Raw genomic sequence first — 71,093 nt, 5'->3', positions numbered from 1 at the left:
GGAGACCAGGGCCGGGAGGCACAGAGAGACCAGGGCTGCGATGTAGAGGGGAACCAGGACGGGGAGGAAGAGGGGGACCAGGGCCAGGAGGCAGAGGAGTACCTTGGCCGAGAGGCAGGGGGACCAAGGCTGGGAGGCAGTGGAGTACCAGGGCCGGCAGTCAGGGGGACAAGGGTCTAGCGGCAGAGGGGGACCAGAGCCAAAAGATTGGGGGGACCAGGGAAGGGGGCAGAGGGGGACCAGGGCCAGGAGGCAGAGGGGTACCTGGGCCGGGAGACAGGGGGACCACGGCCGCGAGGCAGAGGGGCACCTGGGCCAGGAGGCAGTGGGGTACATGTGCCGGGAGGAAGAGGGGGACCAGGGCTGAGAGGCGGTAGGGGCACCTGGGTCGTGAGTAAGAAGGTGACCAGGTCCAGGAGGCCGAGGGGTACCTGGACCGGGAAACAAAGGGACCAGGGCCGGGAGGTAATGGGATACCTGGGCCGGAGGTCATGGGGACCAGGGCCGGTTAGTAGAGGGGAATCAGGGCTGTGAAGGAAAGCGACCAGGCCCTGGAGGTAGAGGGGCACCGGGGCAGGGAGGAGAGGGGGACCAGGGCCAGGAGACAGAGTGGTAACTGGGCCGGGAGACGGGGTCCACGGCCGGGAGGCAGAGGAGTTTCTGGGCCGGCAGTCAGGGGGACCAGGGCCGAGTGGCAGTAGGGGACCAGGGCAGGGAGGCAGAGGGCGACCAGGGCCGGGAGATGGGGGGGACCATGGCCGGGAGGCAGAGGGTCACCTGGGCCAGGAGGCAGTGGAGTACATATGCCGAGAGGCAGAGGGGGACCAGGGCTGAGAGGCGGGAGGGACCAGGGCAGGGACGCAGAGGGGCACCAGGACTGGGAGGCAGAGGAGGATCTGAGTCGGGAGTCAGAAGGTGACCAGGGCCGGACAGCTGAGGGATACCTGGACCGGGAAAGAAAGGGACGAGGGCCAGGAGGTAATGGAGTACCTGGGCCGGAGGCCATGGGCACCAGGGCTGGTTGGTAGAGTGAACCGGGGCTGCGGAGGAGAGGGATCAGGCCCTGGTGGTAGAGGGGCACTGGGGCAGGGAAGCAGAGGGGGATCAGGGCCAGGAGGCAGATGGGTACCTGGGCTGGGAAACGGGGTCCACAGCCGGGAGGCAGAGGGTTTCCTGAGCCGGCAGTCAGGGGGACCAGGGCCGAGTGGAAGTAGCGGGTGTAGGGCAGGGAGGCTGAGGGGGACCAGGGCCGGGAGACAGGGGGACCAGAGCCGGAAGGTAGAGGAGTACCTGGGCCCGGAGTAGGCTGACCAGGGCCTGGGGGCAGAGGTGGACTACGGCCAGGAGGCAGCGGGGTACCTTGGCCGGGAGGCAGAGGGGTACAGGTACTGAGAAGCTGGGGGGACCAGGGCAGGAAAGCAGAGGAGGACCAGGGCCAGGAGGCAGAGGTGTACCTGGACTGGGAAACGGGGACCAGGGCTGGGAGGTAGAGGGGTTCCTGAGCCAGGAGACAGGGGGACCACAGCCAGAAGGTATAGCGGACCCAGGGCCGGTAACAAGAGAGGGACCAGGGCCTGGAGGTAGAAGGTGACCAGGGAGGAAAGACAAGGAGCGACCAGGGGCGGGAGTCAGAGGGGGACCAGGGTGGGGAGGCAGAGGACTACAGGGTCCGGAGAGAGGGGCCCAGGGTCTGATGTTAGAGGGGACCCAGGGATGGGACAAAGAGAAGGGCCAAGGCCAGGAGGTAAAGGGAGATGAGGGCTGGCAGGCACAGGGGGACCTGAGCTGGTAGACAGAGGGACCAGGTCCAGGCGAAAGATGGGGACCAAGGCAGGGAGGTAGAGGGGAACTAGGGTTGGAGGGAGAAGGGGACCAGAGCCGGAAGGTCGGGGGTGACCAGGGCCAGAGAGTAAATTGGGACCAGGGCTGAAAGGCTGGGGGTGAGGACAAGAGCCAGGAGGAAGAGGGGGACCAGGACCGAGAAGCCGGGGGGGGGAGGGGACCAGGGCAGGGTGCCAGAGCGAAACCAGGACCAGGAGGCAGAGGAGGACCAGGGTCCGTAGGTAGAGGGGGACCAGGGCCGGGAGTCAGAGGTACACCTGGGCCAGGAGACATTGGTACCAGGGCCGGGAAGTAGGGGGTACACAGGGCCGGGATGGAGAGAGACCCAAGGGCCTGGAGGTAGAGGGTGAACGATGCCGGGAGGCACAGAGGAACCAGGTCCCGGAGGTAGAGGGGAACCATGACAGGGTGGCCGAGGGGGATCAGGGCCAGGAGGCAGAGGGGTACCTGGACCAGGAGGGAGGGGTGACCAGAGCAGAGAGGCATAGTGGTACCTGGGCCTGGAGACAGGGGGACGAGGGCCAGAAGGTAAAGGGGACCCAGGGCCGGGACAGAGAGAGGCCAAAGGGCCTGGAAGTAGATGAAGAATAGTGCCGGGAGGCACAGAGTTACCAGGGCCTGGAAGCACAGAGGAACCTGGGCCAGGACGCAGATGGGGACCAGGGCCGGGAAGCAGAGGGGTACCTGAGCCAGGAGACCGGGGGACCACGGCGTGCAGGTAGAGAGGTACCTGGGCCGGAAAATGGGGACTAGGGCCAGGATGGAGTAGGCCAGGAGACGAGGGGACCAGGCCGAGAGGTAGGAGGTACCCAGGGCCGGGACGGAGAAAGACCCAAGGGCCTGGGGGTAGATAGAGATCAGGGCAGGGAGGCACAGAGGGACCAGGACCAGGAGGCAGACGGGGAGCAGGACAGGGCGGCAGAGGGGGCCCAGGGCCAGGAGGTACAGGGGTACATGTGCCGGGAGACAGGGGGACGAGGGCAGGGAGGTAGAGGGGTACTTGGGCTGGGAGACGGGGGACCAGGGCTGGAAGGTAGCAGGGCACCAGGGCCCGGAGGCAAAGGGGTACCTGGGCCGGGAGACGGGGGCACCAGGGCCGGAAGGTAGAGAAGTACCTTGGCCGGGATGTAGAGAGGACCCAAGGCCGGGACGGAGAGAGACCCAAGGGCCTGGAGGTAGAGGGAGACCAGGGCGAGGGGGCACCGAGGGATCAGGGCCGGGAGGCAACAAGGGACAAGGGCAGGGAGGCAGAGAGGGACCAGGGCCAGGTGACAGAGGGGTACCTGGTCCGGGCGGCAGAGGGGTACCTGATTCGGGAGACATGGGGACCAGGGCTGGGATTCAGTGGGGCACCTGGGCTGGGAGATGGGCTCCTGGGCCGGGAAGCAGGGCGGGGCCAGGGCCGGGAGGGAGAGGGGACCCTGGGCTAGGATGGAGTCAGACCCAAGGACCTGGAAGTAGTAAGGAGACCAGGGATGGGAAACATAGAGGGAACAGGTTCAAGAGGAATAGGGAAACCATGGCAGGGTGGCAGAGGGGGACCAGGGCCAGGAGGCAGAGGGGTACGTGGGTTGGGAAACAGGGGGACCAGGGCCAGGAGTTAGAGTGGACCCCGGGTCGGGACAGTGAGTGACCCAAGGTCCTGGAGGTAGGAGGAGACCAGGGCTGGGAGGCACAGAGGGACCAGTGCCGGGAAGCAGAGGGGGACTATGTTGCCAACTTGTACTTCCCAAGCGCTTAGTACAGTGCTCTGCACGCAGTAAGTGCTCAATAAATACGATTGAATGAATAATGAATGACTAGGGCAGGGCAGCAGAGGGGGACGCAGGCCGGGAGGCAGAGGGGCACCTGGGCTGGAGGACGGGACACTTGGCTGGTAGACAGAGGGGGACCAGGGCCAGGAGGCAGTGGGGTACCTGGGCACGGAGGCAGAGGGAGACCAGGGCTGAGAGGCCGGTGGGATCAGGGCCGGCAGGCAGAGTGGGACCAGTACTGGGAGGCAGAGGGGGCCCAGGACCAAGAGCAGGGGGCACCAGGGCAGGGAGGAAGAAGGGGACCAGCGTCAGGAGGCAGAGGGGGACCAGGGCAGGAAAGCAGACTGGGACCAGGGCCTGGAGACAGAAGGGGACCAGGGAAAGGAGGCAGAGAGGTACCTGGGCCAGGAGGCAGGAGGACCAGGGCCTGGAGGCAGAGGGGTACCTGGGTCTGGAAACAGGGGGACCAGACCTGGGAGGTAGAGGGGACTCAGGGACAGGACAGAGAGAGACCTAAGGGCCTAGAGCTAGAGGAGACCAGGGCCGGGAGGCAGAGTGGGAACAGGGCAGGGCGGCAGAGGGGGACCAGGCTCGGGAGGCAGAGAGGTACCTGGGCTGGGAGGCTGAGGAGGACTAGGGCCGTGAGGTGTCGGGGGGGGACCAGGGCAGGGAGGCAGAGGGGGACCAGAACCGGGAGGTAGAGGGGAACCAAGGCCGGAAGGCAGAGGGCTCCAGGCCAGGAGGCAGAGGGGTATCTGGACCGGGAAACAGGAGGACCAGGTCTTGGTGGTAGAATGGAACCTGTTGCAGAAGACATGGGGACTTGGACCGGTTGGTAGAGGGGATCCAGGGCCGGGAAGGAGTGAGGGACCAGGGCCTGGAGGTAGAGGAAGACCAGGGCCGGGAAACACAGAGTGCCAGAGCCGGGAGGCAGAGGGCGACCAGGGTGGGGAAGCATAGGGGGACCAGGGCCAGGAGGCAGAGGGGTACCTGGTCCGGGAGACAGGGGGACCAGGCCCAAGCAGCAGAGTGGGACCAGGGCTGGGAAGCAGAGGGGGACTAGTGCCAGAAGGCAGATGGGTACCTGGGCTGGGAGGTAGAAGGGGACCAGGGCCAGGAGGCAGAGGGGTACCTGAGCCGGGAGCAGATGGGGACAAGGGCTGAGTGGCGCTCGGGACCAGGGCAGGGAGACAGAAGGGGACTAGGACTGGGAGGCAGAGGGGGACAAGGGCAGGGTGGCAAAGGGGTACCTGGGCTGGGAGACGGGGTCCCGGTCTGATAGCCTGAAGGGGACCTGGTCCAAGAGGCAGTGGGGTATCTTGGCCGGGAGGCAGAGGGAGACCAGGGCTGAGAGGCCACTGGGACCAGAGCAGCGGGGCAGAGCGGGACCAGGACTGGAAGGCAGAGGGTTACATGGGCTGGGAGGCAGAGGAGAACCAGGGCCAAGAGGCCAAGGGTTACCTGGGCCGAAGCACAGGGGGGACTAGGGCGAGGAGGCAGAGAGGGACCTGGGTGGGTGACTGGGGGACCAGGGCTGGGAGGCAGACGGGACCAGGGCCAGCACGGAGAGAGTCCCAAGGGCCTGGAGGTAGAAGATGACCAGAGCCGGTAGTAGCAGAGGGACCAGGGCCAGTAGGCAGAGGGGAACCAGGGCTGGACGGCAGAAGGGGGCCAGGGCCAGGAGGCAGAAGGGTACCTGGGCCAGGAGACGGGGACCATGGTCGGGAGGTTGAGGGGACCCAGGGCCAGGAGGGAGAGAGACCCAAGGTCCTGAAGGTAGAAGGAGACCAGGGACGGGAGGCACAGAGGGACCAGGGTCGTGAGGCAGAGGGTGACCAGGGTGGGGCGGCAGAGGGGGACCAGGACCAGGCGGCAGCGGGGTACCCGGGCCGGGAGACATGGGGACAAGGGCAGGGAGGCAGAGGGGAACCAGGGCTGGGAGGCAGAGTGGAATCAGGGCGTGGAAGCAGAGGGGGGCCAGAGCCACTAGGCAGAGGGGTACTCGGTCTGGAAGACAGGTGGACCAGGTCCTGAAGGCAGGGGGACCTAGGCCTCGAGGAAGTGGGAACCCAGCCAGGATTGAGAGAGGGGTCAGGGCCTGGAGTTAGAGGGAGTGCAGTGCTGGCAGGCAGAGGGGGACCAGGGCAGGGTGGCAGTGGGGAGACCAGGACTGAGAAATCGCGGGAGACAAGGGCCTGGAGGCAGGGAGGGGCAGGTCTAGGAGGCAGAGGGGTACCTGAGCCAGGAGACCGGGGACCAGGGCCGGAACGCAGAGGGGGACCAGGGCCGGAACGCTGAGGGGGACTATGGCTGGGACGCAGAGGGGGACCAGGGCCAGTAGACAGGGGGACCAGGGCCGGATGACAGAGGGATACCTATGCCGGGAACAGAGAGACCAGGGCCAGGAGGAAGAGGGGTACCTGGGCCGGGAGACAGGGGGACTAGGGTCTGGAGGCAGAGGGGGACCAGGGACGGCAGGCTGAGGGGAACCAAGGCCAGGAGGCAGACGGGGACGAGGGCAAGGAAACGGGGACGCGGGCCCGCAGGCTTCCTTACACTTGTCCCCCTCGCTTCTCGGATGTAAAGGGGACCTAGGGCTGAAAGGCAGAGGGGGACTGGGGACGAGAGGCAGGGGTGGATCAAGGCAGGCTGGGAGAGGGGTACCTGGGCTGCGAGGCAGAGGGGAACCAGGGCCGAGAAGCGTTGGGGGACAAGGGCAGGGAGGCAGAGGGGTATTTGGGCGGGGAGACAGGACCTAGGCCGGGAGGTAGAGGGTCCTGGGGCCGGGACGGAGAGAGGGGCCAGGGCCTGGACGTAGAGTTAGCACAGGGGGACCAAGTCCTGGAGGTAGAGGGGACCCATGGCCGGGACAGAGAGTGACCCAGTGACCTGGAGGTAGACGGAGACCAGGGCCCGGAGGCTCAAAGGGACCAGGGCCTTGACGCAGAGGGTGACCAGGGCCTGGCAGCAGAGGGGGATCAGGGTCGGGAGGCAGAGGGGTACCTGGGTTTGTAGACAGGGTTTCCTAGGCCGGTAAGTACAGGGAATGCAGGGCCGGGACGGAGAGATGGGCCAGGGACTGGAGGAAGGGGGAGACCAGGGATGGCAGGTACAAGGGGATCAGTGCTGGGAAACACAGGGGGACCAGGGCCGAGAGTTACGAGGCGACGAGGGCTGGGAGTGACCGGGGCGACCAGGTCCGAGCAGAAGATGGGGACCAAGGCAGGGAGGTAGATTGGACCTAGGGCCGGAAGGAGAAGTAGACCGGGGCCAGAAAGTAAGGTGGGAGGAGTGCTGAAAGGTAGAGGGGTACCAGGGCCAGGAGGCAGAAGGGGACCATGGCCAGGAGGCAAAAGGGTACATTTGCCGGAAGACAGGGGGATCAGGGCCGGTTGGTAGAGGGGACCCAGGGCCGGGAAGGAGAGACACCCAAGGGCCTGGAGGTAGAGGGAGACCAGGGCCGGGGGACAGAGAGGGTCCAGGGCCGGGAGGCAGAGAATGACCTGGGCTGGTCGGCACAGAGGGACCTGAGCAGGGAGGCAGAATGGGACCAGGGCCAGGAGGCAGAGGGGGACCAGGGCCAAGAAGCAGAGGGCTACCTGGGTCGGAAGATGGGGGACCAGGGCAGGATGGCAGAGAGATATCTGGGCCAGGAGACGGGGGACTAGGGCCGGGATGTAGAGGGGACCCAGGTCCGGGACAGAGAGAGAACCAAGGGGCTGGAGGTAGAAGGAGACCAGGGCCGGGAGGCACAGAAGGATCAGGGCCGGGAGACAGAGCGGTACCAAGGCAGACTGGCAGAGTGGGACCAGGGCCAGGAGGCAGAAGGGCACCTGGGCCAGGAGACAGGGAGACCAGGGCCGGGAGGCAGAGGTGTACCTGGGCCGGGAGGCAGAGGGTGACCAGGGCAGGCTGGCAGAGTGAGACCAGGGCCAGGAGGCAGAAGGGTACCTGGGCCGGGAGACAGGAGGACCAGGGTCGGGAGGCAGAGGGAGACCTGGACCGGGGAACAGGGGAACCAGGGCCTGGAGTTAGAGGGGTACCAGGGTCGGGAGACAGGGGGATCAGGGCCAGTTGTTGGAGGGGACCCAGGGCCGGAAAGGAGAGAGACCCAAGGGCCTGGAGGTTGAGGGAGTCTAGGTCCAGGAGGCAGAGAGGGACCTGGGCCGGGAGGCAGTGGGGGACCAGGGCCGGGAGCTACAAGGCGACGAGGGCTGGGAAGACCCGGATCACCAATGCCGCTATGCAGAGAGGAACGAGGTCTGGGAGGAATATGAGGAGTAAGGCGGGGAGGTAGAGGGGACCTAGGGCAGGAGGGAGAAGGGGACCAGGAACGGAAGGTTGGCAGGGGAACCAGGATCAGAAAGTAAAGTGGGGTCAGGGCTGAAAGGCAGAGGTGTCCAGGGCCGAGAGGCTGGGGGGACCAGGGCAGTGAGGCATATGGGGACCAAGGCCAGGAGACAGAAGCGTACCTGGACAGGGAGACGGGGGCACAAGGGCCGGGAGCTAGAGGGTACTCAGGGCCGGGATGGAGAGAGACCTAAGGGGCTGGAGGAAGAAGGAGATCAGGCCCAGGAGGCAGAGGGGGACCAGGGCAGGGCGTCAGAGTGGGACCAGGGCCAGAAGACAGAGGGATACCAGGGCTGGGCGGCAAAGGTGTACCGGGGCTGAGAATTGGGAGGGACCAGGGCTGAGAGGCAGAAGGGGATCAGGGCCAGGAGGCCGAGGGGGACCAGGGATGGGAGGCAAGGGGGACCGTGGCTGGGAGACAGATGGGGATCCGGGCCGGGAGGCAGTAGGGTACCTTGGCCGGGAGGCAGAGGGGGACCAGGGCCTGGAGGCATAGTGATATCAGGGCAGGTATCCAGATGGGGACCAGGGCCAGAATGCAGAAGAGTACCTGGACCGGGATACAGGGGGATCAAGGCTGGGGGTCAGAGGGTTAACTGGGCCAAGAGATGGGGGAGCAGGGCTGGGAGGCAGAGGGTGACCAGGGCCAGGAGGCTGTGGCGTACCTGGGCCGGGAGGTAGAGAGGGACCAGGGTCTAGAAGTGGGAGTGTTTAGGGCCAAGAGGCAAAGGGGGACCAGGGCCTGGAGGCCTAGTGGCACCAGGACAGGTAGGCAGAGGGGGACCAGGGCCAGAAAGCAGAGGGGTACCTGGGCCTGGTGACAGGGGGAACTGGTCTGGAAGGCAAAGGGGAACCCGGGCAGATACGTAGGGCGGGACAAGGGAAGGGAGACAGAGGGGGACCTGGGTGGGAAGGCAGAGGGGGGCCAGGGTCGGGAATTATTTGGGTACCTGGGCCGGGAGACAGGTGGACCAGGGCCAGGAGGTAGAGGGGACCAAGGGCCGGGTTGAAGAGAGACCCAAGGACCTGGAGGTAGAAGGAGACCAAGTCCGGGCTTCACAGAGGGAACAGGGCTGGGATGCAGAGGGGTACCTGTGTCAGGAGACATGGGGACGACGGCCAGGAGGCAGAGGTGTACCAGGCCGGGAGATGGGCAGCAGGACCGGGTTATATATGGGACCCAAGGCTGGGACGGAGAGGGGGACCCGGGCCTGGAGACAGAGGGGGACCAGGGCCTGGAACCATAGGGGGTCCAGGGTCAAAGGGCAGGGGGGTACCTGGGCCGGGAGGCAGAGGGTGACCTGGGCCAGGAAGAAGAAGGGTACCTGAGCCGGGAGGCAAAGGGGGACAAGGGTGGAAAAACAGGGGCGACAAGGGCAGGGAGGCAGAGGGGGACTAGGTCCGGGAGGCCGAGGGAGACCAGGGCCTGGAGGCAGAGAGGGACCAGGACTAGGAGGCAGAGAGGTACCAGGACTAGGAGGCAGAGGGGTACCTGGACCAGGAAACAGAGGGATCAGAGCCAGGAGGTAGGCGTGACCCTGGGCTGGGGCAGAGAGAGGGACCAGGGCATGGAGGCTGAGGGAGACCAGGGCTGGGAGGCACAGAGGAACCAGGGCTGAGAGCCAGATGGGGATCAGGGTGGGGAGACAGAGGGGGAGCAGGGTCAGGAGGCAGAGGGGTACCTGGGCCGTGAGGCAAAGTGGGACCAGGGTTGAGAAGCAGGGGCGACAAGGGCAGGGAGGCAGAGGGATACCAGGGTTGGGAGGCTGAGGAGCACCAGGGCCAGGAGGCAGATAGGGACCAGGGCAGGTATGCAGAGGGGGACCAGGGCCAGGAGGCACAGGGGTACCTGGGCCTGGATTTGGGGGACCCGGGCTGGGAGGCAGAGGGGGACCAGGGCTGGGTGGCAGATGGGGACCAGGGCTGGGTGGCAGGTGGGGACCAGGGCAGGGAGACAGAGGGGTACCTGGGCCGGGAGGTAAGGGGACCAGGGCAGGGAGGCAGAAGGGTACCTGGACCAGGAGGCAGGGGGACCAGGGCAGGGAGGCAGAGGAGTCCCTGGGCCAGACACAGGGGGACCAGAGCCGAGAGGCAGAGGAGGACCAGGGCTGAGTGGCGACGGGTGGGCAGGGACCCGGAAGCAGAAGGGAGCCTGGGCCAGGAGACAGGGGGCCACGGCCTAGAGGCAGAGGGGGACCAGGGCCAGGAGACGGGCAGCAGGGCCTGGTGGTATATCGGACCAAGGGCTGGGACGGAGAGGGAGACCCAGGCCTAGAGGCAGAGGGGGACCAGGGCCAGTAGGCAGGTAGGAAGAGAGGGACTAGGGCCAGAAGGCAGAGGGGTACCTGGGCCGGGAGACAGGGGAACCTGGGCTGAATGGCAGAGGGGAACCAGGGCCAGGAGGCAGATGGGGACCAGGACGGTTAGGCAGAGGGGGACCAGGGCCCGGAGGCAGAGTGGTACCTAGGCCGGGAGACAGGGGGATCAGGACTGGGAGGCAGAAGGTGACCCGGGCCAGGAGTCAGAGGCGTACCTGGACTGGGCGGCAGAGAGGGACCAGGGCTGGGAGGCAGCGGGAACCAGGGAGGCAGAGGGGTATCTGGGCCAATAAACGGGGACCAGGACCGATAGACAGAGGGGACCCAGGGCCGGGAAAGAGAGAAATCCAAGGTTCTGGAAGCAGAGAGGGACCAGGGCCGAGAGCCGGGAGAGACCAGGAGAGGGACGCAGAGGGGGACCAGGGCCAGGAGGTAGAGGTGGACTATGGTGTGGAGGCAGAGGGGTACCTGGACTGGGAAGCGGGTCCAGGCCCAAGACGTAAAGGGGTACCACGGCCAGGTGATAGGAGTACCAGTGCCGGTTGGTAGAGGGGACCCAGGGCTGGGAAGGTGTGCCAAGGTGACCCTCGGCATCGGCCATCCTGAGGTCAAAATGCCACCTCTGACGCACTTCCTCTGGCCGGAGGGTAGCGGGGCGGAAGGATAGGTGTCCCTCACCTCCTTGCTGACCAAATTAGGTATGGAGGCAGGAAGGGGAGGAGATCGAGCAAGCAGAGGACGGAAACGGGAATGGCCCACGCCACAGGTGATATGAATACCTGTGGCCTCTGACCTTCTGGGCAGACCATCGAGACGGGCACCAGCATCAGGAGCACCCGCAGCAGCAGTAGCAGTGGCGGCCCACGTGTCTCTCTCTCCCTCTGCCCAGAATGCCAGACGGCAGCTCTGCAACCAGACCAACACACTGAGGGAAGGACCGCAGGACGGGTGAGTGTCTCGCTGAACATCCGTGGGTGGGTGCCAGGTGCCCTGCTGCGGAAGGGGAACACAAGTGGGTTCCTCCCATACAGGGAGCGCACGTGGTGAGAGCTATCTGCCTCGCTGCGCGCACGGGCAATGCGTACAAGTGAATTCTCCCGGGGTGGGTGACCACGTGGTGGAGGCCGGCCGGCCGCCTGCCACGTGCGCGGGTAATCAAGTGGATTCCTCTCGTGTAGGGAAGCTCTAATAGTGCTAATTGATTATATTCCTCCCGAAAGGGAAGATCAATCCATTGCGCCTAAACAATTACATAAATTCAATTCGACTTGCGGAATAAATTTTATATAAATTCAGGCTCTCCGTCCCTGGCCTCTCTCTCTCTCTTGCCACGCCGATCACTGAACGTACCCGTCCCCGGACGACGGGTGACAGAAGGAGAGAGACCCAAGGGCCTGGAGGTAGAGCGAAATTAGGGCCGGGTGTCACAGAGAGACCAGGGCCGGGAGGCAAGAGGGACCAGGGCTGGGAGGCAGAAGGGTACCTGGGCCGGGAGACAGGGGGATCAAGACCGGGAGGCAAAGGGGTACCTAGGCTGGGAGACGGATTACCAGAGGGTGAAAAGGGGCCAGTATGCGGCCAGGAGGCGGCAGGATACCTACGCCGGATGTCAGAGGAGGAACTGGGCCGAGAGGCAGCGGAGACCAGGGCAGGGAGACAGAGGGCGACAATGGCCGGGAGTCAGAGGGGGACCAGGGCCTTGAATCAGAGGGTGTCCAGGGACGGGAGATAGAGGTAGACCATGGCCGGGAGGCAGATGGGTACCTGGACCGGGAAACTGGGAGACCAGAACGGGCAGATAGAGGGGACCCAGGGCAGCGATGGAGAGAAGGACCAGGGCCAGGAGGTAGAGGTAGAACAGTGCTGTGAAGGAGGGACTTAGGCCGGGAGGCAGAGGGGATCCAAGGTGGGACGCAGAGGGGGACCAGGTCCAGGAGGCAGAGGGTTACCTAGGCCAGGAGATGGGGGACCAGGGCCAGGAGGTAAGGGTGATCCAGGGCCGGGATGGGGAGGTCCCACGGGCCCTGATGTAGAAGGAGACCAGGGCCGGGAGGCAGATGGGGACCCGGTCCAGGAGGCAGAAATGTACCTGGACGGGTAGACACAGGGACGAGGGTCTGGAGGCAGAGGGGTACCAAGGCTTGGAGATGGGGTGCCAGGGCTGGGAGGCAGAGTGGGACCAGAGCCAGGAGCCAGAGGGGGACCAGGGCCAGGAGGCAGAAAGGTACCTGGGCTGGGAGACAGGAGAACCAGGGCCGGGAGGCAGAGGGGTACCTAGAACAGGAGATGGGGTACCAGATGGTGGTAAGGGGCCAGGATGCATCCAGAACGTGACAGGGTACCTAGGCCAGGAGTCAGAGGGGGAATCGGGCTGAGAGATATGGGAGACCAGGGCTGGGTGGCAGTGGGGGACCAGGGCTGGGAGTCAGAGGGGGACCAGGGCTGGAAGGCAGAGGGGTACCTGGACGGGGAAGCAGAGGGGTACCTGGACCGGGAAACAGGGGGACAAGTGCCGGGAGGGAGAGGGGTACCTGGGTCAGGAGACAGGGAGACCAGAGTGGGCAGTTAGAGAGGACCCAGGGCTGCAACGGAGAGACGGACCAGGGCCTTGAGGTCGAGGGAGTCCAGGGCCGGGACGCACAGAGGGAGCAGGGAGAAGGAAGACAGGTGGAGCAGGTCCGAGAGGCAAGGGGACCTAGTCCGCGAGGTAGAGGGGACTCAGGCGGGATGGAGAGAGGGGCCAGGGCCTGGAGGTAGAGGGAGACCAGTGCTGGCAGGCACAGGGGAACCAGGGACTGGAGGCAGAGGGGGACCAGGACAAGGAGGCAGAGGGTTCCCCCGGCCGGGAGATAGGGGGACCAAGGTCGAGAGTCTGAGGAGGACCAGGGCCGAGAGGCAAGGGTGGATCAGAGCAGGGCGGCAGAGAGGTACAGGGACCGGGAGGCAGAGGGGTGCCTGGGTCAGGAACCGGGGATGACGACCAGGAGGCCAGCAGGCAAAAACTTATCACCATCGGCTTCAAGGCTCTCCATCACCTCGCTCCCTCCTACCTCACCTCCCTTCTCTCCTTCTCCAGCCCAGCCCGCACCCTCCGCTCCTCTGCTGCTAATCTCTTCACTGTGCCTCGTCCTCGCCTGTCCCACTGTCGACCCCCGGCCCACGTCATCCCCCTGGCCTGGAATGCCCTTCTTCCGCACATCCGCCAAGCTAGCTCTCTTCCTCCCTTCAAAGCCCTACTGAGAGCTCACCTCCTCCAGGAGGCCTTCCCAGACTGAGCCCCCTCCTTCCTTTCCCCCTCCTCCCCCTCCCCATCCCCCCGCCTTACCTCCTTCCCCTCCCCACAGCACCTGTATATATGTATATATGTTTGTACGTATTTATTACTCTATTTTATTTGTACATATTCATTCTGTTTATTTTATCTTGTTAAAATGTTTTGTTCTGTTGTCTATATCCCCCTTCTAGACTGTGAGCCCACTGTTGGGTAGGGGCCGTCTCTATATGTTGCCAACTTGTACTTCTCAAGCGCTTAGTACGGTGCTCTGCACACATCAAGCACTCAATAAATACGATTGAATCATTGAATGAGGCAGAGGGGGACCAGGGTCGGGGGACGGGCAGCAGGGCTGGGTGGTATATCTGAATCGGGGCTGGGATGGAGAGGGGGACACGGGTCTGGAGGCAGAGGGGTACCAGGGCCTGGAGGCATAGTGGGACCAAGGCAGGTAGGCGGAGGGGAATCAGGGTCAAAAGGCAGAGTGGTAGCTGGGCCGGGAGACAGGGGGATTAGGTCCAGGAGGCCGAGGGGAACCTGGGCCGGGAGACAGGTGGCCCAGGGCCGAAAGTCAGAGGAGAACCAGGACTAAGATGCAGGTGGGAACCAGGACAGGGAGGCATTGGGGGACCAGGACCAGGAGGCAGAGGGGGACCAGGGTGGGGAGGCAGAGTGGGACCAGGGCCGGGAGGCAGAGGGGTACTTGGGTCGGGGGACAGGTGGACCAGGGGCGCAGAAAGAGGGGAAACAGGGCCGGTACGGTGAGATACCCAAGGGCCTGGAGGTAGAAGGAGACCAGAACTGGGAAGTACAGAGGGACCAGGGCCGGGAGCCAGAGGGAGACTGGGGCAGGGTGACAGAGGGGGACCAGGGCAAGGAGAGCTGAATGGTCCCTGGGCCGGGAGACAAGGCGCCCAGAGCCTGGAGGTAGAGGGGCGCCAGGGCCGGGGAGAAGAGAGACCCAAGGGCCTGGAGGTGGAAGGAGAACATGGTCTGGTGGCACAGAGGGTCCAGGGCCGGGAGGCAGAGGGGGACCAGGGCAGGGCGGCAGAGGGGTACCAGGGTCAGGGGGCAGTGGGGTACCTGGGCCATGACACAGAGGGACCAGAACAGTGAGGCAGAAGGGTACCTTGGCCAGGAGACAGGGGACCAGGGCTGGGAAGTAGTGGGGGACCAGGGCTGAGAGGTGGGGTGGACTGGGGCAGGGAGGCATAGGGGAGCAAGGGCAGGGAGGTAGAGGGAACCCTGGGCTGGGACGGAGAGAGACCCGAGGTCCTGAAGGTAGAAGAAAAACAGGTTCAGGAGGCACTTATGGATGAGGGCTGGGAGGAAGAACGGGACTGGGGCTGGGAGGTAGAGGGGACCCAGGGCCCAGACGGGAAGAGATCCAAGGGCCTGGAGGTAGAAGAAGAAGAGGGCCGGGAGGCACAGAGCTACCAGGGCGGGAGGCAGAGGTGGACCAGGGCAATGTAGCAGAAGGCGACCATGGCCAGGAGGCAGAGGGTTACTTGGGCTGGGAGACGGGGGATCAGGGCCTGGAGGAAGAGGGGGGCCAGGGCCAGGAGTTAGAGGGGCACCTGGCCGGGAGGCATAGGGGGACCAGGGCCAGGAGACAGAGGAGTACCTGGGCCAGAAGACAGGCAGACCAGGGCAGGGAGGCAGAAGGGTACCTGGGCCAGGAGACAGGGGGATCAGGGCAGGGAGGCAGAGGGGTACCTGGGCCCAGAGACAGAGGAACCACGGTCAGGAGGCAGAGGGGGACGAGGGCAGGGCGGCAGAGTGGTACCAGGGTCATGACACAGAGCAACTAGGTCAGGAAGGCAGAGGGGTACCTTGGCTAGGAGAGAGAGGAATCAGGGTCGGGAGATAGAGGGGAACCAGGGCTGAGAGGCGGTGCGGACTGGGGCACGGAGGCAAGCGGGACCAGGGCTAGGAGGTAAAAGAGTCCCTGAGGAGGACGGAGAGAAACCCAGGGTCTTGAAGGTAGAAGAAAAATAGGTTAGGGAGGCACTTAGGGACGAGGGCAGGAGAAAGAGGGGTACCAGGGCAGGGTGGCATAGGGGGACCAGGGCCAGGATGCAGAGGGGTACCTGGGCCAGAAGACAGGGGACTAGAGCCTGGAGGTAGAAGGACACCTGGGCCGGGAGGCACAGAGCTACCAGGGCCGGGAGGCAGCGGAGGTCCAGGGTAACGCGGCAGGAGGGGACAATGACCGGTAGGCAGAGCATTACCTGGGTCGGGAGACAGGGGAACCAGGGCCGGGAGGCAGAGGGGTATCTGTGCCTGGAGACAGAGTGACCAGGGCCGATAGGCAGAGGGGTACCTGGGACGAGACGCGAGGGGCGGGGGGGGTCAGGGCCAGGAGGCAGAGGATCACCTGGGCTGGGAGACAGGATCCAGGGCTGGGAGGCAGAGGGGGACCAGGGCCAGGAGGCAGTGCGGTACCTGGGCCGGGAGGCAGAGGGGGACTAGGGCTGAGTGGCGGGAGGTACCAGGGCAGAGAGGAAGAGGGGGACCAGGACTAGGAGACAGAGGGGGACCTGAGTCGGGAAGTGGAGGGGATCCACGGCCAGGAGGCAGAGGGGTGCCTGGACCGGGAAACAAAGGGACCAGGGCTACGAGGTAGTGGGGTACCTTGACCAGAAGTCATGGGGACCAGGGCTGGTTGGTAGAGGGGAACCAGAGCTAGGAAGGGGAGAGGGCCCAAGTCCTGGAGGTAGTGGGAGACCAGGGCCGGGAGGCACAGAGGGACCAGGACCGGGAGACAGAGGGGGACCAGGGCGGGGAGGCAGAGGGGGACCAGGTCCAGGAGGCAGAGGGGTACCTGGGCAAGGAGACAGGAAGACGGCGGACGGGAGGCAGAGGGGTACCTGGGCCGGCAGTCAGGGGGACCAGGGCCTAGCAGCAGAGGGAGACCAGGGCCGGGAGGCAAGGGGCCAGGGCCAGGAGGCAGCGGGGTACCTTGGCCGGGAGACAGGGGGACGAGGGCCGGTGGGTAGAGGGTTTACCTGGGCCAGGAGACCCGGGGACAAGTCAGTAGGTAGAGGGGTACTTGGGCCCATAGACAGAGGGACCAAGGCCAAGAGGGAGAGGAGGACCACAGCCCAGGCAAAGGGGAACCAGGGCCGAGAAACAGGGGGGAACCCGAGCCGGGAGGCAGAGGGGCACCTAGGCTGGGAGACGGGGTTCATGGCTGGGAGGCAGCGGGTTACCTGGGCTTGGAGACGGTGGACCAGGGTCGGGAAGCAGAGGTGACCAGGCCCAGGAGGCAGAGGCAGACCAGGGCTAGGAGGCAGAGGGGCACCTGGGCTGGGAGATGGGGGACCAAGGTCGGGAAACAGAGGGGACCAGGGTCGGGAGGCAGAGGGGCATCATGACCCGGAAACGGGGACCAGGGCCGGGAGGCAGAGGGTGACCAGGGCCAGGAGGCAAAGTGGTACCTGGGCGCAGAGGCAAAGGGGGACCCAGGCCGAGAAGCGGCAAGGGGGACCAGGATCAGGGCGCAGAGGGGCCGGGAGACGGGGACGAGGGCCGAGAAGCGGTGGGGACAAGGTCAGGGAGGCAGAGGGTGGTTAGGGCCGGGTTAAAGAGGGAGATCAGGGCCGTTAGAGAGAGGTACCAGCACCGGGAGGCAGAGGGTTACCTGGGCTGGGAGATGGGGACCAGTGCTGGGGGTCAGAGTGGTACCTGTGCCCGGAGACAGTAGGATTAGGGCTGAGAAGCAGAGGGGAACCAGGGCCGAGAGGCGGGAGGCCACCAGATCAGAGAGGCAGAGACGGACCAGGGCCGGGAAGCAGAGGGGGACCAGGACATGATCGCAGAGGGGGACCAGGGCTGGGAGGCAGAGGGGGACCAGAGCAGGGAAACGGGGATCAGGCCGGCAGGCAGAGGGGTATCTCCCTGCCCTTGTCCCCCCTGCTTCTCGGATGTAAAGGGGAACTAGGGCCGAAAGTCAGAGGGGGACCAGGGACATGTGTCGGGGGTGAATAAGTCAGGGCGGCAGAGGGGGACCAGGGCCGGGAGTCAGAGGGGGACCAGGGTGGGGAGGCAGAGGGGGACCATGGCCATGATTTAGAAGGGTACCTGGGCCAGGAGACCGGGGAAACAGGGCCCGGAGGTTGAGGGGATGCAGGGCTGGGAGGCAGATGGAGACCCCGGAAGGCCGACACTGGGGGACCAGGGCCAGGAGTCAGAGGGGTACCTGGGCTGGGAGACAGTCGTGGACCAGGGCAGGGAGGCAGAGAGATACCTGGGCCGGGGGACAAGGGGATCAGGGCCGAGAGTCAGAGGGGGACCAGGGCCGGGAGGAAGAGGGGGACCAAGGCCAGGGGCAGAGCGGTACCTAGGCCAGAAGACAAAGAGCGACCAGGGCCGAGAAGTGGGGACCAGGGCCGACAGGCAGAGGGGTTCCTCTGCCTCCCTGCCCTTGTCCCGCTGCTTCCTTGAACTAAAGGGAAACTAGGGCTGGCAGGCTCAGGGGAACCAGGGATGGAAGTCAGAGAGGGACGAGGGAAGGGTGGTAGGGAGTATCCGGGCCAAGAGGAGGTGGGGCCCAGGACAGGGAGGTAGAGGGGGACCCGGGCTGGGAGGCAGGAGGTGACCTGGTCAGGGAGGCAGTGGGGGACCAGGGCCAGGAGCCAGAGTGGTACGTAGGCCGAGAGGAAAAAAGGGACAAGAGTCGGAAAGCGGGAGGGACAAGGGAAGGCAGGCAGAGGGGGACCTGGCTCTGGAGAGAGGGGGACCAGGGCCAGGAGGTAGAGGGGACCCAGGGCCAGATCGGAGAGAGACCCAAGGGCCTGGAGGTAGAAGACCAGGGCCGGGAGGTACCGAGGGGGACCAGGAAAGGGCGGCAGAGGGGGACCCGGGCCAGAAGGCATAGGGCTACCTGGTCCGGGAGGCAGAGGGGGACCAGGGCTGAGAGACGGGAGGGTACTGGGGCAGGAAGGCAGAGGGGGACGATGGCCGGGAGGCAGAGGGGGACCAAGGTAGGTAGGCAGGGGAGACCTCGGCCAGGAGGCAGAGGGGTGAGCCCACTGCTGGGTAGGGACTGTCTCTATATGTTGCTAACTTGTACTTCCCAAGCGCTTAGTACAGTGCTCTGCACACAGTAAGCGCTCAATAAATACGATTGATTGATTGATTGATTGATTGATTGATATGGGGCGGGAGACAGGGGGACCAGGGCCGGCAAGTAGAGGGAACCCAGGGCCGTGACGGAGAGAGACCCAAGAACCTGGTACTAGAAGGAGAGCAGGGCCGGGAGGCAGCAGGGGACCAGTGCCAGGAAGCAAAGGGGTACCTGGGCTGGGAAGCAAGGGGACCAGGGCCGGGAGGCAGAGGGGGACAAATGCCAGGAGAAATAGGGGTACCTCGGTCGGACGGCAGAGGGGGACCAGCACCTTCTACAGCCCAGCCCGCCCCCTCCGCTCCTCTGCCACTAATCTCCTCACCGTGCCTCGTTCTCGTCTGTTTCGCTGTCGACCCCCGGCCCACATCATCCCCCTCGCCTGGAATGCCCTCCCTCCCCACATCAGCCAAGCTAGCTCTCTTCCTCCCTTCAAGGCCCTACTGAGAGCTCACCTCCTCCAGGAGGCCTTCCCAGACTGAGCCCCCTCCTTCCTCTCCCCTTTCTCCCCCTCTCCATCCCCCCGCCTTACCTCCTTCCCTTCCCCACAGCACCTGTATATATATATGTGTATATATATATATATGTATGTTTGTACGTACGTTTGTACGTATTTATTACTCTATTTATGTATTTATTTTACTTTTACATATTTATTCTATTTATGTTATTTTGTTAATATGTTTTGTTTGGTTCTCTGTCTCCCCCTTGTAGAATGAGAGCCCACTGTTGGGTAGGGAACGTCTCTGTGTGCTGCCGACTTGTACTTCCCAAGCGCTTAGTACAGTGCTCTGCACACAGTAAGCGCTCAATAAATACGATTGATTGATTGATTGATTGATTGATTGAGAAGCAGGGGGGGACAGGGTAGAGGGGTACCTGGGCTGGGAGACATTGGTACCAGGGACGGGCAGTAGAGAGGTACCTGGGCCGTGAGACAGGGGGACCAGCTTCGGGAGGTAGGGGGGGACCCAAGGGCCTGGAGGTAGAGTGAGACCAGGGCCGGGAGTTCTTCTAGTCCTCTAGACTGTGAGCCCGTTGTCGGGTAGGGACTGTCTCTATATGCTGCCGAATTGTACTTCCCAAGCGCTTATTACAATGTTCAGTACACAATAAACGCTCAATAAATACGATTGAATGAATGAATAAATATGATTGAATGAATGAATGAATGAGAAGTAGAGGGGTCCCACGGCCGAGACACAGTGGGGGACCAGGTGCGCTAGGCAGAGGGGTATCTGGGTTCAGGGCTCAGAGGCAGAGGGGGACCAAGGCCAGCATTCAGTTGGGTACACGGGCCGGGAGGCAGAGGACCAGGGCTGAGAGGTGGGAGGGACCAGGGCAGGGACGCCGAGGGGGACCGGAAATGGGAAACAGAGGGGGACCACGGTCAGGTGGCAGAGGGTGACTAGGGCCAGGAGACAGAGGTGTACCTGGACCGGGAAACAAAGGGACCAGGGTCGGGAAGTAGTGGGGTACCTGTGCCGGAGGTCATGGGCGCCAGGGCTGGTTGGTAGAGAGGGACCAGGGCTGGTTGGTAGAGGGGAACCAGTGCAGTGAAGGAGAGGGAACAGGCCCAGGAGGTAGAGGGGCACCAGGGCGGGAGGCAGAGGGGGACCAGGGCCAGGAGGTTGAGGGGGACCAGGGCCAGGAGGCAGAGGGGTACCTGGGCCTGCAGTCAGGCGGACCAGGGCCTGAGACAGGGAGACCTGGGCCGGGAGGTAGAGGGTCCCGGTGCCGGGATGGAGAAAGGAGCCAGGGCTTGGAGGGAGAGGGAAACCAGGGCTGGCAGAACAGGGGGACCCATGGCCGAGACGGAGAGAGACCCATGGCCCATGGCTTGGAGGGAGAGTGGGACCAGGGTAGGGAGGCAGAAGGGTAGCTGGGCCAGGAGACAGGTGGACCAGAGCCGGAAGGTAGAGGGAGACCAGGGCTGGCAGAGCAGGGGGCCAGGGAATCGAGGTAGACGGGACCCATGGCCGAGACGGAGAGAGACCCAGTGGCCTGGAGATAGTGGCAGACCAGGGTCGGGAGGCCCAAAGGGACCGGGAGACGGGGGACTAGGGTTGAAGGCCCGTTGCTGGGTAGGGACCGTCTCTATATGTTGCCACCTTGTACTTCCCGAGGGCTTAGTACAGTACTCTGCACACAGTAAGCGCTCAATAAATACGATTGAATGAATGGGTGACCAGGGCCAGGAGGCAGAGGGGACCAGGACCTGGAGGCAGTGAGGGACCAGGACCAGGGGGCAAAGGGGTACCAGGGCTGAGTAGCGGTGTGACAAGATCAGAGAGGCAGAGGGCGACCAGGACCGGGAGAAAGAGGGGGACCAGGGCCAGTAGATAGGGGGACCAAGGCCGGGAGGCAGAGGGGTACATGGGCCAGGGGACAGGGTGACCATGGCTGGGAGGCAGAGGGGTACTTGTGCCGGGAGACAGTGGGACTAGGGCTGAGAAGCTGAGGGGAACCAGCGCCTAGAGGCGGGGCGTGACCAGGCCAGAGAGGCAGAGGCCGGCCTGGGCCGGGTATTTGAGGGGGATCAGGGCAGGGAGGCAGATGGGGACCGGGGAGGGTAGACACGGGGACCAGGGCCAAGAGGTTAAAGGGACACACGGTCATGACGGAGAGAGACCCAGTGGCCTCGAGGTAGAGGGAGGCCTATGGCCGGGAGGCTCAAAGGGACCAGGCCCGGGAGGCGGTGGGGGACTTGGTCCTGGAGGTAGAGGAGGACCAGGGCCAGGAGGCAGAAGTGTACCTGGGCCAGGAGACGGGAAACCAGGGTCGGGAGGCAGAGAGGGACCAGACCCAGGAGGCAGAGGGGGACCAGGGTTGGGAAACGGAGATCAGGGCCGGGAGGCAAAGGGGGACCAGGGCCGAGAAGCATGGAGGGCAAGGTCAGGGAGGATGAGGGGGACCAGGGAAAGGAGATAGAGGGGGACCAGGGCCGGTAGACAGGGGGACCGGGGCCAGGAGATAGAGGGTTACCTGGTTCAGGAGACGGGGCCTAGGGCTGAGAAGCAGAGGGGAACCAGGGCCAAGAGGCGGGGGGTGACCAGGTCAGAGAGGCATGGCCAGCCATGTCTGGGAAGCAGAGGGAGACCAGGGCCGGTAGACAGGGGGACCAGGGTCGGGAGGCCGAGGGATACCTGGGCCGGGAGATGGGGACGAGGGCTGAGAAGCAGTGGGGACAAGGTCAGGGACTCAGCGGGGGGTCAGGGCTGGGAGAAAAAGAGGGACCAGGGCCGGTAGGAAGAGGGGTACCTGGGTTGGGAGACAGTTGTTGACCAGGGCAGGGAGGCAGAGAAATACCTGGAACGGGGGACAAGGGGACCAGGTCCAAGAGTCAGGGGGGGGACCAGGGCCAATAGGCAGGAGGGGACCAGGGTGGGGAGGTGGAATGTGACCAGGGCCAGCAGGCTGAGGCATGGAAGCAGATGGGGACCGGGACCAGGAGGAGGGGGGGACCAGGTCCACGATGCAGAGGGGTACACGGGACGGGAGGCCAAGGGGGCCAAGGCTGAGAAGCAGGGGTGACAAGGGCAGGGAGTCAGAGAGGGACCAGGGCCCGGAGGCAGAGGGGGACCAGGGCCGGGAAGTAGAAGGGTACCTGGCTGGGAGACACGGGGACCAGGGTTGAGAGGCAGGGGGCAACCAGGTCATAGATGCAGAGGCTTACCAGGGCCGGGAGGCAGAGTGGTACCTGGGCTGGGAGGCAAAGGGGGACCAGGACGGAGAAGCAGGAGCAACAAGTGCAGGGAGGTAGAGGGGGATGAGGTCCGGGAAGCAGAGAAGGACCAGGGCCGGGAGGCTGAGGGGTACCAAGACCTCGAGGCAGAGTGGGACCAGGGCTTGGAGGCAGAGGAGTACCTGTGCCGGTAGACAGCGGGACCAGGGAAGGTAGGCAAAGGGGGACCAGTGTCAGGAGGCAGAGGGGCACCTGGACCAGAAAGCAGAGGGGGACCAGGGCCGAGAAGCAGGGGAAACCAGGGCAGGGATGTAGAGGGGGAGCAGGGCTGGGAGGCAGAGGGGTATCAGGGCAGGGCGGCAGAAGGGGACCAGGGCCGAGAGGCAGAGGGATACCTGTGTCGGGAGACATCGGTACCAGGGCCGGGAAGCAGAGGGGACCCAGAACCAGGACGGAGAGACCCAAGGGCCTGGAGGTAGAGGGAGACCGTGGCCGGGAGGCACAGAGCTACCAGGGTTGGGAGGCAGAGGGGGACCAGGGAAATGTATTTATTTATTTATTCTATCGTATTTATTGAGCGCTTACTATGTTCACGGCACTGTACTAAGCGCTTGGGAAGTACAAGTTGGCAACATATAGAGATGATCCCTACCTAACAGCGGGCTCACAGTCTAGAAGGGGGAGACAGACAACAAAACAAAACATATTAACAAAATAAAATAAATAGAATAAATATGTACAAGTAAAACAAATACAGTAATAAATATGTACAAAGATATATACATATATACAGGTGCTGTGGGGAGGGGAAGGAGGTAAGGCGGGGGATGGGGAGCGGGAGACAAGTTCTCAATAAATTTAACAGATTGATTGTTTGATCCACAATACGTGGATGAGGCTCATGTGCCAGGCTCAGGGACTGAACTCACCCCGAGCCCATATCTCCCCCCGCCAACCCCTTCCATGCAGTCCAGCCCACTATTGCCACAACAGGTGTGTGTGGCACCTGATACAGGGGATGTTCTTGTCCCTGGCCCCATGGTTCGGGGGAGGAGGCAGTGGTGAAAAATCCTCTTCCCTGCCTCCTGACCCATCTCTATGCCACTGCTGCATTCATGGCTCTTGGGGGAAGGAGGAGAGAGCATCTACAGTTTGTTCTTCCATCGAGAGGACGATGGAGAACCCACCAGCCTGTGGGCAAGTGGGGCTCTGTATGGCTGATAGAGGGCAAGGGATGGATCTTTGTCCAAACAGCCTCTTTCCAGCTCAAAAGGGCATGGCAGGCCAGCTACTTACCTGCCCATAAAGCTGTGTAGGCCAAGCTAGGGGTGTTACCCTCATGATTTTGAGGCTGTGAGGGCAAGGAAGAATTGCAGCCTATTTTTGAAAGCCACAGATGGAATCAAGAGGAGCCATATATGCCTCAAGAGCCATATTAAGCAGTGTGGTCTAGTGGATAGAGCACAGGCCTGGAAGTCAGAAGTACCTGCATTCTAATCCCAGCTCCGCTACTTGACTGCTGCGTGACCTTGACTTCTCTGTTACAGATGTTACCTCATCTGTAAAACGGGGTTTAACACTGTGAGCCTCATGGGCTATGTCCAACCTGATTACTTTGTATCCACCAAATGCTTAGAACAGCCTGGCAATAGTAAGAGCTTAACAAATACCTTTAAAAAGAGAGTCATGCATGAATTGCTAACACCTAATCTAGCACAAATGTACTGATCTGATGTAGAATTATTATTCAAATAATTGACAACGTAGATGATACATGTAACTTGAATAGGAAATACAATCTCAGAGTCTTCATATTTCTTTTTCATTTTCAAAGCAGCCTAAATAAACTTACTGGTGAATGGCACAACTCATTTCAGTCATCCACTAAAACTGCTTGGCAGAAGGGGACCATGGCCAGGAGGCAAAGGGTTACTTGGGCCGGGAGACGGAGGACCAGGGCCGCGAGGAAGAGGGGGATCGGGTCAGGGAGACAGAGGTGTATCTGGGCCCGGAGACAGAGGGACCAGGGCCTAGAGGCAGAAGGGGACCTCGGCTGAGAGGCATAGAGGTACCAGGGCCGAGACGTAGTGGGGGACCAGTGCCAGAGGCAGGGGTGCACCTGGGCTGGGAGATGGGGTCCAGGGCCGGGAGGCAGAGGCAAAACAGGGTCAGGAGGCACTGCGGTACTTGGGCCGGGAGGCAGACAGGGACCAGGGCTGAGAGGCAGGAGGTACCAGGGCAGGGAGGCAGAAGGGGACCAGGACTGGGAGGCAAAGGGATACCTGGACCGGGAAACAAAGGGACCAGGGCTGGGAGGTAGTGGTTTACCTGGACCGGAGGTCATGAGGACCAGGGCCGATTGGTAGAGGGGAACCAGGGTTGGGAAGGAGAGAGGGTCCAGGGCCTGGAGGTAGAGGGAGACCAAGGCCGGAAGGCACAGAGGGAACAGGGCAGGGAGGCAGAGGGGGAACAGGGCCAGGAGGCAGAGGGGTACCTTGGCCGGGAGACAGGAGGACCCGGGCCGGTAGGTAGAGGGGACCCTGGGCCAGGCCCGAGAGAGAGTCCAGGGCCTGGAGGTGGAGGGAGACCAGGGCTGACAGGCACAGGGGGACCATGGCTGGCAGGCTCAGGGGAACAAGGGTCCGGAGGCAGACGGGCACCAGGGCCAGGAGGCTGAAGGGTTCCCGAGCCAAGAAGCAGAGGGGTTCCTGGGCCAGGAGGCAGAGGGGAATCAGAGCCAATAAACAGCGGGGACGAGGGTATGGAGGCAGAGGGGTACCTGGGACGGGAGACAGGGTGAACAGGGCCGCGAGGTAGAGGGGTCCCAGGGCTTGAATGGAGGGACTCCCAAGTGCCTGAGGGTAGAGAGAGACCAAGGCCGGGAGGCAGATGGGGATCAGGGCCAGAAGGCAGAGGGGTACCTGGGCTGGGAGACAGGTAGACCAAGGGAGGGAGGCAGAGAGGTACCTGGGCCAGGTGATGGGGGACCAGGGTGGAGAGGCGGTGGGGGGGGGGTGGACCAGGGCTGAGGGGCAGGGGAGAACTAGGGCCCGGAGGCAGAGGTGGAACAGGGTAGGGAGGCAGAGGGAAACCAGGGCCAAGAGGCAGAGGGGGACCACGGCCAGCAGGCAGATGTACTGCACTGGGAAACAGGGCCGGGAGGTAGAGGGGTATCTGGGCCGGGAGACAGGGGGACCAAGGCCAGAAGCTAAAGGGGTATATGGGCCTGGAGAAGGCTGACCAGTGCCAGGAAGCAGAGGGGCACCTGGGCTGGTAGACAGGGTACCAGGGCCGGAAGACAAAGGGGGAACGGGGCCGAGAAGCCGGAGTAACAAGGGCAGGGAGACAGAGGAGTACCAAGGCCTGCAGGCAGAGGGGGACCAAGGCCAGGAGACAGAGGGGTACCTGGGCCGGGAGGCAGAGGGGTACAGGTGCTGAGAAGCTGGGGGGACCAGGGCAGAGAGGCAGAGGGGCACCAGGGCCAGGGACAGAGGTGTACCTGGACTGGGAAATGGGGACAAGGGCCGGGAGGTAGAGGGGTAACTGGACCAGTAGGCAGAGGGGTACCTGAGCCGGGAGGCAGAGGGATACCTGCGTCGGGAGACATTGGTACCAGGGCCGGGAAATACATGGCACCTTGTTCCGGGATGGAGAGAGACCCAAGGGCTTGGAGGTAGAGGGAGACTGGGGCCGGGAGGCACAGAGAGAAGTGGGCCGGGAGGCACAGAGGGACTAGGTCCCGGAGGTAGAAGGGGAGCATGGAAGGGTGGCTGAGGGTGACCAGGGCCATGAGGCAGAGGGGTACCTGGGCCGGGAGGGAGAGGGGGACCAGGGCCGAGAGGTTCGGGGGGATCCAGGACTGGTAGGAAGAAGGGGACCAGGGCTGGGAGGCAGAGGGGGCCAGGGCAGGGAGGCAGAGGGGGACCAGGGCCAGGAGGCAGAGGGGCACGAGGGTCGGGAAACAGGGGGACCAGGGCCAGGAGGCAGACGGGAAGCTGGGCTGGAAGGCAGAGGAGTACCAGAGCCGAGAAACAGGGGACCAGGGCAGGGAGGTAGAGGGGGAGCAGGGATGGGAGGCAGAGGGTGTCCAGGGCGGTGAAGCAGAGCGGAACAGGGCCAGGAAGCAGAGGGGTACGTGGGACGGGAGACAAGAGGGGGATCCAGGACTGGGAGGCAGAAGGGGACCAGGGCCGGGAGGTAGAAGGAGACCCAGGATGGGACGGTGAGTGACCGAAGGTCCTGGAGGTAGAAGGAGACCAGGGCTGGGAGGCACAGAGGGACCAAGGCCAGGAGGCAGAGGGGGACCAGGGAACAGTGGCAGAGGGGGACCAGGGCCTGGAGGCAGATGGGTACCTGGGCCGGGAGATGGGGACCAGGGCCGGGAGGCTCTGGGACACCTGGCCTGGGAAACGGTGTCCTGGAACGGGAGGCAGAAGAGGACCAGGGCCTGGAGGTAGAGGGGACCCCGGGCCGAGACGGAATGACACCCAAGGGCCTTGAGGTAGTAAGGAGAACAGGGATGGGAGGCACAGAGGGACCAGGTTCAGGTAGACCATGGCAGGGCAGCAGAAGGGGACCAGGGCTAGGAGGCAGAGGGGTACCTGGGCAGGGAGGCAGGGGCACCAGGGCCGAGAGGCAGAGGGGACCAGGGCCGACAGGCGGGGGGGATCCAGGACTGGGAGGCAGAAGGGGACCAGGGCCAGGAGGAGAGGGCTACGTGGGTCGGGAAACAGGGGACGAAGGCCAGGAAGTAGAGTGGACCCCGGGGCGGGGAGGGACGGTGAGTGACCCAAGTTCCTGGAGGTAGAAGGACACCTGGGCTGGGAGGCACAGAAGGACCGGTGCCGGGAGGCAGGGGCGGACCAGGGCAGAGCAGCAGAGGGGGACCAGTGCCGGGAGGCAGAAGGGTACCTGGGCTGGGAGACGGGGTCCTTGGCTGTGAGGCAGAGGTTGACCAGGGCCAGGAGGCAGTGAGGTACCTGGGTGCGGAGGCAGAGTGGGACCAAGGCCAAGAGGACAGGGGGCCAGCGCAGGGAGGCAGAGGGTGACCAGTACCGGGAGGCAGAGGGGGACCAGGGCTGAGAGCTGGGGAGACCAGGGCAGGGTAGAAGAAGGAGATCAAGGCCTGGAGGCAGAGGGGTACCTGGGCCAGGAGACAGGAGGACCAGGGCCTGGAGGCAGAGGGGTACCTGAGTCGAGACAGGGGGTCCAGACCTGGAAGGTAGAGGGGACTCAGGGCCAGGACAGAGAGAGACCCAATGGCCTAGCGGTAGCAGGAGACAAGGTCCAGTAGGCACAGAGGGACCAGGGTCTGGAGCCAGGGCCAGGTACCTGAGGGCCGGGGGGCAGAGGAGTACCTAGGCCGGGAGATGGGATTCCAGGTCCGGGAGGCAGAGAGGGACCAGGGTGGGGACAGGCCAGGCAGAAGGGGACAAGGGCCAGGAGGCAGAGGGTTACCTAGGCTGCGAGATGAGGGACCAGGGCTGGGAGGTAGAGGTGACCTAGGCTCCGGGACGGGGAGAGACTCAACGGGCCTGGATGTAGAAGGAGACCAGGGCCGGGAGGCAAATAGGGACCAGCGCAGGGTGGCAGAGGGGGACCTGGGCCATGAGACAGAGGGGGAAACGGGCCGGATGCGGCGGGGTAGCTAGGCCGCGAGTCACATGGGGACCCGGGCTGAGAGGCGGGTGAGACCGGGTCAGGGAGGCAGAAGGTTACCAGGGCAGGGAGGCAGAGTTTGACCAGGGCCGGGTGGCAGAGGGGGACCAGGGCCGAGTGGACGGGGAGACCAGGGCAGGCAAGCATAGGGGGACCATGGCCGGAAGGCAGAGGGGTACCTGGACCAGGAAACAGGGGGAACCAGTGCCGGGAGGTAGAGGGGTACCTGTGCCCCGAGGCAGGGAGACTTGAGCGGGCAGGTAGAGGGGAACCAGGGCCGCGACAGAGGGAAAGATCAGGGCCTGGAGTTACAGGGAGAACAGTGCCGGAAAGCACAGAGGGACCAGGCCACGGAGGCAAAGGGGGACGATGGCAGGGCGGCAGAGTGAGACAAGGGCCAGGAGGCAGAGGGTACCTGGACCAGGAAGCAGAGGGGTAGCAGGGCCAGTAGGCAGATGGGTACCCGGGCCAGGAGGCAAGGGGACAAGGGCCTGGAGGTAGAGGGCACCCAGGCCCGGGACGGATTGAGACCCAAGGGCCTGGACGTGGAGGGAAATTTGGGCTGGGAGGCACAGAGTGACCAGGGCCAGGAGGCACAGGGGGACCTGGGCCGGGACTAAGGGGCTCTGAGGGGACTAAGGCAGAGAGATGGGGGGAGGAACTAAGATAGGGAGGCAGAGGGTGACCAGGGCCTGGAGGAACAGGAGGACCAGGATTGGGAGGCAGAGTGGGGAATCAGGGCCCAGAGGCAGAGGGGGTACCTGGGCCGAGAGTCAGGGGTACCAGGGCCTGGATGCAGAGGGGGAAAAAGGCCAGGATGCGGCATGGTAACTGGGCCGTAGGCAGAGGGGGACCCGGTCCAGGAGGCAGAGAGGAACGAATTCCGAGAGGCGGGGGGGGACCAGGGCAGAGGGAGGGGGACCAGAGACGGGCGGTAGAAGGGGACCAGGGTGGCAAGGCAGAGGAGGACCAGGGTCGGGAGGTTGTGGGGTACCTGGGCCGGGAGGTAGAGGGAACCAGGGGTCGGGATGGAGGGAGACCCCAGTGCCTGGAGGCAGAAAGTGACCAAGGCCGGGAAGGACAGAGGGACCAGGTACGGGAGGCAGAGGAGTACCTTGGCCAGGATACAGAGGGCCGACGGCCAGGAGGCAGAGGCGTACTAGGCCAGGAGACGGGCAACAGGGCTGGGATGTATATGGCTGGGACGGAGAGGGGTAGCCGGGCCTGGAGGCACAGTAGGACCAGGGCAAGAAGGCAGAAGGGTACCTGGGCTGGGAGATGAGGGACCAGGGCCGGGAATCAGAGGGTGATCTGGGCCAGGAGACAGAGGAACCAGGGTCGGGAGGCAAAGGGGGACCAGGGCAGAAAAGCGGGGGCGATGAGGGCAAGGAAGCAGAGGGGGACCAGCGCCAGGAGGCCGAGGGGGACCAAGGCCTGGAGGCAGAGAAGATCAGGGCTAGGAGGCAGGGTGGTACCCGGCTCGGGAAACGTGGACCAGGGCCTGGAGGTAGAGGTGACCCAGGGCCGTGACGGAGAGAGGAACCAGACCTGGGATGCAGATGGGATCAGGGCAGGGAGGCAGATGGGGACCAAGACCAGGAGGCAGAGGAGTACCTGGGCTGGGAGACAGGGGGACCATGACCCGGAGGCAGAGGGGTAACTGGGCCGAGAGACGGGGGAACAGGGCCGGGAGGCAGAAGGTGACCAGGGCCAGGAGGTAGAGGTGTACGCGGGTCAGGAGGTAGAGCGGGATCATGGCCAAGAAGTAGTGGGGACTGGGATAGGGAGGCATAGGGTTACCTGGGGCCGGAGACACGGGGACCAGGGCCGGGAGGTAGAGGGGACCAGGGCCAGGAGGCAGATGGGGACCAGGGCGGGGAGGCAGAGGGGGACCAGGGCCAGGAAGCATAGGGGTACCTGGGCCGGGAGACAAGGGACCAGGGGCGGGAGGTAGAAGCCTACTTGGGCCAAGAGAAAGGAGGACCGGGGCTGAGAAGCAGAGGGGGACCAGGGCCGAGAGGCACGGCGCGACCAGGTAATAGACTTAGAGGCGGACCAGGGCCAGGAGGCAGAGGGGTACCTGGGCCGGGAGACGGGGGACCAGGGCCGGGGGGTAGAGGGGACCTGGGCCCGGATGGAGAGAGGGACCAGGGCCTGGAAGTCCAGGGAGACCAGGGCCGGGAGGCACAGAAGGACCAGGGCCAGGAGGCAGACAGGGATCAGGGCATGGCGGCAGACGGGGACCAGGGCCAGGAAGCGTAGGGGTACCTGGGCCGGGAAGCAGGGGACCAAGGCCTGGAGGCAGAGGGGTACCTGGGTCGGGAGACAGGAGGACCAGGGCTGAGAAACAGAGGGGACCAGGGCCTCTCGGCTCAGTACTACCAGGTCATAGACGGAGAGGCAGACCAGGGCCGGGAGACAGAGGGGTACCTGGGCCGGGAGGCAAAGGGGAACCAGGGCGGAGACGCGGGGGTGACAAGGGCAGGGAGGCAGAGGGTGACCAGGGCCAGGAGGCAGAGGGGGATCAGGGCCTGGTGGCAGAGAGGGACTAGGGCTAGGAGACAGATAGGGACCAGGGCGGGTAGGCAGGGGGCACCAGGGCCAGGAGGCAGATGGGTATCTAGGCCGGGAGGCAGGGGGACCAGGGTTGGGAGGTAGAGAGGACCCAGGGCCTCGACGGAGACTCACACAAGGGCCTGGAGCTAGAAGGAAACCAAGGCCGGGAGGTCCTGAGGGATAAGGGCCAGAGAGACCAGGTCCAAGAGGCAGAGGGGGACCAGGGCAGGGTGGTGAGGGGAGACCATGGCCAGAAGGCAGAGAGGTACCTGGGCCGGGAGGCAAAGGGGGACCAGGGTCGAGAAGCGGTGGGGGGGACAAGGGCAGGAAGGCAGAGGGGGACAAGGGCCAGGTTGCTGAGGAGGACCAGGGCCGGGAGGCAGATGGGGACCAAAACGTGTAGGTAGAGGGGGACCAGGGCCAGGAGGCAGAGAAGTACCTAGACCGGGAGACAGGGGGACCAGGACCGGGGTGTAGAGGTGACCTGGGCCGGGACCGAGACTCACCCAAGAGGGAACAGGGCATGGTGGTGGGGGTGTACCAGGGCCAGGAGGCAGAAGGGTACCTTGACCGGGAGACAGGGAGACCAGAGCTGGGAGGTAGAGAGGACCCAGGGACGGGATGGAGACTCTCAAGGGCCTGGCGGTACAAGGAAACCAAGGCCTGGAGGCACAGAAGGACCAGGTCCAGAATGCAGAGGGGCATCAGGGCATGTTTGCAGGTGGGGACCAGGGCCAGGAGGCGGAGTGGTACCTGGGCCGGGAGGCAAAGGAGCACCAGGGTGGAGAAAAGGGGGAGACAAGGGCAGGGAGGCGGGGGGGTGGGACCAGGGCCAGAAGACAGATGGAGACCAGGGCCAGGCGGCCGAGGGGTGCCTGGGATGGGAGACAGGGGGACCAGGGCCAGGAGGCCGAGGGGTGTCTGCGCTGGGAGACAGGATCCAAGTTTGGGAGGCTGAAGGGGACCTGGTCTAGGAGGTAGTGTGGTACCTTGGCCGAGAGGCAGAGGGTGACTAGGGCTGAGAGGCCTTGGGGACCATGGCAGGGAGGCAGAGAGGGGCAAAGACCGAAAGGCAGAAGGGGACCAGGGCCGGGAGGCAGAGGGGGAGAAGGGCCGGGAGGCAGAGGGGGAGAAGGGCTGGGAGGTAGAGGGGGACCAGGGATGGGAGGCAGAGGAGGACCAGTCAAGTGGGATCAGGACTGAAAGTCAGAGGGGTCCAGGGCCAAGAGGCAAGGGGGAACCCGGGCAGGGAGGCAGAGGTTGACCAGAACACAGGGGGACTAGGGCCGGGAGGCAGAGTGGGACCAGGGCTGGGAGGCAAAGGGGTTTCTGGGCCGGCAGACAGGCGTACCAGGCCCGGGAGGGAGAGGGGACCCAGTGCCGGGAAGGAGAGACACCCAAGGGCCTGGAGGTCGAGGGAGTCCAGGCCCGGGATGCACAGAGGTTACAGGGCCGGGATATCATGGAGACGAGGGTTAGTTGGTAGAGGAGAACCAGGGCTGTGAAGAAGAGGGACCAGACCCCGGAAGTAGAGGGGCACCAGGACGGGAGGCAGAGGGGAACCATGGTCAGAAGGCAGAGGGGTACCTGAGCTGGGAGATTGGGTCCATGGCCGGGAGGCAGAGGAGTACCTGGGCTGGCAGTCAGGGGGACCAGGGCTGGGGGGCAGAGGGGGACCGTAGCCGAACGGCAGAGGGGGACCAGGGCCGAGTGACGGGGAGGAGAGGGAGGGACCAGGGCTGGGAGGTACAGGGGGACCAGGGCCAGGAGGCAGCGGGGTACCTTGGCCGGGAGCCAAAGGGTACGGGTGCTGAGAAGCCGGGGGGACCAGGGCCGGGAGGCAGAGGGGGACCAGAGCCGAGAGGCAGAGGGGGATCAGGTCCTGGAGGCAGAGGGGTTCCTGGGCTGGGAGGCAGAGGGCGACCAGAGCCGGGAGGCAGAGGGGGATTGGGTTCTGGAGGCAGAGGCGTTCCTGGGCCAGGTGACCCGGGGACAAGGTCGGGAGGTAGAGAGGTACCTGGGCCGGGAGGCAGGGGGACTAGGGCAGGGAGGTAGAGGGGACCCAGGGCCTGTACGGAGAGAGACCGAAGGGCCTGAAGGTAGAGGGAGACCAGGACCAGGAGGCACAGAAGGTCCAGGGCCCGGAGGCACGTAGGGACCAAGGCCGGGAGGCAGATGGTGATCAGGGCAGAGAGGTAGAGGGGTACCTGGGCTGGGAGACAGGTGGACCAGGCCCGGGAGGCAGAGGGGTACCTGGGCCGGAGGACAAGAGTGAGAGGGGGACCGGGGCGGGGACGGAGAGAGACCCAAGGGCCTGGAGGCAGAAGGAGACCAGAACCTTGAGGCACGAAGGGTCCAGGTCTGGGAGGCAGAGGGGGAACAGTGCAAGGAGGTTGAATGGTCCCTGGGCTGGGAGACAAGGCGACCAGGGCCTAGAGGTAAAGGGGACCCACAGCAAGGGAGGAGAGAGACCCAAGGGCCTGGAGGTAGAAAGAGACAAGGATCTGGAGGCAAAGAAGGTCCAGGGCTCGGAAGCAGAGGGGAACAAAGGCAGGGCGGCAGAGGCAGACCAGGGAAGGGTGACAGAGGGGTAGCAGGGCCAGGAGGCAGTGGGGTAACTGGTTCTTGACACAGAGGAACCAGGACAGCGAGGCAGAGGCGTACCCTGGCCAGGAGACGGGGGACCAGGGACAGGAGGTAGTGGGAGACCAGGGCTGAGAGGCGGGACGGATTGGGGCAAGGAGGCATGCGGGACCAGGGCCGGGAAGTAGAGTGGACCCTGGGCCGGGCGGAGAGAGAACCAAGGTCCTGAAGGCAGAAGAAAAACAGGTCCGGTAGGCACTTAGTGACGTGGGCAGAGGGGCGGAAGGGAGGAAGTCCTGGAGGCAGAGGGGTTCCTGGGCTGGGAGGCAGAGGACGACCAGAGCCGGAAGGCAGAGGACGGTGGGGTGGGAGGAAGAGGGGGACAAGGGCAGGGTGGCAGAGGGGGACCAGGGCCAGGAGGCAGAGGGGTACCTGGTCCAGGAGACAGGGGGACAAGAGCCTGCAGCTAGAGGGGACCCAGGGATGGGACAGAGAGAGTTCCAAGGGCCTGGAGGTAGAAGAAGGCCAGGGCCAGGAGGCACAGAGCTACCAGGGCCGGGAGGCAGAGCGGGACCAGGGAAACGTGGCAGAAGTAGACCGCGGTCAGGAGGCAGAGGGTTACCTGGGCCGGGAGACGGGGGACCAGGTCAGGGAGGCAGAGGGGTACCTGAGCCCGGAGACAGAGGGACCAGGGCCGAGAGGCAGAGGGGGTCCACGGCTGAGAGGCAGAGGGGTACCAGGGCCGAGATGCAGTGGGGGACCGGTTCCGAGAGGCAGAGGTGCACCTGGGCTGGGAGACGGGGTCCAGGGCTGGGAATCAGAGGGGGACCAGGGCAGGGAGGCATAGAGAGACCAGGACTGGGAGGCAGAGGGGGACCTGGCTCAGGAGGCAGAAGGGACCCAGGGCCGGGAGGTAGTGGGGTACCTAGACCAGGAAATAAAGGGACCAGGGCTGGGAGGTAGTGGGGTACCTGGACTGGAAGTCATGGGGACCAGGGCCTGTAGGTAGAGGACGAAAAGGGCGGGAGGCACAGAGGGTCCAGGGCAGGGAGGCAGAGGGGGACCAGGGCCAGGAGGCTGAGGAGTACCAGGGCCAACAGTCAGGGGGACCAGGGCCGAGCAGCAGAGGGAGACCAGGGCCAAGGGACGGGGGGGGGGCAAGGCCGGGCGACAGGGGGAGGAGGGCCGGAAGGTTGAGGGGTACCTGGGTCCATAGACAGGGGGATCAGGGCCGAGAGGCAGAGGGGGACCATGGCCGTGAGGCGGGTGCGGGGGGAGAGCAGGGCTGTGAGGTGGGAGGGACAAGGGCAGGGACACAGAGGGGGACCAGGACTGGGAGGCAGTGGGATACCTGGACCGGGAAACAAGGGGACCAGGGCCGGAAGGTAGTGGGATACCTGGGCCGGAGGTCATGGGGACCAGGGCCGGTTGGTAGACGGGAACCAGGGCAGTGAAGGAGAGGGACCAGACCTAGGCGGTAGAGGGGCACCAGGGCTGGGAGGCAGAGGGGGACCAGGGCCAGGAGGCAGAGCGGTATCTGGGCCTGCAGTCAGGTGAACCAGGGTCGAACGACAGAGGGAGACCAGGGCCGAGTGGCAGAGGGAGACCAGGGCCGAGAGATAGGGGGCACCAGGGCCGGGAGGCAGAGGGGCACCAAGGCCAGGAGGCTGAGGGAGGATCAGGGTCGATAAGCAGGGTTAACCAGGATATGGAGGTAGAGGCGGACCTCGGCCGGAAGTCAGATTGAGACCGGGGTCGGGAGACAGAGGGGTACCTGGCCTGGGAGACGGGGGACCAGGGCCGTGAGGTAGAGGGTACCCAGGGCCAGGATGGAGAGAGACCCAAGGGACGGAAGGTAGACGGAGACCAGGACCAGGAGGCACAGAGGGACCAGTGCTGGGAGGCAGATGGGGACCAGGGCCTCGAAGCAGAGGAGAACCAGGGCCAGGAGGCAGAGGGGTACCTGGGCTGGGAGACAGGTGTATCAGAGCAGGGAGGCAGAAGGGTACCTGTGCCAGGGGACAAGGAGACCAGGGCCAAGAGTCAGATTGGGACCAGGGCGGAGAGGCAAGGGGTGGACCAGGGCCAGGAGGCAGAGGTATACCTATACCGGGAAACAGGGAGACCAAGGCCAGGAGGTAGAATGGTACCCGGGCCGGGAGACAGGGGCACCATGACCGGAAGCTATATGGGACCCAGGGCCGGGAACGAGAAAGAGACCAGGGCCCGGAGGTAGAGGGAGACCAGGTCCGAGAGACAAGGAAGGACCAGGGCCGGGAGGCAGAGGGTGACCAGGGCGGGGAGGCAGAGGGTTACCCGGGCCAGGGGGTAGAGGGGTACCTGTGTCCGGGGAAAGGGGGCCAGGGCCTGAAGGTAGAGAGGACCCAGGGCCTGGACGGAGAGAAAGGCCAGGGCAAGGGGGTAGAGGAAGACGAGGGCTGGCAGGCACAGGGGGACCTGGGCCGGTAGGCAGAGAGGAACCGGATCCGGGGAAAAATGGGGACCAAGGCAGGGAGGTAAAGGGGAACTAGGGCCGGAGGGAGAAGGGGACAAGGGCCGGAAGGTTGGGGGAGACCAGGGCCAGAAAGTAAAGTGGGACCAGGGATGAAACGCAGAGGGGGATCAGATTTGGGAGGCAGAGGGGTACCTGGGGCAGATGACATTGGTACCAGGGACGGGAAGTAGAGAGGTACCCGGGCCGTGAGAGGGGGACCAGGATCGGGAGGTAGAGGGGACCCAGGGCTGGGATGGAGAGAGACCCAAGGGCCTGGAGGTAGAGCGAGACCAGGGCCAGGAGTTCTTCTAGTCTTCTAGATTGTGAGCCCGTGGTTGGGTTGGGACCGTCTCTATATGCTGCCGACTTGTACTTCCTAAGGGCTTAGTACAGTGCTCCGCACACAGTAAACGCTCAATAAATATGATTGAATGAATGAATGAATGAATGAATGAGAGGCGCAGGGGTCCCAGGGCGGAGGGGACACAGGGGGGGACCAGGTCGGGGAGGCAGAGGGCCACCGGGGCTGCGAGACGGGGTTCAGGGCTGGAAGGCAGAGGGGGACCAGGGCCAGGATTCAGTGGGGTATATGGGCCGGGACAAAGAGGAGGACCAGGGCTTAGAGGCGGGAGGGACCAGGGCAGGGAGTCAGAGGGGGACCTAGGTCAGGAGGCAGAGGGCGACCAGGGCCAGGAGACAGAGGGGTACCTGGACCGGGAAACAAAGGGACCAGGGCCGGTTGGTAGAGGGGCACCAGGGCAGTGAAGGAGAGAGACCAGGCCCAGGAGGTAGAGCGGCACCAGGGCAGGGAGGCAGAGGGTGACCAGGGCCAGGAGGCAGACGGGTACCTGGGCCTGCAGTCAGGCAGACCAAGGCTAGGCGACAGGGGAACGGGGGCTAGGATGTAGAGGGGTACCTGGGCCCGTAGACAGAGGGACCAGGGCCGAGTGGCAGAGGGGGACCGTGGCCGAGAGGCAGAGGGGGACTAGGGCTGAGAGGCGGGAGGGACCAGGGCAGAGACACCGAGGGGGACCAGGGCTGGGAGGCTGAGGGGTACCTGGACTGGGAAACAAAGGGACCAGGGCAGGGAGGTAGTGGGGTACCTGGGCCCGAGATCATGGGGACGAGGGCCGGTTGGTAGAGGGGAACCAGGGCTGTGAAGGAGAGGGACCAGGCCCTAGAGGTAGAGGGGCACCGGGGCAGGGAGGCAGAGGGGAACCAGTGCCAGGAGGCAGAGGGATACCTGAGCCGGGAGACTGGGTCCACTGCCGGGAGGTAGAGGGGTACCTGGGCCAGTAGTAAAGGGGACCAGGGCCGAGAGACGGGGGGAACCAGGGAGGGGAGGCAGAGGGGTACCTGGACTCGGAAACGGGTACCAGGGCCGGGAGGTAGAGGGGACCCAGGACCGAGACCGAGATAACGGCCAGGGCCTGGAGGTAGAGGGAGACCAGGACCAGGAGGCTGAATGGTTCCTGGGCCGAGAGGCAGAGGGGGACCAGGGCCAGGAGGCAGGGGGTTTCCTCGGCCGGGAGGCAGAGGGTGATCAGGGCCGATAAGCAGGGGTGACCAGGGTATGGAGGCAGAGGGGTACCTGGGCCGGGAGACAGGGGGACCAGGGCCGCGAGGTAGAGGGGACCCAGAGCCGGAATTGAGAGAGCCTCAAGGGCCTGAGGGTAGAGAGAGACCAGGACCAGAAGGCACAGAGGGACCAGGGCAGAGAGGCCGAGCGGGATCAGGGCCAGGTATCAGAGGAGGACCAGGGCCAGGAGGCAGAGGGGTACCTGGGCTGGGAGACAGGTGGACCAGGGCAGGGAGGCAGAGGGGTACATGGGCTAGGAGACGGGGGGGCTTGGGCCGAAAGCTAGAGAGGTACCTAGGCCGGGAGAAGGCTGACCAGGGCCGGGAGAAGGCTGACCAGAGCCGGGAGGCAGAGGAGTACCTGGGCCAGAAGGCAAAGGGGGAACAGGGTCAAGAAGCCGGGGTGACAAGGGCCGGGATTGCAGAGGGGTACCAAGGTCTGGAGGCAGAGAGGGACCAGGGCCAGGAGACAGAGGGGTACCTGGGTCAGGAGACAGGGGACCAGGGTCAGGAGGCAGAAGGGGACCAGGTCTGGGAGGCAGAGGGGGACCAGGGCCAGGAGGCAGTCAGGGGTCATGGGTTCGAATCCTGGCTCTGCCAATTGTCAGCTGTGTGACTTGGGGCAAGTCACCTAATTTCTCTGAGCCTCAGTTCCCTCATCTGTAAAATGGGAATTAAGACTGTGAGCGCCCCATGGGACAACCTGATCTCTTTGTAACCTCCCCAGGGATTAGAACAGTGCTTTGCACTTAGTAAGCGCATAATAGATGCCATTAATATTATTATTATTGTCTTATGGAAGAGACGGACGTTAATTAGAGATAGGGGAAAGGTCAGAGTAGAAGGGCATATATAGAGTAATAATTGTGGTATTTGTTAAGCACTTATTATGTGCCAGCCACTGTACTAGGCGCTGGGGTGGATACGAGTAAATCAAGTTGGACACACTCCCTGTTCTTCATGGAGTTCACAATCTTAATGCCCATTTTACAGCTAAGTGCCCTGAGGCACAGAGAAGTGAGTTGACTTGCCCAAGGCCACACAGCAGAAAGGTGGTGTAGCTGGGATTAGAACCCATGATTTTCTGACTCCCAGGTGACTCCCAGGCCCAGGATCTAGCCACTAAGCCATGCTGCTTCATGCTGCTCTGGGCCAAGCACTGGGGTAGATAGATACAAGGTAACCAATCAGACACAATCCCTGTCCCTCTCATTCAAAGCAGGGAGAGCAGATTGTGTATCTCCATTTTACAGAGGAGAAAACTGAGGCAGCAGTTGGGTCGAAATATCTAGTGAAATTAGGAGTTATTGCGGTAGAGCTGAGTGTAGCTTTGATGGTGGGCGTTGGATCAGAAGGTTGAGAGTCCAGCTGGAGCTTTGATGTGCATATTAAGAGAAAACTGGACTACACTAAAAAGAAAAAAAAACAAGTTCGTAATCAGTGATGAAAGAAACATCTTCATATCTCTAAGGACAGAGCCCCCCTCAGAAGAGTTATTTTGCGATTGAGTGATCGAGTGGGGCTCTTTAATGTTTATACAAAGTTCTTCCGTCTTTCATCACGACTGCTGGAGAGATTTCATGATTTTGTGACCCAGTGCCACCAATTTTGCTGAAACTTTCCATGCACATTCAACTTCTAAGTTATTATTATTATTATTATTATTATTATTATTATTATTATCAGCATTATTATTACTATTATCATTATTCAGATAATATCTTCTCCAAGAGGCCTTCCCACGTAGGCCTCTTTTCTGTTAAACCAACTTCCCCTCCCTGCTGGGTGACCTTCGCACTTCTATCTGTACCCTTTAGCACTTAGTGAATATTCACCCCAGGTACATATCCATAAGCTAGACTGTAAGGTCCTGGTGGGCAGGGAATCCGTCTACCAACTCTCTCATATTGTCCTCTTCCAAAAGCTTAATACAGTGCTCAGCGCACAGCAAGTGCTCAATAAATACCATTGATTGATTGATTGCCAAGGAGGGGTGTCCCCTCAGCCACGTTGCCAAAAGTCACCCGAGCCGCGGTCTGCTGGAGTGAGCCTGCCCTGGGCGCTGTCTGTCCTAGGATTTCTGTTCCGCTGGGGAATCTCTGAGCAAAACCCACCCGTTGGGTGTGCGCAGCTCTGAGCAGTGGAGCACCGGTTCTTGGCGCAGGGGTCTTGGGCAGGTTTCCGCCAGTGGCCTGGGCCAGCTGCCAGTGGTCTCTAGTGAGGCCGGGTGGCAATTGCAATCAATCAATCAATCAATCGTATTTATTGAGCGCTTACTGTGTGCAGAGCACTGTACTAAGCGCTTGGGAAGTACAAGTTGGCAACATATAGAGACGGTCCCTACCCAACAGTGGGCTCACAGTCTAGAAGGGGGAGACAGAGAACGAAACAAAACATATTAACAAAATAAAATAAATAGAATAGTTATGTACAAGTAAAATAAATAAATAGAGTAATAAATACGTATAAACATGTATACATATATACAGGTGCTGAGGGGAAGGGAAGGAGGTAAGGCGGGGGGATGGAGAGGGGGAGGAGAAGCACTGACTCCTTCTTTGGAGCAGGCAGGGTGGAGGGTGGTGGGACAGAGTACTTGGCAATACAGGGACCTTAAACTTCTCTTCAGTTGCCTGTGGGGGTGCCCATTGGTAGGGCACGCCCCGCTGACTCTGCTAGTCTTCCTTAGTCTTCTTTAGTCCGAGAAGGCTTCCTGGAGGAAATGAGGTTTTCAAAGGGCTCTGAAGATGGGGAGAGCTGTGGCCTGTCGGATGTGAAGGGGGAAAGTGAGGTGGAGCCGGGGGGCTGGGAATGGGCTTTGAGGATCACTGAGGAGAAGCACTGAGAGAAGCAGCATGGCTTAGTGGATAGAGCATAGGCCTGGGTGTTAGAGGGTCATCGGTTCTAATCCTAGCCCTGCCATTTGTCTGCTGTGTGACCTTGGGCAATCACTTAACGTCTCTGGGCCTCAGTTCCCTCATCTGTAAAATGGAGATTAAGACCGTGAGCCATATGTGGGACAAGGGCTATGTTCAACCTGATGTTCTCGTATCTACTCCAGCCCTTAGAATAGTGCTTAGCACATAGCAAGTGCTTAACAAATACCATTATTATTACCACTATTGTTATAAACAGCTGAAGCAGCAGGTCAATCCCAAACTGAAATCAATCAGTCAGTGGTATCTGTTGAGCACATAATGTGCTTCTAGTCATTATTAATAATGAATAAGTAATTTATAATATGCCATATTAAAGTTATGTATATAACGGCTGTAGTGCCTGGGGTGGGGCAGAGATCAAATGTCAAAGGTCACAGATCCAAGTGCATAAACTACACAGATGGGAAAGCAATCGCTTCATACCCATCTTCTTTTATTCCACCTTGCTGGTTGAAAGCTAACCCCGGCAGGGGCTGTTTTCCTTAGCTGGGTCCAGTACCTGAAGCAGTGGCCGTCCTCACGGGTCCCGATATCATGGCATGGTATCAGAGGGTCCGGCTCCAAGTTTGCATACAGAGGCTCTTTGAAGAGTGCGCTTACCACATTTGCCCAGGGAAGGGCTTTTTCGATTTTCCAACCACAGACAGGCCGAAAGGAATAGGATTTGCTGCCTCTCAAACAAGAGCTTTGTGTGGTCCTATTAGCACCTAATTAGTTCCTAATTAAGCTGGTGTGTGCGTGGGGGAGGGGGCGCGTGGGAGAGGGGGCAGGTGGGGGGACTGTTACCAGAAGGAAAGGGGTTCTTGAGCAGAGCCCCTTCCCACCGAGCTGCTGGCTGGGCTCGGGGTCACGGGACCAGTTTTTTGAGGAGCTTTCATTCATTCAGCTGTATTTATTGAGCCTTATTTGTGCAAAGCACTGTATTAAGCGCTTGGGAGAGCACAATCTAACAATAAACGGACGCATTCCCTACCCACAGCGAGCTAACGGTCTAGGAACGAACCTCCAGTGTAGAGGAGCTTTTTCGGTGATGTCTGCTCCCCCTTTCTCCCTTTCCTCCTCTTTTTGAAAACTGGGCGAGGCCATCCTGGAGCTGCCTCATTTCCCCTCATTCCTCCTGCCCCTCCTGCCCCTCCTGCCCGTCCTTCCTCTCCCCCTCCTCCCCCTCTCCGTACCCCCCGCCTTACCTCCTTCCCTTCCCCACAGCACCTGTATTTATGTATATATGTTTGTACGTATTTATTACTCTATTTATTTTACTTGTACATATCTATTCTATTTATTTTATTTTGTTAATATGTTTTGTTCTCTGTCTCCCCCTTCTAGACTGTGAGCCCACTTTTGGTGAGGGACCGTCTCTATATGTTGCCACCTTGTACTTCCCAAGCGCTTAGTACAGTGCTCTGCACACATTAAGCGCTCAGTAAATACGATTGATTGATTGATTGCCATATCCCGCAACTGCTAGGATAGGGTTCCAGAATGTCCCTTGGGAAAGGTCCTGCCCCTCTGAGGTAAGATTTTGGGTAGGATCCTGGTGCTCCTTCCCCGGGGTGTCGGAGGCTCAGCCGGTTACCCAGCAGGGCTGGACGTTCTCCCCAAAGCAGCTCCAAGCAGTGGCCCCAGTTTCCCCCGAGATTTATCTGCTTGCAACCACCCCAGGGACCTGGGCACACATTTTTAGTGGGGGAGGAGGTCATTAATCCTGTGTTGTTTTAAGTGGGCTTAATTGAATAAAGACGATAATGTCTTAGGAACACATTTGGGGGGGAGGGCGGGCTGGTTCTGTTAGGTGGTGTTTTAGTAGAGACAATTATAAGGTTCATAAGAGGAGGTGGCATCTGCTCGCAACATGTTCCGGTTCAATCACGGCAGTTCCTTAGTGGTGCTTCCCCGAGGGGCTTTCTTTCTGCACATCCCAGAGTGGTAGGGGACCCTAAGAGTCCCTTTACGGGGTGTCCCTTTACTTCAGCCCACTGCCATGACAACCAACTCTGAGGGGGGCCCTGGGGCGGGGAGAGTGCTCCCAGAGATATCCAGCTATGGGGGTGAACCCGTTTTCACCTCTCAACAGTTTGTGGAGGCTGGAACCCCCAACCTGCTTCCTTCTAGGTCGGCGGCATAAGACCTCCGCCCTCCCACGGACGGTAGAAAAGACCCCCCAAACCACATCGTGACCCATCAGGTCTCTGAAGGCGTCCTGGCTCTGACTTTGGCTGCCCCCTCAATGGCTCAGTTCTTGTGCCCTGTCTTTGTCCTTGCCTGGAACCAAGTCTTGGTTGAGAGCTCTCGTGACCTAAATTGCCCGCTTTCAGAATCCTTTTGGTTTGCGGGAAATGAGTTTGACTTCTTTCCATGAAGGGATTGGGGGGCAAGTGTCCTATACGCTTCGGTGATAGGTAGGTAGGTAAGTAATGTTGTTTATTGAGCATCTGTTGAGCTCAGTGCACTGAGACACCTTCCCTTCCCTCAAGGAGCCCACACTCTTAATGGGGGAGAGACATTACAAATCTTTACAAAGCAGGAGACGGAAGTAGTTTGACTGTTCAATTGATTTGCATACACAGAAGTGCCATGGGAGAGTTGAAATCAATACGGAAGTGTTAGAAGGGCTGTTGGGTTGAGGTGACTCTGGAGGCTGGGGTTTTATTGGGGATGGTTGCTGGAAGCATTCAGTACAGTGCTCTGCACACAGTAAGCTATCAATAAATGCCACCGATGGGAAAGGCTGGAGCCCCAGGAAGGTGGCTTTGAATGTGGGGAGAACCTGTCCGTGGAGGAAAGAAGGGATGAAGGGAGTGTCAGGCCGGGGAGCCAGCAAAAGCAAGGGGTTCAAAGTGGAGGAGTTGAAAGTGAGGTACAGCAATGAAGGCTTAGCTGAGAGGAACAAAGATTGCGAGCTGGAGAGTGGAGGGGAAGAGGGTTGAATCAGAAGATGGATACAGCTGGCGTGTAGTCCTGAAGGAGTGGTTCTTTCAAGTGCAAGTCGAGTTGTCCTGACTTGTAGTTATGGATTTGACATCACCGCCCCCCCCCAAACACCCCCATTAGGGGAACAAAATGGTGGGTGAGGCGACTAGCAGGTACCGGAGGAATTGAGCCACTCAGGTCAATTTTTCAAATTGACCCTGAATAATTCACTCAGGTTAATGAAACGTCTGCCGACTGCATCATGTTTTGGTTGGCACCCAGAAAGATATGGTGGCCATGGAATGGGGCAGCGTGGGTTCCATGTCTTCCAGCATTCCCAGGTGCCCACACTATGGGACCCAGAAGGCTACGGGACAAGAACGGAACACACTCCAGCACTTCTAAAACAGTCGAGGCATATCAAATAACCCGGACAGCTGCGGAAGTCAGCTCATGGAAGGCAGAGCAGTTCAGCTTCCCTTCCGGGACGTCCGCATGTTGTTTCCCAGTTACACAGAGTAGCCTACTCTGAGTCTTGCCCTATCCAGGTTGTAGCTGAGTCAGCTGGGTACAGCAAAGCCACTGCACGGAGGCTTGAGGGTGGGAGCGGAACATGGGGTCTCCGAGAGAAGGGCTTGAGCCTATCTCTGTTCCAGGTAAAGGCTCCATGCCACCCCCTCCCTTGCATCAGGGCCCGGGGTTGCCGGCCACCTGCCACCCTCCCTTCACTCCGAGAGTGTTTGGAATGTGCGGCGGTGGCCCTGGGGGAGACACGAGTGGGCTGGCCTCTTTCTGCAGTGCTCTTGGGGTGGAACTGGCCAGCTGTATGGATTCTGCTCTTTGCTTTCACAACCCACCTCTCCAAGAGAAACAGCCTAGTTCAGTGGAAAGAGCACGAGCTTTGGAGTCAGAGGTTGTGGGTTCAAATCTCGGCTCTGCCAATTGTCAGCTGTGTGACATTGGGCAAGTCACTTAACCTCTCTGTGCCCCAGTTCCCTCATCTGTAAAATGGGGACTAATACCGTGAGCCCCCTGTGGGACAAACTGATCACCTTGTAACCTCCTCAGAGCTTAGAACAGTGCTTCGCACATAGTAAGCGCTTAACAAATGCGATTATTATTATTATTTTTATTATTATTATTATTGTTACCCTGGCTTGGGGGCAGAGGGAAACCAGGGCCGAGAAGCAGGGATGACCAGGGCAGGGAGGCATATGGGACCTGGCCGGGAGGCAGAGTGGTACCTGGGTCAGGAGACAGGGGGACCAGGTCCAGGAGATAGAAGGGAACCAGACCCAGGAGGCAGAGGGGTACTAGTTCTGCAGATATTGGGACTAGGGCCAGGAGGTAGAGGGGACCCAGGGCTGGGACAGAGAGAGACCCAAAGGATCTGGAGGTAGAAAGAGACCAGGGCAGGGAGACAGAGGGCACCAGGGCTGGGAGGTAGAGGGGGACCAGGGCCGAGAGGCAGAGGGGTAGCTGGGTCGGAAGGCAGAGTGGGGCCAGGGTCACGAGGCCGTGAGTCAGAGAGGGACCAGGGCCGGGAGATAGAAGGGGACCAGGGCCGGAAGGCAGAAGGGTACCTGGGACCGGAGATGGGGGACCAGGACTGAAAGGTAGAGGGGATCCAGTTCCAGGACGGAGAGAGACCCAAGGGCCTAGATGTAGAAGGAGAATGGGGTCGGGAGGCAGAGGGGTACCTGGGACGGAAGGCAGGGTGGGACCAAAGCCACAAGGCAGGGGGAGGTAAGGCAGGGAGTCAGAGGGGGACTAGGGCTGGGAGGCAGAGCGGTACCTGAGTCAGGAGACAGGGGGACCAGGGCCAGGAGGTAGAGGGGAACCAGAGCCAGGAGGCAGAGGGGTACCTGGTTCTGCAGACATTGGGACCAGGGTTGGAAGGTAGAGGGGACCCAGGGACGGGACAGAGAGAGACCCAAAGGATCTGGAGGTAGAAGGAGACCAGGGCCGGGAGACAGAGGGGACCAGGGCCGGGAGGTAGAGGAGGACCAGGGCCGGAAGTCAGAGGGGTACCTTGGCCGGAAGGCAGAGTGGGACCAGGGTCACGAGGCAGGGAGTCAGAGGGGGACCAGGCCTGGGAGACAGAGAGGGACCAGGGCCGGGAGGAAGATGGGTATCTGGGCCCGGAGACGGGGGACCAGGCCCGAAATGTAGAGGGGACCCAGGTCCATGACGGGGAGAGACCCAAAGGTCTGGATGTAGAATTAGAACGGGGCCGGGAGGCAGAGGGGGACCAGGGCCGGAAGGTAGAGGGGGATCAGGGTCAGGAGGTAGAGGGATACCAGGGCTGGGAAAAAGGGGACCAGGCGCGGGAGGCAGAGGGGTACCTGGGCGGGAGAACGGGGGACCAGGGCTGGGAGGGAGAGGGGACCCAGGGACGGGACGGTGAGTGACCCAAGGGCCTGGAGGTAGAAGTAGACTAGGGCTGGGAGGCAGAGGGGGCCAGGGCCAAGAGGAGGAGGTCCAGGGCAGCGAGTCAGAGGAGGACGCGGGACGGGAGGCAGGAGGGTAGCTGGGCCAGGAGACGAGGCGACCAGGGCTGGGAGCCAGAACGGAGAGTGACCCAAGGTCCTGAAGGTAGAACGAGACCAGATCCAGGTGGCACAGAGGGACTAGGACCGGGAGGCAGAGGGGAACCAGGACAGGGCGGCAGAGAGGGAACAGGGCCAGGAGGCAGAAGGGTTACCTGGGCCGAGAGACGGGGGACCAAGGCCGGGAGGTAGAGGGGATCCAGCTCTGGGATGGAGAGAGAAGCATGGGCCTGGAAGTAGAAGGAGGCAAAGGCCAGAGGCACAGGGGGAAAAGGCCCGGGGACAGAGGGGGACCAGGGCCGCGAGGCAGAAGGGGACCAAGGCCAGGAGGCAGAGGGGGACCAGGGCCAGGAGGCTGAGAGGTACGTGGGCTGGAAGGCTAAGGGGGACCAGGGTCAAGAAGGGGGCGGAAAAGGGAAAGGAGGCAGATGGGGATCAGGGCCTGGAGGCAGAAGGGGACCAGGGCCAGGACGCAAGGGGTTCCTGGGCTGGGAGACGGGGGACTAGGGTCGGGAGGCTTGGGTTACTAGGGCTGGGAGGCAGAGGGTGATCCGGGCCAGGAGGCAGAGGGGTGCCGGGGCTGGGAGTAGGGAGACAGGGTCGGGAGTCAGAGGGGGACCAGGGCCAGGAGGCAAGGGGTTCCTGGGCCGGGAGACGGGGGACTAGGCTCGGGAAGCTTGGGTGACCAGGGCCGGGAGGCAGAGGGGGATTAGGGCCAGGAGGCACAGAGGTACCGGGGACTCGGGTCGGGAGGCAGAGGGGGACCAGGGCTAGGAGGCAGAGGAGTACCTGGGCGTGGAGACTTGGGTTCCAGGGCCGGGAGACAGGGAGACCTAGGCTGGGAGGTAGAGGGTCACAGGGCCGGGACGGAGGAAGGGGCCAGGGCTTGGAGTTAGAGGGAAACCAGGACTTGCAGAACAGGGGGACCCATGGCCGGGACGGAGAGAGTCCCGTGGCACATGGCTTGGAGGGAGAGGGGGATCAGGGCAGGGAGGCAGAGGGATACCTGGGCCGGGAGACAGGGGGACCAGGGCCGGAAGTTAGAGGGAGACCAGGGCTGGCAGTAAAGGGGGATAAGGGCATGGAGGTAGAGGGGACCAATGGCCAGGACGGAGAGAGAACCAGTTGCCTGGATGTGGTGGGAGACCAGGGCCGGGAGGCCCAAAGGGACCGGGAGATGGGGGACTAGGGCTGGGAGGCCCATTGTTGGGGAGAGACCGTCTCTATGTGTTGCAAATTTGTACTTCCCAAACGCTTAGTACAGTGCTCTGCACACAGTAAGCGCTCAATAAATACGATTGAATGAATGAATGGGTGACCACGGGCCGGAGGCAGAGGGGTACCCGGGCCGGTAGACGGGGGACCAGGGCCCGGAAGCAGAGGGGAAACAGGTCCGGGAGGCAGAGGGGTATCTGGGCCGAGAAGCGGTGTGACAATTTCAGGGAGGCAGAGGGCGACCAGGACCGGGAGAAAGAGGGGGACCAGGGCCTGTAGACAGGACGACCAAGGCCGGGAGGCAGAGGGGTCTCTGGCCGGGAGACAGGGGGACCGGGGCCGGGAGTCAGAGTGGTACCTGTGCCGGGAGACAGGGGGACTAGGGTTGAGCAGCAGTGGGGAACAAGGCCCGAGAGGCAGCGGGTGACCAGGTCAGAGAGGCAGAGGCGGACCAGGGTCGGGAAGCAGAGGGGGACCAGGGCCGGGAAATGGCTAATAAGCCGGTAGGCAGAGTGGTACCACTGCCTCCCTGCCCTTGTACCCCCGGCTTCTCAGAAGTAAAGGGGAACTCGGGCCGAATGTCAGAGGGGGACCAGAGACTTAAGGAAAGGGGCGACCAGGGCCGGGAGGCAGAGGGGGACCAGGGCGGGGAGGCATAGAGGGACTAGGGCTGGGACGCAGAGAGACCATGGTCGGGAGTTTGAGGGGACCCAGGGCCGGGGGTCAGTGGGGGACCAGGGCAGGGAGGCAGTGGGGGACCAGGGCCAGGAGGCAGAGGGGTACCTGGGCCAGCAGATGGGGGTTCAAGGCTGGGAGGGTGAGGGGGACCAGGGCCCAATCAATCAATCAATCAATCGTATTTATTGAGCGCTTACTATGTGCAGAGCACTGTACTAAGCGCTTGGGAAGTACAAATTGGCAACACATAGAGACAGTCCCTACCCAACAGGGGGCTCACAGTCTAAAAGGGGGAGACAGAGAACAGAACCAAACATACCAACAAAATAAAATAAATAGGAAAGAAATGTACAAGTAAAATAAATAAATAAATAAATAAATAGAGTAATAAATATGTACAACCATATATACATATATACAGGTGCTGTGGGGAAGGGAAGGAGGTAAGATGGGGGGATGGAGAGGGGGACGAGGGGGAGAGGAAGGAAGGGGCTCAGTCTGGGAAGGCCTCCTGGAGGAGGTGAGCTCTCAACAGGGCCTTGAAGGGAGGAAGAGAGCTAGCTTGGCGGAGGGGCAGAGGGAGGGCATTCCCGGCCCGGGGGATGACGTGGGCCGGGGGTCGATGGCGGGACAGGCGAGAACGAGGTACAGTGAGGAGATTAGCGGTGGAGGAGCAGAGGTTGCGGGCTGGGCAGTAGAAGGAGAGAAGGGAGGTGAGGTAGGAGGGGGCGAGGTGATGGAGAGCCCAGAGGCAGAGGGGTATCTGGGCCGCAAGGGAAAAGGGGACCAGGGCCGAGATGGGGCGGGAGACAAGGGCAGTGAGTCAGAGGGGACCGGGTCCTGGAGGCAGAGGGGGACCAGGGCCAGGAGGCAACGGGGTACTTGGACTGGGAGATGGGGGACCAGGGTCGGGAGGCAGAGGGGGACCAGGGCCGGGAAACCGGGACCAGGTCCTGTGGGCAGATTGATTTCTATGACTCCCTGCCCTTGTCCCCCCGCTTCTTGGAACTAAAGGGGTACTAGTGCTGTCAGGCACAGGGGAGCCAGGGACGGGAGGCAGAGGGGGACCAGGGCAGGGTGGCAGGGGAGACCAGGGCCAAGGGGTCGAGGAGGGGAGGGACTAGGGCAGGGAGGCAGAGTAGATACTGGAGTAGATACAGGTTATCAAGTTGGACAAAATCCCTGTTCCACGTGGGCCTCACAGTGTCAATGCCCATTTTGCAGATGAGGGAACTGAGGCACAGAGAAGTCACAGGGCAGACAAGTAGTGGAACTGAGATTAGAACCCGCGACCTCTGACTCCCAAGCCCGTGCTCTGGATGGATGGATGGATGGATGGATAGATGGATGGATGGATGGGTGGATGGATGGATATATGGATGGATGGATGGATGAATGGTTGGAAGAATGGATGGATGGAAAGAAGGAAAAATGGATTAATGATAGAGGAAGGATTTGAAAAGACAGAAGGAGCTGCAGTCATCCTTTCTTCCCTTCTCCCATACCTCTTCCCATTTTCCAACTTCCATCAATCAATCAATCAATCAATCGTACTTATTGAGCGCTTACTGTGTGCAGAGCACTGTACTAAGCGCTTGGGAAGTACAAGTTGGCAACACATAGAGACAGTCCCTACTCAACAGTGGGTTCACAGTCTAAAAGAGGGAGACAGAGAACAAAACCAAACATACTAACAAAATAAAATAAATAGAATAGATATGTACAAGTAAAATAAATAAATAAATAGAGTAATAAATATGTACAAACATATATGCATATGTACAGGTGCTGTGGGGAGGGGAAGGAGGTAAGATGGGGCGGATGGAGAGGGGGACGAGGGGGAGAGGAAGGAAGGGGTTCAGGGGGAGCCCCACACCCAGAGTCATGTTAGGGAGTATACATATCATTACATTTTCATAGTCATTGCTAATAATGATATCATTATTGCATTTATTAAGAGATTGTGTCCCTAAATTGTTCCACTTGCTGGAGTAAAAACAAAAGATTCAGTACAGACACAATTCCTGCCCCAAAGGGGCTCAAAGTGTAAGAGGAAGAGAGAATCTAGGGATATTAAGTCACTGCCCCAAGTACACAGAGCAGGCCAGTAGCAGAGCTGGCATCAGAACTGAAATCTCAATCAATCAATCAATCATATTTATTGAGAATTTACCCTGGGCTCGGCACTGTACTAACCACTTGGTAAAGTTCAATATAACAGAGTTGGTAGATACATTCCCTGCCCACAGTGAGCTTACAATGTAGAGCGATTCCCATTCCTTTAATCCATGATAATTATTTTTAAATGATGGTATTTGTTAAGCATTTGCTATGTGCAAAGTACTGTTCTAAGCATAGTGTGGTAGATACAAGGTAACCAGGTTGTTCCATGTGGGGTTCACAGTCTTACTCACCATTTTACAGATGATGTAACTGAGGCACAGAGAAGTTAAGTGATTCGCCCAAGGTCACACAGAAGACAAGTGGCTGAGTAGGGATTAGAACCGCCCCCAAACTGGATTTACTGTACTAAGCACTTGGGAGAGTTCAGTTTACCAGAGTTGTTAAACACATTCCCTCCCCACAATGAGCTTCCAGTCTACAGGCACTCCACTTCCTTTAGGCCATCATGCCTCCCCAAAACTGGATTCTCCTTCTTACAGCTTAGTATCTGGCCAGGACAAAGAACAATTCCTTGGTAAAGTGGTGGTGTGAGATTATTTGCACAAGGAAGGAGACATTTTGTCCCAGAGCAGAGACTGGGTGAGTGACCTTTTTAGGATCCTGCCCATGGCAGCCTATATATCCCGGTTCCTGAGGTTGTAAATAAGGGGGTTCAGAGCAGAGGGTACCACTGCATAGAACACAGACACCAGCAGGTCCACGATCAAGGAGGAATCTGAGGGCGCCTTGACGTAGACGAATGAACCCGCAGAGAGGAATAGTGACGATGATAAGGTGGGGCAGGCAGGTGGAGAAGGCTTTGGCCGGGCCCTCAGTGACCGGCATCCTCAGCACAGCTTGGAAGATGAGCACGTAAACGAGACGACGATGGAAACGAAGTAGACGACAGCTAAGGCTGCCCCAAAATTACAGTTGCGTTGAAGGCGATGTACTTCTCGGAACAGATTATCTTCCACAGAGTGGGGATGTCATAGAAGAACTGGGGGATGGTGCTGGACCTGCAGAAGGACAGGAAAACGTCCCTGCTCAACACATTGCAGCAAAGAGGCCCCCGCTGCATCAGGAGATGCACTCAGGCCCCTTGAGCCATGAGGACCTCGTAGCTCAGGGAGAGGCAGATGGCTGCGTAGCGGTTGTAGGACATCACCTTGAAGACGGACAGCTCTGAGCCGGCAAATCAGACCACAGAGAAGACCTGGATGGCACGGCACTCTAGGGAGTTCAATGTCTTGTTGGTCAGGGATTTGTGCGTGGATTTGGAGATGCTGATGTAGATGTAGCAGAGGTCGAGTACGCACATGTTCCTGAGGAAGAAGTACATGGGGGTGTGGAGGCGCCAGTCGAGGGTGGTGACGAAGACAATGAGGAGATTCCCCATAAGGGAGGCCAGGTAGACCAGAAGGAGTAGCGCGGCCTGAACCAGCTGCAGCTCCCGGACCACTGAGAATCCCAGCAGGAGGACATCGGTGTCACGGTGACATCGGTCATTTTCCAGGAATTGACACTGACTGCCTAAGGATATTTAGAAAAGATAGGGATTAGAATAATATTCCAGAGAAAAGTGCATAGGACGGGAGATAATCTTTGGGATGGAAGGAATCTAGGGGGTTTTATGGTAATTTTTCACACCACTATGTTCCGGATAAGGGACTATACACTAATCAGGTTGTTCATCTCCTCCAACCAACCTGTATTTGCTCAGTACGGCAATGAAACCATTTCTGACTCCTAGAAGTCTATTTCATTTGCAAACATCTGCAAGGATTGTGGTCACATAATTCTACATAAATAGAGTAGCAGCACAGCCTAGTGGAAAGAGGGTGGCCCTGGGAGTCTAAGGGACCTTGCTTTTTGTGGAGAGCCAGCTATACCCTGCTTAGGCCATTGCAAGGCAAGGCCATCTAAGGATATGATAGGACGTGGCAAGGACCCGCCCTACATCTGCACTGCAGATCTTGGAGAAGAAAACAGAATGTTCTTTCTTAATGTACTTTGTCCTTATCATTAAAGAGCTAACGGAATTTGAAAAACGTGTTTGCGACTATAAAAGACAGCTCCTTTTAAATTAAGTTGGTCATCTTTGGTGACTCGCCTAGCCCCAAACGTTTCTGTTTTCATTGCTTCATCCGACACAAGCACGGAACCTGGCATTTGGCGCCCGAACAGGGACCTGAAAAGAGATGAAGTAACGTCTTACCAAAAAGAACGAAACTCCGGAGTACTCACGATTATGGTAAGAGGATTATCACTTGATTTATCGGGGGATGCTGAAGATGGGGCAGTTAAAGTTCAAAGATTTCAAGGATAGGGAACAGTACCTGCAAGTGCTAAAGAAAGTAGTGAAGGAGAGGGGTTTTTATATAACAAAGGAACAATTGGAGGAATTTTTGACTTGTATAGAACATTGCTGTCCGTGGTTCCCTGAAGAAGGGACCATAGATTTGGAACGATGGGAAGTGATTGGAAAACAGATGAAGGAGAAGTTAAAAGAAGATGGGCCCCAGAATTTTCCCATATCCGCTTTCACAACATGGAACATTTTAAAAATTTGTCTCACCACAGAAGGCAAAGTTCCCATGGTACAAAGAATTATAAAAAATGATATAGGAGTAGGTCCGGGGGGTGGTGATGACTCAGAATCAGAAAATGAGAAGGATCCGGGGATCCCCACAGAGTCGATCAAAGCTTGTCAATTTCGCAAATTTACTTCCACTTCCCCCTCAGATCCTCCTATGTATGCTCGACCGTTGCCGAAATCCTCTGTATAAACAGCAGCACTAAAAGCTGTGGAAAAGGGGGAGGATGTTCCCTTGGAGTTTTTGCAGGCTCTTCCCATCTTAGAGATGCCTGACCCCAATAATCCTGGTCAACATCAAAGGATTCACCAAGCTCTTAATTTTAAAATTTTAAAAGAATTAAAACATGCCGCTGCTACATATAGCCCTACTGCACCATATGTAATGGCAATGATCGAAACTTTAGCCACGGATGTGTTGTGCCCATATGATTGGTATACCATTGCAAAGACTGCTTTAGAAGGAGGGGATTATTTATTGTGGAAAATGAATTATCATGATTTATGCATGGATCAGACCCGAAAGACGTTTGCAGCGCAGGTTAACATATCGTTTGAAATGCTAACCCGTACGGGACCATTTTTAGAAGTAGGAAACCAATTGCAGTGGAATCTACGGGCTTATCAGCAAATTGCTATGGCAGCAAAAACAGCCTGGCAGAAGTTGCCGGCAAAAGGAGAATCAAATATGAGTTTTACAAAGATATTGCAGGGACCCTCAGATCCTTTTGAACAATTTGTTAATCATCTTTCTATGGCCATTCAAAGAACTGTTAGCGATGCTACTGCAGCGAACATTTTAATAAAACAATTGGCTTATGATAATTGCAATACTGATTGTAAAAAGGCATTAGCAAGATCTAAACGGACCATATCTATTACAGATATGATTAGGAGATGCCAAGATGTGGAAACCGCCTCTCACAATGCCAATCTTGTTGCTGCCGCAATGAAATCCGAAAGTGGAGAGAAAAGAGGGGCTTGTTTTATTTGTGGAAAACATGGGCACCTAGCTCGAGATTGTAGAAAACAATCAGAGGGACAAAATATGCGCCGTAACTATAACCCTCCGGAGATCTGCCCAAAATGTAGAAAGGGGAATCATTGGGCATCTGAGTGTAGGTCACGTTTTGATAAGAAGGGGATGACGATGGGGCCAGGCCCGGCCCCAACAAACAATGTGGGCAATGATGGAACACAACGACCACCCCCTTCCGTTGTCGACCTTTTCAGATCAACCCCCGGAAGTGCTGGACTAGACTTATATGCTAAAGATAGAGTCGTATTAACACCAGAAATGGGGGTCCAAAAAATAGCCACAGGAATGTTTGGACCCTTACCCACTCATACGTGCGGATTAATTATTGAAAGAAGTGTCTATACCATGCAAGGGTTAATTGTTATCCCAGGAGTCATTGATGAGGATTTCCTAGGGGAAATTCAGGTTCTGGGATGGAGCATGAGGGTAGTGGAAATACCAAAGAATAGTGGGGTAGCCCACATTTTAATATTGAATTACATCCCATTAGGAAGACGAAGTGCAATTCCTATTCGTGGGACAGCAGGTTTTGGTAGCACTGGACAGCAGGCATTCTGAGCACAATCTATCACTAGCTCTCGCCCACAACTGACCATCTATATACAAAAGAAAAACATTACTGGGTTAATTGACACTGGGGCGGGTAGATCCGTAATCGGATTACCGTTATGGCCCAAGAAATGGCAATTACAACAAGGAGAAGCTACATTAACAGGGGTAGGTAGTGTTACCTTGCCATTAAGGAGTACACAAATGTTAAGATGGGAAGATATGGAAGGAAGAATGGGCTTTTTTCAACCATATGTTTTGGATAAACTAACCATTAATTATTGGGAAGAGATATATTAGAGCAAATGGGAGTGCAACTGATTGCTGGTAATACATTCACACACCCACCATAGACCGCCCTTTGCAGGATTTTCTGTACTGGCCACTGTTCGTGTTTCTCTACCCACTGCTGATGCAATTCAATGGATCTCCGATGATCCTGTGTGGGTAGAACAGTGGTCTTTAAACAAAGAGAAACTTCATACTCTTTCCCTTTTAGTAAAGGAACAAGAATAGGCCGGGCATATAGAGCTTTCCACAAGTCCATGGAATTCACCGGTCTTTGTCATAAAAAAGAAGTCAGGAAAATGGAGGATGGTATATGATTTAAGAGCAATTAATAAAACTATGGTAACGATGGGGCCGTTGCAACCTGGCCTGCCGGCACCCACCATGGTACCCCAAGATTGGCCCCTCATAGTAATCGATCTTAAAGATTGTCATTTTACAATACCATTAAAGAAATGAGATCGCCCTCGTTTTGCCTTTACTGTTCCGAGCATTAATGCTGAAGCACCTACAAAATGATATCAATGGAAAGTACTCCCGCAAGGGATGAAGAATAGCCCCGCTATGTGTCAAAATTTTGTGGCTCGGGCCTTGCATCAAACTCGGATTTTATTTCCTCAAGCAAAGATAATACATTATATGGATGATATCTTGTGCAGTTGTGAACATGAAAAGACCTTAGCAGATGTAGTTGTTCAGATGTAGAAATCCTTAAAAGAGTGGGGTCTTATTATTGCACTCATAAAGCTTCACAGACATCCACTTGTGTCTTATTTGGGCCAACTGATATATAACAAACAGATTCGCCCTCAAAAAATGCAAATACGGCGAGATGGCTTAAAGACGTTAAATGATTTTCAGAAATTGTTAGGGGACATTAATTGGTTAAGACCTATGTTGCAAGTCTCGACCCACCAATCATCTAGCCTCTTTTCCATACTAAGAGGGGACCCTGATCTGAATTCCCCACGTACATTACCCCAAGACGCGGAAAAAGATTTACAGTTAGTTGAACAAAAACTTGCTGAAGCGCAACTTACTCACGTTCAATTGAAAGAGTCTATCCAAGGGGATATATTATCCACCCCGTGTATCCCCACGGGAGTCCTGTTTCAAAATGCTGGATTAATAGAATGGCTTCATTTACCACATCAATTTGCGACTTCTCTGACTACCTATCCTGTAATGGTCGTGTTACTTATTTGAAAGTTGGCTCATCGCCATTTGCAATTGATAGGACAACCATTGTTAATCGTCCATCAGCCATACACACAAAAGCAAATAAAAGATTTGATTATGAACAATCAAGAATGGCAAGTAACAGTGGCCACTTATCAGGGAAGTTTAGACGATCATAGGCCCGCATCAAATTTTTTTTCAATTCGTTGAAGACCACCCGATAATTTTTCCAGTAATTACTGTTCATTCTCCACTCTCACAGGCACTTACGTCCTTCACTGATGGGTCTAGTACTGGGAAAGCTGGCTATTACATTGATAACGCTAGATATCGAGTAATACAAACGACGTGTACTTCAGCCCAACAGGCTGAAATGGCAGCACTTGTGTTGCTGCTACAAGATGTTTCACAACCTCTTAATATGCTTACGGACAGTCGGTATGCTGCAAAATATTGAAACGGCAAAGTTAAAACATACATCTACAGACAACCTATACACGTTTTTTTTAAAATTGCACACCCTCTATCATCACCGGCAGTACCCGATTTATGTTACACATATCCGTGCACACTCTAATCTCCCTGGACCGTTATCCATGAAAAATCACATCATAGACTCTAAACTACGAGAGGAACCTACGCTTCTTACCTTTAATGTCCATCAGGTAGTACAGAATCATAGCCAATTTCATCAGAATGCCAATTCGCTGCGACGACAATTTCACATTACCCGGGAACAAGCAAGGCAAATTGTAAAATCCTGTCCTGAGTGTGTAATATACATCCCTGTTTCTGTTACAGCAGTTAATCCCAGGGGTCTTAAACCCAATCATCTTTGGCAAATGGATGTCACTCATGTACCATCTTTCGGTAAATTATCGTTTGTACATGTGTGTGTGGACATGTAATCTTCATTTACATTTGCCTCCCTGCAAACAGGAGAGGCAGCCAAACATGTGATTAATCAATCACTTGCTCCTTGCCTTCTCGGTCTTGGTCACTCCTAAGCAAATAAAAACTGATAACGCCCCCGCATACACCTCCAAGGCCCTTCTGTCCTTTTCTCAGATGTTCCAAATAGCTCTGTTCAGGGGCATCCCATATAACTCTACGGGTCAAGCTATAGTTGAACACAAAAATAAAGACATAAAGATATATTTGGAAAAACAGAAAGGGGGAGTAGGTACTAATACTCCTCAAAGAGGATTAAGTAAGGTGTTATACACGTTGAATTTTCTACTAAAAGGAGATGGTAAAAACACTCCAGCAGAGAAGATGTTTCAACCAAAAGAGAAACCGACAGTCAGGGTTATGTAGAAGGACCCGTTAAGTGGAAAATGGGAAGGGCCTGACTCTTTACTAACCTGGGGAAGAGGGTTTGCTTGTGTGTTTCCAGAGAAAGCAAAGAAACCTGTTTGGATACCAGAAAAAAAATGTCCGGGTGTGTACCACAACTGACCGATGCAATGGGCAAGCTTCAGATCCAAAGGAAACGGCGAAGATTGAGTCAGACAACCAGAAAAATGGAGTTACCGACTTGGGGACAAATTAAGGCCCTATCGACTAAAGTTATGACAATGAATACTGAATGAGGTCCTGAAGCCACTAGCAACGTCAATACACGAATTGAGGTTGATGAATAAAAAAGGGGGAGATTTGGAGAGCCAGCTATATTCTGCTTAGGTCTTTGCAAGGCAAGGCCATCTAAGGATACTATAGGACGTGGCAAGGACCCGCCCTACAGCTGCACTCCAGATCTTGGAGAAGAAAACAGAATGTGCTTTCTTAGTGCACTTTGTCCTTATCATTTAAGAGCTAACGGAATTTGAAAAACATGTTTGTCTGCGACTATAAAAGACAGCTACTTGTAAATAAAGTCAGTCATCTTTGGTGACTCGCCTAGCCCCAAACGTTTCTGTTTTCATTGCTTCATCCGACACAAGCGCCAAAGCTGGCAGCTCTTAATCCCGACTCTGCCACCTACCTGCTGGGTGACCTCGGGCAAATAACTTCACTTTTCTGTTCCTTGGTTTCCTCATCTGTAAAATAGGGTTTAAAACGCTGAGTCCCATGCCAAACAGGGACAGCGTCCAATCTGATTATTTCATATCTATTTCAGCACTGAGTATGGTGTTGGCACATGGTAAGCCCTTAACAAATACCACAATTATTATTATTATTAAGAAAGAACAGGAAAATTCCTGTTATATCCTGGGCTTATATTGAAATTTCCCTGCCCTTCCTCTCACCTCCCCCTACTCCTCTCCGGAATTACTGGGCCTGTTCTGGGCTGGGGAGCATCGACCTCTGCTGAGAGAGAGGCTCACTCCACCTCGTCGATCCTGTACAGTGATGGGGGTGACAGAAAGTTCTAGGTGAGGGGAGGAAGTTGTCAGGATCCTCCCTCCCCCTCTCAACTTTTCGGATGGCTGCGCCATCCCCTCAGACGATGGTAGAGTTATTTTCTGGGAGATTCCCCATGGGAGGACGGGTTCGGACCTTGGATGAGGCAGTTCACTGCCCGGGAATCTCAGGAGGCCGGGATCGTGGGCTGCCTGTGGCCTCAACCTAAAGAGTTGCCCAGTCGCTCGTGGTTCCCACTCTGGGACTCCTTCCTAGAGCAACAATAATCGACTCACCATAATTCCGTTTTCATGATTATTAATTGGTCTCTGTTTCAACTCTGGAGATTGGAGATATATCAGACCAAGACCGTGGACCATCGTAAATCAGCTCCCTCTCTCTTACCTACCCATTCTCTTCTCTCACTACACCCCAGATCACACTCTCCACTCCCCCTAGACTTTCTTACCGTATCTCGTTCTGAACTTCCCTGCCTACAACCCTTGGATTGGACACTTCCTCCTGCCCATTGCGCCCCCCCTCCTTCAAACCTGCCAAGCCTCATTTCTCCCCATTTTCAAATCCCTTTTGGAAGCCCAACTCATTTGTTTTGTTGTCTGTATCGCCCTTCTAGACTGTGAGCCCGTTGTTGGGTAGGGGCTGTCTCTGAATGATTCCTACGTGTACTTCACAAGCGCTTAGTACAGTGCCCTGCACACAGAAAGCCCTCAATAAATACAATTGAATGAATGTATGAATGAATCCAAGATGATTTTCCAGTGATATTTCATTTTCCCACTTGTCATTTTAGAACGCAGGCATTCACAAGCACTTGTAAACCTTTGGTAAAGTGTAAGCTCCTTATTTGCAAAGAATATATCTTGCCCTTCTGTTGTACTTCAATTTGATTGACATAGTACGTAAATATTGAAGTACATAAAACAATTTTCTTTCTTCTTCACCCAAACTGCTGCTACATTAATCCAATCACTTATCCTGTCCCACCTTGATGACTGCATCAGCCTCCTTGCCGACCACCCTATCTTCTTTCTATCTCCATTCCAGTCTATACTTCAATCTGCTGCCCGGATCACTTTACTGCAAAAACGTTTGGGCCATGTTTTCCCACTCCTCAGAAACCTCCAGTGGTTTCTGATCCACCTCCACATCAAGCAGAAACTCCTTATCATTGGTTTCAAAGCACTCAATCAGCTTGCCTCCTCCTACTTCACCTCACTGCTGAAACCCAGCCTGAACACCTCACTCCCCTAATGCTAACTTACTTACTGTACCACGATTTAGTCTATCTCACTGCCGACCCGTCACCCACAACCTGTCTCTGAGCTGGAGTGCCCTTCATCTTCATATCCGATGGATGATCACTCTCCACACCTTCAAAGCCTTACTTAAGGCACAGCTCCCCCACAACGCCTTCCCTGAATAAACCCTGGTTTCCTTTTCCTCCACTCCCTTCAGTGTCATCCTGATTTACTCCCTTCTTTCATCCAGCCCCAGTGTACTTATACCCATATCCAATATATATTTACGTTAACGTCTGTATCCGCCTCTAGCCTGTAAGCTCGTTGTGGACAGGGAATGCATATTTTATATTGTATTATTGTACTCCCCTAAGCACCTAGTACAGTTTATGCACAGAATAGACACTCAATAATGAACGACTGACTGATTATATTGTATTGTATGCCAACTTGTACTTCCCAAGCGCTTAGTACAGTGCTCTGCACACAGTAAGCGCTCAATAAATACGATTGATGATGATGATGATGATTGATTGATTGATTGTATCTACTCTAGCACTTAGTAGTATGCCTGGCACATACTAAGCACTTAACAAATTCCAAAAAAAGGAAGACATGCACATTCTGGCCTCAGGGAGTTCACAGTTTAGTGAAGATAGTAGACACCAGTGAGAGAATGTAAGGACTTTACAGAATGGGATACCAATGCCAGGATGAAGTAGATCCATTACTAACTGAATATACAATTGGTAATCTATGTATAGGTAAAAATTGGGAGTGTAAAAGCATACATCGGGATGAAGTATAACTGTTGATCTGATACAGTTGAACTGCTGTGAGTTGCTTGGGGCAGACTCCAGAAATTGGGGAAATGGCAACTGTGTCTCTTGGGTCTTGGTACCCTCTTCTATGCCCCCTGTCTTCATACCCGCTCACCCCACCTAATCAAATAATCAATCAATCCATAGTCTTTACTGAGCGATTACTGTGTGTAGAGCACAGTACTAAGTGTTTGGGATTGTACAGTAATACTGAGCTGCTAGACAGGTTTTCTGTCCACAATGAGCTTACAGGCTAGAGGGGTATAGAGTCATTAATCAATCGATCACTCAATCAATGGTATTTATTGAGCATTTTCCATGTACAGAGCACTGTACTAGGTGCTTGGGAGAATACAGTATAACAGAGTTGGCAGACACATTCCCTGCCCACATTATAGAGGAGGATGCAGATATTAATCAATCAAACAATTTCCCAATGATGTTTATTGAGGACTTACTCTGTTGAGCACTGTACAAAGCAATCGATAAATCAATGTTATTTATTGAGTGTTTACTATGTGCAGAGCACTGTAGTAAGCACTTGGGAGAGTAAAATATAACCGGGTTGGTAGACATATTCCCTGCCCACAATAAGCTTACAACTCTAGAGAAACAGCATGGTTCAGTGGAAAGAGCACGAGCCTAGGAATCAGAAGTCATGGATTCAAATCCGGCTCCTCTGCTTGTCAGCTGTGTGACTTTGAGCAAGTCACTTAACTTCTCTGTGCCTCAGTTACCTCATCTGTAAAATGGGGATTAAGATTGTGAGCCTCACATGGGATAACCTGATCACCTTGTATCCACCCAGCGTTTATAAAAGTGCTTTGCACATAGTAAGTGTTTAACAGATACCAAAATTAGTACTATATTATTAGAGCAGTATACTTAAAAGCCTACAGAAGGATACAGATATTAATCAATCAATCAGGCAATCAGTCAATGGTATTTATTGAGCATTTACTCTGTGTGGAGAACTGTCTAAAGCAATTGATCAAGCAGTGGTATTTATTGAGTGCTTATCATGTACAAAGTGATTGGGAGAGTACAATACAACAAAGTTGGTAGAAATGTTCTCTGCCCACACGGAGCTTACAATCTAGAGTGGGACCTTGCATTTCTCCCATGCGGGATCAAGGAAAGATCTCTAAGTCCTAAACATGAAGAAGGGCCTTCTCAGCCACAGCATCACACATAGGAACCCACAGAACCCACAGAACCCACAAATAAGATCCACAGAAAGAGTCTGAGCGATGCAGCCTAGGAAGGAGATGGAGTTATTACTGCTTAGGGAGTTGAGGATGGACTTGGGGAGGATGACAGAGCTGAGGCAGAGGTCTAGGTCAGATGAGGTAACTGACAGATTCTTGAGGAAGAAGAACATGGGGGTGTGGAGGGGACGGTCGAGGGCGGTGACGGGAACGATGAGGCGATTCCCCTTCAGGGCCGCCAGGAGAAATAGCACAGCATGGACCAACTGCAGCTCCCGAACTTCCGAGAATCCCAGCAGCAGGAATTTTGCCTTCACAGTGACAGTGGTCATTTTCTGGGAATTGACATTTACTGCCTAAGGACATTTAGAAAAGGGAAGTAGATTGAAATAGGGACGAGAATAATAATCCAGAGAAAAGTGCACAGAGGAGAAAATCTTGGGGTTGGAGGGAAATCTCAGATTTTGGGTTTTTATGGTATTTGGTAAGTTCTTACTATGTACCAAGCACTGTATTAATTGCTACGATATCTACAAGCTAATCACGGTGTTCATCTCCTTCAGTTTACTTGCCTCTGCTCAGGCCAATACTGAAACCATTCCTAACTCCTAGATGTCAAGTACATTTGCAAATATCTGCAAGGATTGTAGTCATTTAAAGCCATGTCATTTGGGAAGCAGCACAGAATAGTGGAAAGAGTTCGGACTTGGGAATCAGAGGACCTGGCCTTTAATCCCCGCTCTGCCATTTACCTGCTGTGGGAACTTGGGCAAGTCACTTCACTTCTATGGGCCTCAGTTCCCACATTTGCAAAATGGGGATTCAGTAACTCTTCTCCGTCCTATTTAGACTGTGAGATCCATGAGGGATCTGATTAACTTGTAACTATCCCAGCACTTACTATAGTGCTTATCACGTAGTAGATGCTTACCAAATATCATTGTTATCATTATTATTATGAAGTAGTCAAATCCCTTCCTATCATTTTATGCCTATTCAATAGCTCCTCTACCTTTCATACCTATTCTCCTCACCTTCTATTCCCCAACATATTCTTTTAATTCATCCCTGGCTAATCTTCTATCTCTGCCTTACTCTCATTACTCCCACATCCCCCCCCACCCCCGGCTATTCCCCCACCTTAGAACTCCCACCCCTTCAAATAATAATCACGGTATGTGCTAAGCGCTTACTTTGTATGAGTCACGGTACTAAGCGCTGGGGCGGGTACAGGCAGATCGGGTTGATCCCACGTGGGATTCACAATCTCAACCTCCATTTTCCAGATGAGGTAACCGAGGGTCCAGAGAAGTGAAGTGCCTTGCCCAAGGTCACACAGCAGACAGGTTGCAGAGGACCCATGACCTTCTGACTCCCTAGTGGCTTATCCATTCCACCATGCTGCTCCTCTTGACAGACCACAATCCTTCCACGTTCCAATTCCCACACAAGAGCCCGTCTCCTCCTACGAGCTTTTCCCAGTTATCTCTCAGGCAGACAAACCCATCAACCATCTCTACCCATCATGGACCGACTGATACTCCGCCTAGGCATGCATATTGTTTACTCCATCGCACGGCCACCTCTCTAGTTTGCTCCTCTGAAAATACTTCTATGTCTATCTCCCCTTTCCTTTATTTTTATTAATCTCTGTCTCCCCCTTTTGACTGTAAGCTTGTGAGCAGGGAACATGCTCTGTTCTATTGTATTCTCCCAAGTGTTTACAACAGTACTCTACACCCAATCAGCGCTCAAGAAATATCATTGATTGATTGATTGATCAGAGTCTAAGCTCTTTGTGGGCAGGGAATGTGTCATTACTGGTCTCATGCTTCCAATAGGCCAACACTTAATTATGACTTCTTCCTTATTCCTAAACCTGTCTCAAACCAGAAGACAACTTTAATCAGTCGATTATAATTATTGAGCATTTACAGTGCAGAGCAATGTACTAAGCACTTGGGAGAGTACAATACAACATGTTTGGCAGAGAACGTCCCTGCCCACATTCAAACAACTAATCAATCGATGGTTCTTACTGAGTGCTTACTGAGAGCAGAGCACTGAACTAAGTGGCTGGGAGAATACAATAGAACGGAGTTGGTAGACACGTTCCCTACTATCAGTCGAAAGTATTTAGTGAGTGCTTACTGTGGGCAGAGCACTGTACTCAGCGCTTGGGAGAGGGCAATGCACCAGAATTGGTAGATTTTTTCCCTACCCACAGTAAGCTGTCAGTCTAGAGACCAGTTTAACTATTTCTATACCTCACCCTATGCTCAAACCTGCTCCTTTTCCTTACTTTACAATTTGCAAATTAGTAAGATACCTAGAGTCTTTTACAGTCACAATAATAAGAATAGATATATTAATATATGATATAGATAACATAACAATAATTATGGTATTTGTTAAGCACGTACTGTGTGTCAAACATTATACTAACTCCTGGGGTACAAAGAAGATAATTAGGTCCCTTTTAGGGCCCCGATCTCAGTAGGAGGGAGAACTGATGTTGAATCCCCATTTGGCTCCTACTGTATGCAAAGCACTGGGATAAGTACGTTGGACACAGACTCTGGTCTGCCTGAGGCTGACAGTGTAAGAGAGAGGGAGAGCAAAAATGAAATCCTTGCCTTGGAGGAGTTTATAATACAATGGATTGTTGGATCTCTGCCCAGAGTGTATTAAAGAAACCAAGGTTCCAGGCAACTTATGAGTTATGATGGTATTACTGTGGACCAAGCAATGATCTAAACTCTGGGTATATGCACATTAATCAAGTTGGACATAGTCCCTGTCCCACATGGAGCTCACACTCTTAATCTCCATTCTGCAAATAAGGTACCTGAGGCTCAGATAAGTGAAGTGAGTTGCCCAGGGTCACACAGCAGACACATGGCAGAGCCGAGATTAGGAGCCAGGTCCTACTGACTTCCAGGGCTGTGCTCTATCCAGTAGGCCACGATGTTTGCCGAAAGCTACAACGCTTGAATGAAAGCTGCAAATCGATTGATCAATCAACGATATCTGGTTAGCACTTACCAGATACTAGGCACTATACTGAGCACTTAGCAGAAGAGGAAACTGGAGCACAGAGAGATTAAGCGGCTTTCCCGAGATCACACAGCAGGCCCGTGGCGGAGATGGGGGGCTTCTGAATTCCAGAACCTGGCTCTTTCCACTGACAACTGATTGGTCGCTGAGTTCCCTCATCCCCTCATCCCCTCATCTGGCCCTGGAGAGGATTCTAGCTGGAATGGTTCATCTCTCCTTAGGGAAGTAACGCCAAAGAATAGGAGAAATTCTAACTCTGATCCTCCTATTCTGGGCTTACATTGAAATTTCCCTTCCCTGCCCCTTACCTTTCCCCTGCTCCTTTCCAGAGTCACATGGCCTGTCCTGGGCTGGGGAGCACCGACCTCTGCTGAGAGAGAGGCTTACTTCATCTCATCGGTCCTGGACGCTGGAGGGTGTGACAGGAATGTTTGGGTAGGGGGTGGGAGCTGTCAGAATCCTTCGAGCCCCCTCTCAGCTTTCCAAATGCCTGTGCCGTCCCCTCAGACGATGGCCGGGTTAATTCCTGGGGGATTCGCCGTGGGAGGACGGGCCCGGGGCTCCACTGAGACGGTTGACCATCTGGGAATCTCGGAAAACCGGGATAGTGGGCTCTCTGTGGTCCCGGCCCCCACATCCTGAATGATCGCCCAGTCCCACATGATTCCCACTCTGGGACTCCTTCCTAGAACAACCTCAACGGACTCATCATTCTTTTTCCATGGTTAATACTTGCTTTATTTTTCAACTCTGGGGATTGGAGATATTTTGTGGTAGAGGGAATAGGCACCCTAGCCCATTTGGGTAGTCATGGCTGAATGCAATATTCAGATTGACTAGGCAAAAAAAAAAGAAAAGGACGCCAAGATCTCATTCCAGTTCTGCCACTGAATGGCTATGTGTCATCGCCAGCTATAACATTTTTGAAAACTTTAAGCTCCTTGTGTGCAAAGAATGTACCTTTGCCTTCTGTTGTACTTCAATTTGATTGATTGATTGAATTAATACTTAAATATTGAAGTATACTATATAATAAATAATAATAGTAACAACAGTAAAAGTTGGAAGAGAAATCATAATGGTGTTAGTGAGTGACAACTGAGAGCATTAAGTGGTTGGAAAAATTCAACCTGTACTCCTGGCTTCTGGGGCAGATTTGAGGATGAAAATTAAGCCTAAAACACCCTCCTGCAGCTACCTCTTCCATTTTATTTAATGGTATTTGTGAAGCACTTACTATGTACCAGGCACTGTATTAACCACTGGGGTAAATTCATTCATTCATTCAATCGTATTTATTGAGCGCTTACAGTGTGCAGAGAACTGTACTAAGCGCTTGGGAAGTACAAGTTGGCAACATAGATACAAGGTAATCAGGTTGGACAAAATCCATGTCCCACATGGGGCCCACAGTATTCATCCCCATTTTACAAATGAAGGAACTGAGGTCCAGAGAATGAAGTGACTTGCCCAAGGCCACACAGCAAACAAGTGGCAGAGGCAGGATTAGAACTCAGGTCTTTCTGACTCCCAGGCCAGTGCTCTACCCTCTGCTGGTGGTGAATAAAGGGGCTGAATCCAAGTGAATACATCTATCCCTAGGCATGGGAGCTAGATTTAAATACCAGACAAAAAAAACTGACAAAAAACACTTATACCAAACTAGTCAAAGCTATTGGTAATAGGCAGCGTGCAGCCAGGAAAAGTCTCTAAAGACAAGTAGCCACAGATCTTTGCAGGCTGCCAAAGTCTGTCTAGAGTCAGTCCTTAGGGAAAGAAACAACAGGGTCAGAGAGTGAAGTGAAATTTTCTATCTCTGGTGAAAAAACTCGCAACCAGAACTCTCCCCATTGCCATCTTCACGTCCCTGTTTCTCAGGCTGTAGATGAGGGGGTTCAGGATGGGGGGCACCACGGTGTAGAACAGGGACACCAGCAGGTCCAGATGAAAGGAGGATTTGGAAGTCGGTTTTAAGTGGGCGAAGGCAGCCGTAGAGAAAAAAATGGTGACAACGAAGATATGGGGCAGGCAGGTGAAGAAGGCTTTGGCCCGGCCCTCGGAGGCCGGCATCCTCAGCACGGCCCAGAAGATGCGCACGTACGAGAAAACGATGGAGACGAAGCAGAAGACACTGAAACAGGCACTGGTGGCTATAGCCACCTTGAAGGCAGCATACGTTTTAGAGCATGAGAGTTTTATTACCGATGGGACGTCACAGAAAAACTGTGTGATCACATGTGACCTGCAGGAGGGCAGGGAGAATGTCGCAGCTGAAACGAAGACACCGAACATTGCTCCGGTAAGCCAGGACCCGACTGCCATCTCAAGGCAGGTCCTGTGGTTCATGATGACCTCGTAGTACAGAGCATTGCAGATAGCCAGGTATCGGTCGTAGGACATCACCGTGAGCATGGAGACCTCTGTGCCGGCAAAAAGAACCACGAAGAAGACCTGGAAAAAACAGCCCAGGAAGGAGATTTCTCTATGGTTGTTCAGGGAGTTGAGAAAGGATTTGGGGACGGTGACGGAGATGTAGCAGAGGTCGAGGATAGACAGATTCCTCAGGAAGAAGTACATGGGGGTGTGGAGGCGCAGGTCGAGGATGGTGATGGTTACGATGAGGAGATTTCCTGTCAGGGCCACCAGGTAGACCAGGAGGAATAGCGCAGCGAGGACCAGCTGCAGCTTCCGGACCTCCGAGAATCCCAGCAGCAGGAATCCTCTCACTGCAGTGAGGTTCGACATTTCCCAAGGATTGCTGAGACCACATACAAAAACAATGAGAAGGAGGCTATTTCAGCGCCTTAGCAGACAATGACAATCAAATCAATCCATCAGTGGTATTTATTGAGCACTTACCTTGTGCAGAGCACTATACTAAGAGATTGGGAGAGTGTAATATGTCAGAACCGACAGACATATTTGCTTTTGAAGTGGTGTTTACAGGCTAGAAGGGGAGACATACATTGAAATAAATTTCAAAGATATACATAAGTGCGTGGGGTTGAGAGTGGGGCGAATAAAAGGTGCAAATCCAAATGCAAAGGCCAGGCAGAAGGGAGAGGAAATAGGGAAAATTAAGGCTCAGTCGGAGAAGGCTTCTTGGAGGAGATGTGATTTTAGGAAGTCTCTGAAAGTGGAGAGAGCGATGGTCTGTTACAGTAGACAGCGAGGTCTAGTGGAAAGAGCAAGGGCCTGAGAATCAGAAGGACCTGGGTTCCAGTCCTGGCTCTGCCTCTTGCCTGCTGTGTGACGTTGTGCAAATCGCTTCACTGCTCTGTGCCTTAGTTCCCTCATCTGCAAAATGGGTATTAAGCCCAGTAGTCCCATGTGGAACAGGGACTCTGTCCAACCTGATAACCTTGTATCTACCTCAGCGCATTATTATTATTATTATTATATGAAGAGCGAGGGAATTCCAGGGCAGTGAAAGGGCATGGGCTGGGGGTCAGAAGCGGGATAGATGAGACCAAAATACAGTGAGTAGGTTGTTTTTAGATGAGCCAAATGTGTGTACTGGGTGACCATGAGGTGTCCCTCTTCATCTTCATCCTTCAGGCAGAAGGAAACCTAAATCAATCAATCAAGTATGTTGAGCACTTACTATGCGCAGAGCGCTGTGCTGACTGCAACCAAATAAGTGATCTCTCACCGGACGTAGCCTTCTGTTACATGGCAAATCTGGGGTAGGAGTGCCTTTTATCTCCCATGTGGGCTTAACCCTCATCTAGGTGTCAGCGACTGACCTCTCTAAGAACCATGTCTAATGAATTGTTCTCTTCCTCAGAACATGGTACGATGCTCTTCAGATTGTAGGTGCTTAGGAAACACCACTGAGACGCAGACATTACCAGCACTGACCATGTTTTCCCACTCTTCAAGAACCTGCAGTGGTTGTACATCCACCTCTGCATAATACAGAAACTCCTCACCATCATCGTTAAAGCTCACAATCACCTAGCTCCCTCCTATCTCACCTCGCTACTCTCCTACTACAAGCCAGCCCGCACACTTCGCTCCTCTAATGGTAACCTATTCATTGTAACTCCATCTCGTCTCTCCCGCCAACCACCTCTCGACCATGTCCTGTCTCTTGCCTGGAATGTCCTCCCTCTTCATATCTGACAGACGTTCACTCTCCCCACCTTCAAAGCCTTATTAAAATCACATCTACTCCAAGAGGCCTTCCCCAACTAAGTCCCGATTTCCTCTTCTCCCACTCCTTTCCGTGTCGCCCTTCACTTGAATTACCCCCCTTTCTTCACCGCTCTCTCGATCCCACGGCATTTATGTATAGATCCATAATTTAAGTATGTCCATTAATTTTTGTCTCCCCTTCTAGACCGTAAGCTCCTTAAGAGCAGGGAATATGTCTGCCAATCATATAGTTTACTCTCCTGAGCTCTTAGAACGGTGCTCTCCACAAAGTAAGTGCTCAAGAAATCGATTGGCCACCCAGAACGTTATTCACCAATCTACCCCCGTCCATCCCCGCCACCCACCCAGTAGATCCAGCAGATCGAGAGCCACGGAGGCGCCGAGGGGAGAGATCCGTTTAACGCATAGAGAAGTGAGGAGATTCTAGTTCTCTGTCACTGCCGTCTCCCCTGTAAGACCCCAACCCATCCGTGTTCTCCCCGGCCCAGACTCACTGGTCAGGCTGGAGCGAGTGGGCTCTGGTCTCTGTTGTCCTTCAACCGCCCCCTCAGATGGTGAACGTCGACCACAGAAGGATCTCCGAGAGGTGTGCGGGGTCCAGGCTCTTCAATACTTCCTGCTTGGAGCGTGTCGGGCTCTCAGTGAAGCCGAGCCTTTCTGGAAAAGCTCCCTGCTGCTCCTGCGAGACTCCGTCCCGGGGGACGGGTCACACGTTGGTTTCAGGAGCCTCATCATGTCCTGCCCGGGCTTGGCTCCCCGGGAGACAAGCACCGCTGAGGATCCTGGTGACCTTGGGTGGGGTAGTGGCCCTGCCCCAGGTGACTACCCCACTGGGGACCATGTGGCCCGGATCACTGGCGTGTGTCACACGGGGAGAACCTCCAGAGTAACTGTGGAGATGACAATGAAGTGTCCATTTTGTTTTCTTGTCAGTGACTCAGCGGCTTCATCCGCTTCATGGCTGTGGGGTGGACATTTAAAAATAGTTTGCATTTACCAGTTCTCCCTCCTCCAGACCTCATTTAAACACTCCCACTCCTGATCCCGCTCGTTACCCTGCCTGCCCTCTCTAAGACTACACTTCTTCTGTCAACTGCCATCCCCCTTCTCCCCACCCTCCTACCCACCGCTCCATTCACTGTTCTGCCCCAGCCCCTCTGCCCCTCCTAAATCCAATTATTATGATGATGATGATGATGATGATGATTATTATTATTATCATTATTATCATTATTATTATGGTCCTTGTTAAGCGTGTACTATGTGCCAAGCACTGTTTTAAGTGCTGAGAGAGATACAAATGAATCTGGTTAAACACAGTACCTATCTCACTAAGGGTTCACACTCTTAATCCCCATTTTATAGGTGAGTTAATTTCGACACAGAGAAGTGAAGTGACTAGTCCAAGGTCACACAACATTAACTTCGTCGTTGCCGTGAGAATGTGGGTGGGGACTTCCGCCTCTCTCTCTGGGTTATTTACATCTGACTTTCAAACTCAAGGCTGGAGTCAGACATGCACATCCAATCAGCTGTTGGGAGACCGTGCTTTAGGGGCAAGAGCACGGGCTTGGGAGTCAGAGGACGTGGGTTCTAATCCCAGCTTTGCCACTGGTCTTCTGTATGGCCTTGGGCAAGTCACTTCACTTTTCTGTGACTCGGTTACCTCATCTGTAACATGAGTATGAAGACTGTGAGCCCCACATGGGACCACCTGATTACCTGGTACCTGCCCCAGCACTTAGAACAGTGCTTGACACATAGTAAGCGCTTAACAAATACCATTATTATTCTTCATATTATTATTATGATCCTGTTTCATAGAATCCTTCCCTGACTCACAATGGCACAGTCGTGACAACCTAGCCAGTTGCTTTATCACTTAGATATTCAATTCTCACCCTCACTGCATATCTTCAACTCCACATAGGATGCATTGCTACATGTAAGGCACATCTCCTCCAAGAGGCCTTCCCCAGATAAGCCCTCACTTCCACTTCTCCCACCCCTTTCTGCGTCACCCTGATTTGTTACCTTTTTCACCCTCCCAGTCCCAGAACACATATGTACATATCTGTAATATATTTATTGATATTAATGTCTGTCTCCCCGTCTAGACTGTAATTTTGCTTTGGGAAGGAATGTGTCTATTATATTCTTCCAAGTGCTTAGTACGAAACCCAGGACACAATAAGTATTCAATATATATAGTTCATTGATTGATCAATTCATTCAATCATATTCAATCATAATCGTCTCCCATGAACCCCCATAACAGTTCCGCCTTTCTCCAGAAATGCCATTCACAGGACTCCATCCTCCACCACCTCAGAGACAATTCTGCCAAGAGCCCTAGACTCTTCTTGCCATTAGCCTTTTAGATTCGACTGACCCATGGACAATTTAACCTTCGGCTCTCGGCATCATCCACCTATTTTATTGTTGCTATTGCATGCTAATTGTTAACTGTTCTCTGTGATGTCATCATTTGCTAATTTTATTGTTGCCATTGCATGTGTATTGATAACTCTTCTTTATGTGTCATTTACCTCACTGACCTCACCATGAATTATCAATTCCCCTGTTCCCATCAGCCCTTCCAAGTCCTCACCTTCCCCTTCCCCTTCCCCTCTCCCACCCAGCTCTTTCCCTCTCTTTCCCCCGCCTCCACCCCTCCTCCCACCCCCTCCCTAGAATCCCTCTGTACCAATGCCAACTCTCAACCCCTCCCTTCCAACGCTTCTAGCCTCCCCTCCTCCTCCCCCCCGGCCCCATCCCAGTTCTCCTTTCTCATCGCAACCCCTCTTCCCCCTCTCCCCGCCCAGGCCCCGGCCAACTCTCCCATCCAAAACCTCCCCACCACTCGCACCCTTCCCTCTCCCTCCTCGCCCTCCACAGCTGCTACCAAGTGTGGCCTATGGAACC

This window comes from Tachyglossus aculeatus, unplaced genomic scaffold, assembly GCF_015852505.1.
Source record: "Tachyglossus aculeatus isolate mTacAcu1 unplaced genomic scaffold, mTacAcu1.pri scaffold_122_arrow_ctg1, whole genome shotgun sequence".
NCBI lineage: Eukaryota > Metazoa > Chordata > Mammalia > Monotremata > Tachyglossidae > Tachyglossus > Tachyglossus aculeatus.
The sequence above is the reverse complement of the archived record's forward strand: the minus strand, read 5'-3'. Positions refer to the sequence as shown.